This window comes from Monodelphis domestica, chromosome 3 (assembly GCF_027887165.1).
Source record: "Monodelphis domestica isolate mMonDom1 chromosome 3, mMonDom1.pri, whole genome shotgun sequence".
Classification (NCBI taxonomy): Eukaryota; Metazoa; Chordata; class Mammalia; order Didelphimorphia; family Didelphidae; genus Monodelphis; species Monodelphis domestica.
In genome coordinates, this window is record NC_077229.1 from 39903666 (window position 1) to 39975754 (window position 72089).

General features: G+C 40.3%; 1 protein-coding gene and 1 pseudogene across 1 annotated transcript; both read right to left on the minus strand.

The window, feature by feature from the left end:
- Positions 1–2411: 2411 nt before the first annotated feature.
- LOC100028197 (suppressor of cytokine signaling 5-like) lies at positions 2412–33547 on the minus strand (annotated as a pseudogene).
- A 19760-nt stretch (positions 33548–53307) lies between these two features.
- Positions 53308–54275, minus strand: LOC100028213 (mas-related G-protein coupled receptor member X4-like). Its single transcript, XM_007490048.1, has 3 exons — positions 53993–54275; positions 53848–53941; positions 53308–53722 (listed from the first exon to the last, which is right to left on the minus strand). Exons 1-3 carry the CDS (start codon positions 54273–54275, stop codon positions 53308–53310), a joined length of 792 nt encoding a protein of 263 aa, XP_007490110.1.
- Positions 54276–72089: the final 17814 nt, after the last annotated feature.

Here is a 72089-nt window from a genome sequence, read left to right on the forward strand (position 1 = left end):
ACAATTTCCATTTAACGTATAAAATTCTTTTAACACATAAAACCATTGAGAGCCACTACAAAACAACATAACCAGAACATCAGTTTGCTACAAGCATATAAAAACATACATTGATTTATTGGAGTCTTAAGTTACCCCTTTATAATACAATCTTACTTGCATATAGTCCTTCCAATTATTATTATGGACTTACAAAAGAGGTTTTATTTATTTTACAGGTACATCACGAGCTCAAGAAAATGGACCTAACAGTTAGGTGATAGAATTATGCTATAACAAATTAATTGCACATAATGCTTTTAAAGTAGGTTTGGATGAAGTTCTCAAACACTTTGGCATATATTACTTAGGGACCAACATTAGATGCAGGAGATATTACAAAAGTCCCTTCATTCCCCATTTTGCTTTAAAATGGACAAGTCTTTGGTAAAAGTTCTACATTTGGAGCATTTTGTATCAATTAAAATGGTCCCCAAACCAATAAACAATGTTGCTTTATTATCACTTGTTCATAACAAAACCTCAGTTTACCAATGCTTCTGAAGCAGTGTGGAAATATTGATAATCACTTTCCAAAGAAAGATAGAACATTAATGGTTTCAGCCTTTTACCTGTAATCAGCAGAGGAATTAATAGTAGTTTATTAGCCAAAATTTTCTGTTAATCCTTTATCTTGCAAAAACTCAACTGCATAGTCTCTACTTTGCAGTAACAACAGACATCATTCAATGAAATCATGATTGGTTGAAAAAGATGGGTGACGTTAAAGTCAGAGTTACTTTCCTCTGATAAGCCAAACAGTATTTCTGTATTAGCTATACTAGTTACCGGGGAAATCTTATTAAAAACCCCAAACAATTCAATTTACTACAAGATAAATTTTTGCAAATGTATAAAACAGCAGATATACAAGGAGAACAACATCAAACATACTTTATTAGCACAGAAAAGGAGCCATAACAAGGCACAGCAAGCAGAAACCTACATCAACAATAAAAGGGTTAGTGTTGCATACAAATATAACTTGTCTTGTATTTGTAGCCTTAGCGATTGCCAGATACATAAATGTTATGTAAAATAACATTTTGTATCAGCAGGCAAAGAAACTAGGGAGCACTCACCATTGGTACAGAGTACATCAACAAAGACACAAGCGTGGAGAGTCAACTATCTCAGTGCAAAATGTCTAGGACAGACCTGTTCATTCAGTCCAATACTAAGAAATGAACACTAGAACTCGAAATTACTTCCCAAATAGCTCACTCAAGTAGTATCGCATACTATTCTAAGTGACAAAAAGGTGCTAATTAATGTAGTTCTTTACAGATATGATGGTTCTACAGTACCTTTTACATCTGTAATTTAGCTTTCAGGTTTCCACTAAAAATTAACTAGATTGGAACACTCTAAATTATAACCAATGACTCATATTTTACATCAAGAGATAAATACTGCCATTCCAAACCATTAAATGCAGCCCAACTTTCAACCACTGTAGTTATCAACTAACATGTCTGGGCTGCTTCCATACACTTTGATTCTCATTTTTCCAAATTTAGAAACTGATTTTGGGCATGAGAAGTGATCCAGTTTTTGTGCATCAAAGTTTAGATTGCACGTCAGCATTTAAAAATGCACATGCCACACTAAGTGGTCAGCAGCTATTCCAAATGCCTGTTCAAGGTAAAGCACTCATCAAAACTGTTCTCTCTCATACTTATGGTCTTCAAATAAAATTCCACTAATGATTATACATGAATCTAAAGTTTTAAGAACTATTCTTTAGAAAAAGTGGGCTTGGGATTCTTTGTGAAGGAGAAAGAGAGATTACAAACGATAGCAACACTGAAAAGTGGACTGCACAGTGCCGTTGTGGCCAGAATTTGTCATTTCTAAAGGCAGCAGGCAAGGTAAGCCTCTGACTTCTTGGACTTCAGAACCTTGATTTAAGGGAACTACAAACATTCCCACTTTTGTAAGATTATAGAAAAAATTCTTAGAAAAAATACTCATTTCAAATATTAGTCACACTGTTGAAATGCTCACCCAATAGTAACCATTTGTTCTTCAGTAGGAAATAGAATATCATAGCAAATGCCCCCAAATTGCTTCATCCCATTACTACAACTATTAAAAACCAAACATTTAGAAAAATCAGCAAATGTGTTTTGTGTATGGGTTGGCCCTATTGAACATGTGCAGCTTTGTCCTCTACTAATTATTTCAGTAGGCACCACAGTTGTTTGTAGAAGTAACAGCAGAGAGCATCTGACAAGACACTAAAACTAAGATTAAGTACCATATTGCAAAACAATCTAATACTGGTACACGTGCTTGCTATTGGTATACATTTGATGCGCAGAAAAGCAAATCTAATAAAAGCCTAATAAAAGGGGGGCACTGAATGGAGTTTACTTTGCCTTTATTGGTTCTCACTCTAACCAGCGGGGCACCCTCACTTTTTGTTTTGTGATATTCTTTTACAAAGTCTTGTAACATTGGCGGTAAAGGGAGACCATGGATTCCATTATATGTAGTGCACCTACAGATGACTGCCCGGCAGATATACTGAAGACTGAAAGGAAAAGTCCTATTTAGTGACACAGTAAGCAATGGTTCAAAACCCACACAAGAACTCGGATCTTCAGGATGTTCTAGAGGCCCTGTGACAGTGGAGGAGTGAAACACCCAGGGATCAGGGGCATCGAAGCGAAAATTGTGGTTTCACTGCTCGATGCCCGCTTGCAGGGATTGGTTATATGGTGGAAGCTCACAGAGAAGAGGTTGTCCTCTTGTGCAGAGTCCCTGAGCAAGAAAGTGCCTTCAGGCTTCCCTTGGAAAAGGGCCTCTGCTTCATATCAGTCCATCACACCCCAGTAACAGGGATTCCCCATGATCTGGAGCAGATCAGGCACCAGACAGTGAATGTAGTCGATCTGCCTGTGAACTTTCCACGCCCCCTGGCAGTTCGTGTGGGCGTGATCGTGGCTGTCCCCAGAGCCCTAGCACTGCTTCTGCCTCCCCGCCTGCAGACAGAGGGTGGTGGCATCCTCTTCAGAATCGCAGGGGTGGCAGCTCCATCTCCAGTCATGTCAGTCATTGCCGGGGCTAACTTTGGTCCCAGTTTATATAAGGGATTAACCTGTGCAGTGGCCTCAAATGGATGTATTTGTGCATTGGGAGGTGGATCCACACCTTCTTTGATACTCAGAGGCCTTCTCTCCTGAAGCCGATCTTCCTCATCTTCAGTGGACACCAAAGACGGGTCAAAGGTATCAAAGAAGGTTGAATGAGGGCTCACAGGACCAGCGTGCTACTTAGTCAAATGCCATTGCTGCTCTAGATCTGATCCAGCAGGGAAAGGACATTTTTCAAGCATTAGTTCAGAAAGGTGTATTGTTTTTTTCTTATTAGAAAAGAGAGATTTTGCTTGTTTAAAATACGTTCTCCTGGGAAAGCACAACCCGACAGTGTCCTGCAGCCACTGCCTCAAAGAAAGGCTCCCAACAGTCCCACTAGAGACACTCTCCTTGTGGTAGACAGAGCTCAAGTCTTTTACTCTCTCTCTTCTCTGCAGGTGTAAAATTTAAAATTTCTTAGACTTATGAATTTTGGAAATTTCCCCATTGGGAAATTTCATACTGGAAAAAATTTCCTACTGATAGTAAGAACTCTATTGGAATGTGAAACCCCTTAGCATGGGAGGATCCTTCTCCTCCCTACTTAAGACTACTTTAGGACAGAAACCTTTTGCTAAACAATGGAAAGGGTTTTGACCTATGCTTAAGCATAGAACAGGAAGTTCTTTGAGTCATGATTGATTTTAGAATTGATACAATAGAGATACTTGGAATGACAGAACCAGGTCTTGGAAAATACAATCTCCACCCTACATAGAGTAACAGGATTTAGGAAGGGCTGCAGCAAAGATCAAGATTTAATTATTTGAGAATATGACCTTCAACAGACATGTGCAAAGCCACAGACCTCTGGGCAGTCCTGGGTTAAACTAGAGCTACCATTGGCACAGGGGAGACATCGACAGTGATTGGTAGATGTGAGAACTGAAGGGAGGGAACTTGGATGGTTTCCTTAAAGATAGCTGGGTCTGAGGCCAGAGGGAGGAGAGTTTCTGAGGAGGTTTTGCTCTGAGAGGTTTTGCTCTGAAGGAGTCTGGAGGTGGCGGCCCCTGAGACTGTTTCTCCATTTTGGTCACATGAGTGATAGGGACTGATCTCTTTTCTTTGCCTCAGCTATCTAAGGGCTTGGACCTTTGGCCCAGCCTATGGATAGGGGGTATTTAAGTCCTATTCTCTTTTCTCCCATGTTCTCTCTCTCTCTCTCTCTCTCTCTCTCTCTCTCTCTCTCTCTCTCTCTCTCTCTCTCTCATACCTTTCTTCCTCCTGTTTGTAATTAAAAACTCCAAAAGGTTGACTGCTGACTTGAGTTTTCATTTAGGAATTACATAGCTGAATTCCTTGGCGACCTTAAATTAATATATATCAGACTTTTAAAGTGATTTAGATATCACAGCAGGCCACTGCAGATCCTACCAAACTTTTTCTCAGTATACTAAGAACTTTGTGCCTTTGTAGAACAGGAATGTTCCTTCTTCCCCCCTCCCCCCTCTCCCCCTCCCCACGGAGCATGGCAGGTGTAGGAGTTGCTCCGTGCCAGTCTAGTACCTGTGGTGGTGATGCACGAGTCACTTTCCTTCTTGATGCTGATTTCTCAGATCTGAGGCATATCAGTGGCACAGTTTTGTTTTCTTCTTGAAGAATTCTTTGATGGGCTTATTTCAAGTTGTAAAACAATGTTCGCTCGTTCCGGTCAAGATGGCGGCTTAGACAAAGCTAAAGTTCAGATCTCCAGAAACCCTTCCCTACTGATCTCAAACTATATGCTCCTAGGGCACTGAAATTCAAAACGATCAACAGCATAGACCCTGGGAATCCTCCTCCTGCACCTGGACCTGGATCAAAAGGTACAGCCCCCCCCAAAGCCAGAACCCAAAATCACTTGGACCTAAGGGGAAGTCAGAAGAAAGGTCCTAGGACCCATCCCCCCAAACCAGAGCGCCAAGTCCAAGGCAGCAGAGGCAACCTCAAAGCCTCACACCAGCTATTCTGAAGGCCTCTTCCTGAAAACAACCCAACCCAGTCTCGGGGGCCCCCAGATAGCAGGGAAACAGAGAGAGACAGGGGAGATTGTAACCACTTGGCCAGATCCTTCCATCCGAGTCCCAGTGAAAGTCACTGCCCTCGGAGCTCCGGGAAGCCGCGGCCCCTCCCCCATCAGAGAGCAGGGTCGTCTGAAACAACAGTAATCTTCAGGGCCCACAAGACAGCCTCACAGCCGGCTATTCTAAAGGCAACTTCCGGAAAGCAACCTGAGCCAGTGGAGGGGGCATCCAGACAGCAAGGAAACAGAGAGAGATGTGGGAGAGTGTAACCCCCTGTCTGGATCCTTCCATGCCAGTCCCAGTGAAAGTCACTGCCTTAAGGCATACTCAGTTCAACCCAGGGAAAGCTCATAAAAAGGACAATCTGCCCAGGACTAAAACCTCTGAACACCAGACAGAGATAAGAAAAGCTAATCCTCCCCATTCAGAGATGGCAAACTCTACAGAAGCACAAAAGCCCCAAAATACCAAGAAAAATAAGAAGAAAGGGGCGACTTTGGACACATTCTATGGAGCAAAAATATAAAATACAGAGGAGATCGAAGACGAAACACAAGCAAATGCTCTGAAACCTTCCAAAGGAAATGGAAACTCTCCACAAACACATGAAGAATTTGAATCTGAAATGAGCAAAAAGATGGAAGCCTTCCGGGAGGAGAAGTGGGAAATAATGCAAAAGAAATTCATGCATCTACAAAACTGGTGTGACCAAACTGAAAAGGAAAACCAGGCTTTAAAGCAAGAATTAATAAAGAAAAGCCAAAAGACCAAGAAATTAGAAGAGAACATATAATATCTAACTGACAAGGTGACAGATTTGGAAAATAGAGGGAGAAGAGACAATTTAAGAATAATTGGACTTCCAGAAAGGCCAGAAATAAACACCAAACTCGACATCGTAATACAAGATATAATCAAAGAAAATTGCCCAGAGATTCTAGAACAAGGGGGTAATACAGCCACTGACAGAGCTCACAGAACACCCTCTACATTAACCCCCAAAAGACAACTCCGAGGAATGTAATTGCCAAATTCCAAAGCTCTCAAACAAAAGAAAAAAATCACACAAGAAGCCAGAAAAAGACAATTTAGATATAAAGGAATGCCAATCAGGGTCACACAAGACCTTGCAAGTTCTACTCTGAATGATCGCAAGGCATGGAAAATGATCTTCAGAAAGGCAAGAGAGCTGGGTCTTCAACCAAGAATCAGCTACCCAGCAAAACTGACTATATACTTCCAAGGGAAAGTATGGGCATTCAAAAAAATAGAAGATTTCCAACTTTTTGCAAAGAAAAGACCAGAGATCTGTGGAAAGTTTGGTACCAAAAAACAAAGAGAATGGAATACATGAAATAGTAAATATGAAGTAAAGGGGAAAGGAGAAAAATATTATCTTTTTCTTTTACTCAAACTCTCTTCTATAATTACTACATTTATATCAATCTATGTATACTAACATGTGGGGAAAATGTAATGTGTACATAGGGGGTAAAGAAAGACCAATTAGAATAATCTTTCTCACACAAAGATTCACACGGGAAGGGGAGGGGAAGAGGGAAAGAGATGGGGGAGGGGAGGGAACAAAAAGGGAGGGACTAAAAAGGGAAACATCAAGGGATGGGACAAGGAGGAATGCTTCAAAGTAAATCAGTGGACTAAAAGGTAGAGCCAAAGAAGAAAAAGTTAGAATTAGGGAAGGATATCAAAATGCCAGGGAGTCCACAAATGACAATCATAACTTTGAACGTGAATGGGATGAACTCACCCATAAAACGTAGATGAATAGCAGAATGGATTAGAATCCAAAATCCTATTATATGTTGTCTTCAAGAAACACACATGAGGCGGGTTGACACCCACAAGGTCAGAATTAAAGGATGGAGTAAGACCTTCTGGGCCTCATCTGACAGAAAGAAGGCAGGAGTGGTAATCATGATATCTGATAAAGCCAAAGTAAAAATAGACTTGATCAAAAGGGATAGGGAAGGTAATTATATTTTGGTAAAAGGGAATTTAGACAATGAGGAAATATCATTAATCAACATGTATGCACCAAATAATATAGCACCCAAATTTCTAATAAAGAAACTAGGAGAATTGAAGGAAGAAATAGACAGTAAAACCATATTAGTGGGAGACTTAAACCAACCATTATCAAATTTAGATAAATCAAATAAAAAAATAAATAAGAAAGAGGTAAGAGAAGTGAATGAAATCTTAGAAAAATTAGAATTAATAGACATATGGAGAAAAATAAATAGGGACAAAAAGGAATACACCTTCTTCTCAGCACCACATGGCATATTCACAAAAATAGATCATACATTAGGTCACAGAAACATAGCACACAAATGCAGAAAAGCAGAAATAATAAATGCAGCCTTCTCAGATCACAAGGCAATAAAAATAACGATCAGTAATGGTACATGGAAAACCAAATCAAAAACTAATTGGAAATTAAACAATATGATACTCCAAAATTGTTTAGTTAGAGAATAAATCATAGAAACATTTAATAATTTCATCTAGGAAAATGACCATGGTGAGACATCCTTTCAAACCTTTTGGGATACAGCCAAAGCAGTAATCAGAGGTAAATTCATATCCCTGAGTGCATATATTAACAAACTAGGGAGAGCAGAGATCAATCAATTGGAAATGCAAATAAAAAACTCAAAAGCAATCAAATTAAAAACCCCCAGCAGAAAACCAAACTAGAAATTCTAAAAATTAAGGGAGAAATTAATAAAATCGAAAATGAAAGAACTATTGATTTAATAAATAAGACAAGAAGCTGGTACTTTGAAAAAACAAACAAAATAGACAAAGTACTGGTCAATCTAGTTAAAAAAAGGAAGGAAGAAAAGCAAATTAACAGCATCAAAGAAGAAAAGTGGGACAGCACATCCGATGAAGAGGAAATTAAGGCAATCATTAAAAATTACTTTGCCCAATTATATGGCAATAAATACACCAATTTAGGTGATATGGATAAATATATACAAAAATACAAACTGCCTAGACTAACAGAAGAAGAAATAGAATTCTTTAATAATCCCATATCAGAAAATGAAATCCAACAAGCCATCAAAGAACTTCCTAAGAAAAAATCCCCAGGGCCTGATGGATTCACCAGTGAATTCTATCAAACATTCAGAGAACAGTTAATCCCAATACTATACAAACTATTTGACATAATAAGCAAAGAGGGAGTTCTACCAAACTCCTTTTATGACACAAACATGGTACTGATTCCAAAACCAGGCAGGTCAAAAACAGAGGAAGAAAACTATAGGCCAATCTCCCTAATGAATATAGATGCAAAAATCTTCAATAGGATACTAGCAAAAAGACTCCAGCAAGTGATCAGAAGGATCATCCACCATGATCAAGTAGGATTTATACCAGGGATGCAGGGCTGGTTCAATATTAGGAAAACCATCCAAATAATTGACCACATCAACAAGCAAACCAAAAAGAACCACATGATTATCTCAATAGATGCAGAAAAAGCCTTTGATAAAATACAACACCCATTCCTATTAAAAACACTAGAAAGCATAGGAATAGAAGGGTTGTTCCTAAAAATAATACAGTATATATCTAAAACCATCAGCTAATATCATCTTCAATGGGGATAAACTAGAAGCATTCCCAATAAGATTAGAAGTGAAACAAGGATGCCCATTATCGCCTCTATTATTTAACATTGTACTAGAAACACTAGCTGTAGCAATTAGAGAAGAAAAAGAAATTGAAGGTATTAAAATAGGCAATGAGGAGACCAAGCTATCACTCTTTGCAGATGATATGATGGTCTACTTTAAGAATCCTAGAGAATCAACCAAAAATCTAGTTGAAATAATCAACAAATTTAGCAAAGTTGCAGGATACAAAATAAACCCACACAAGTCATCAGCATTTCTATGTATTTCCAACACATCTCAGCAGCTAGAATTAGAAAGAGAAATTCCATTTAAAATCACCCTAGACAAAATAAAATACTTAGAAATCTATCTCCCGAGACAAACACCGGAACTATATGAACACAACTACAAAACACTTTCCACACAACTAAAACTAGACTTGAACAATTGGAAAAACATTAACTGCTCATTAATAGGATGAGCCAATATAATAAAAATGACCATCCTACCCAAACTTATTTATCTATTTAGTGCCATACCCATTGAACTCCCAAAATATTTCTTTACTGACTTAGAAAAAACCATAACAAAATTCATTTGGAACAACAAAAGATCAAGGATATCCAGGGAAATAATGAAAAAAAAACACATATGACGGGGGCCTTGCAGTCCCTGACCTTCAACTATATTACAAAGCAGCAGTCATCAAAACAATTTGGTACTGGCTAAGAAATAGAAAAGAAGATCAGTGCAATAGACTGGGGGAAAGCTACCTCAGCAAGACAGTATACGATAAACCCAAAGATCCCAGCTTTGGGGACAAAAATCCACTATTCAGTAAAAACTGCTGGTAAAATTGGAAGACAGTGTGGGAGAGACTAGGAATAGATCAACACCTCAAACCCTACACCAAGATAAATTCAAAATGGGTGAGTGACTTAAACATAAAGAAGAAAACCATAAGAAAATTGGGTAAACACAGAATAGTATACATGTCAGACCTTTGGGAGGGGAAAGACTTTAAAACCAAGCAAGACATAGAAAGAATCACAAAATGTAAAATAAATAATTTTGACTACATCAAATTAAAAAGCTTTTGCACAAACAAAACCAATGTAACTAAAATCAGAAGGGAAACAACAAACTGGGAAAAAATCTTCATAGAAACCTCTGACAAAGGTTTAATTACTCAAATCTATAAAGAGCTAAATCAACTATACAAAAAATCAAGCCATTCTCCAATTGATAAATGGGCAGGGGACATGAATAGGCAGTTCTCAGATAAAGAAATCAAAACTATTAATAAGCACATGAAAAAGTGCTCTAAATCTCTTATAATCACAGAGATGCAAATCAAAACAACTCTGAGGTATCACCTCACACCAAGCAGATTGGCTAACATGACAGCTATGGAAATTAATGAATGCTGGAGGGGATGTGGCAAAGTAGGGACATTAATTAATTGCTGGTGGAGTTGTGAATTGATCCAACCATTCTGGAGGGCAATTTGGAACTATACCCAAAGGGCGACAAAAGAATGTCTACCCTTTGATCCAGCCATAGCACTGCTGGGTCTGTACCCCAAAGAGATAATGGACAAAAGGACTTGTACAAAAATATTCATAGCTGCCCTCTTTGTGGTGGCCAAAAACTGGAAAACGAGGGGATGCCCATCAATTGGGGAATGGCTGAGCAAATTGTGGTATATGTTGGTGATGGAATACTATTGTGCTAAAATGAATAATCAAGTGGAGGAGTTCCATGGAGACTGGAACAACCTCCAGGAAGTGATGCAGAGCGAGAGGAGTAGAACCAGGAGAACATTGTACACAGAGACTAATACACTGTGGTATAATTGAACGTAATGAACTTCTCCATAAGTGTCGGTGTAATATCCCTGAACAATCTGCAGGGATCTAGGAGAAAAAACATCATTCATAAGCACAGGATAAACTGTGGGAGTAGAAACACTGAGGAAAAGCAACTGCCTGACTACAGCCGTTGAGGGGACATGACAGAGGAGAGACTCTAAATGAACACTCTAATGCAAATATTATCAACATAGCAATGGGTTCAAATCAAGAACACATGCAATGCCCAGTGGATTTACGCGTCGGCTATGGGGGTTGGGGGGGGGGGAAGAAAATGATCTATGTCTTTAATGAATAATGCTTGGAAATGATCAAATAAAATATTAAAAAAAAAAGTTCTCTCTTAAGGGACTACTTGGCTGCTGGGGAGCCAATCCTCTATGCTGATATTCCTTTCCTTGACAGAGTTCACAACTGTATTTTCACTGTTGTTTCCTCCTTCATGGTTAAAAAGATTCTGACACCTGTATCTTCCCCACTTTATCCATTGCTCATATCTAAAACCACTGTCATCTACAGTCATCAAACAGGCTTCATTATGGGAATGTTAGGGGGAGAAGTATGTCTTGAAATTTGCATTAAGGGTTTCTGAACAGTCATACTAAAGTTTTTTTCAGAACCTGAATCAATTCAAGTCACCTGATCCAAATGAACTATACCATCAAGTAAGACTGGCCATTATCAATGATATCTCAAAGACCACAGAAAACAGTGATAGGCCAAAGAACAAATATCTCATCTCCATGCTGTAAAAAATAGACTCAAATACAGGACTACAATCCCCACGAGCCTTTGCTCCACTTCCCCAGAATGCCTTGTAATCTCACCTGGGCTGAGATCGAGAAGGTATTTAAGCTGATTCAAAGGCTTTTGAGGCCTCTCTCGCTCTCTCTTGGCTCTTTTTGGACTTCCGTTTTGGATCAGGCGGTCTCTTGCGTGATGTGAGGTTATTTTGTCTAGGCCTCTGGCCTAGGCACATGTTTCTTACTTGTATATTCTTTAATCTTTAACCTTTAATAAGCCTCTAAAAAAATATAATACTCCTTGCAGAGAGAAACTAATTTCAGATGCCTCAGTCTGCCCCTAAATTTTAATCTTTACAGTTTGGCGACCTAATGGGAAAAAAAAAAACTCAATCTTCTGAATTCTTTTCTGATCTTTAGTTCAACTTTTAATAGCTAGAACCTAGAAAAAAAACTTTTTGAGCCATATCTTTCTGGCGAAGGTTTTCTACCCTCGCAAAGCTGCTACAGGCTCCGGACCTGCTGCCCACCCCACCTGGCTCAGCCCGACGCTTCCTGCCTGCAGCCTGCAGCCCTGATCATCCTCACCTGGTACCTGGTCCTGGACTTGCCCACCCCCGCAGCTGCTCCTGCTCCTGGCCTCTCACGGGTCTGCTGCCTGCCTATTTCTGCGCCCCAGACCCTCGAGCACAACCCCAGTTGGCTCATCACCCAGATCCTTGGAGCAGATCGCTCTGGACTCAATGAGACCAGCTGGTAACAGTATTTGCCACATGGGTGGAGGGGAGAGAAGAGAGGGAAAGGAGACCATTTTCCCTTAGGCTAAGCCTCCACGTGGATGGGGGTATTGGCCACAGGGGTATCAGAGAGGGGAAAGAGAGAAAAGACTAGAGAGAAGAAACAGATCTTTTCAAACAGAAACCCAAAAAGCAATGGGCTGTTTAAAAGGATTTTTGACTCTTCAGGCAATTTCATTGATTTTACCTGCCTGTCTGGGAGCAGACTCAGCCCAAAGATTCAACTTTAACTTTGGGGAGGAAAATGGGTGGCCCAGCAAACTGGAAGCCAGGCCCAGAGACGGGAGGTCTCTAGCTAAAATCTGGCCTCCAATGCTTCCCAGCTATGGGGCCCTGGACGGATCCCTTGAACCCCATAGCCTAGCCTTTACTACTCTACCTTCGGACAATAGACATTTAAATGGATAATTAAAAACAAACAAACAAAAAAAAAAACCCAAGGAACTTTGAAGAGACTAAAGGCTATATTCTAAGGCATTTCAGACTCCAATGGTTTATAAAAAATCTCTGTATTCTATTGCATTGTTTTGTTTAAGATATAACTTTGTGATTTTAAGTTCATATATTACTGGATTGAATATTATTCTGTGAACTGAAGGTTGATTGAATTTATTTTGAATGTACTGAGTTTTAAAATTCTGTTGTTTTTCCCCTATAACTGTGTTGAACAAATATTATTGTGAATAAGCCCATATATGAAAAAACAGCCTTTTTCTATTTTGCCGAGGATAGATGGACTTCAGAACTGGTTATAATTGTATTAACAACCTTTGGAATTTAATGTGCTAAATACCTCAAATGATTTGATTTAAGGGTTTTTTAAATATGATTTTTGGAATTTTTTTAACAATCTGGTTATTTTTGCCTGCCTCTACCACGAGGTAAGGCCCATTAGCTGAAGTGAAATACATTTTATAACCCCCAACCTTCCCGCATTTCTAAATATGTGAATGGAAGTTGGGCAGTTAATCTCAGGGCATTTGTATCCCTATAAGCCTCCAAGAAAAAGGAGCACCCCTTTATTTATACTCTTCAGCTCACTATTTTACTTCTACCAGAATGATATATAGATTTCTTGATTATGTTCTTAACCCAAGATGAGTTTTTCTTTGTTTTAAAAAATATGTTTAAATACCAAGTTTGAAGGATTGCTATGTTTGTAAAAATTGTGACAAATGTCCATCAATTCATAGGCTTTAAAAATGTCATACAGCAACTTACGTGAAATATGAAAGTGTGTTTGTTTGCTATTGTAATTAATTGGGCTATTGAGAATATTGGGGATTTTGATATCTACATATTTGTACTACTGTATTTTTAAAGATGAAAAAATTGTTAACCTTGTTCAATTCATTTGCCTTCTACTCACAGTGATCATGGCCAGATACAAAGAGGAAATGGATCTCATTTTTTTGGTGAGAAAGCCTTGCATTTTATATTTTCTTAACTGACACAGAGTGTCAATGGTTATAAGCTATATTTTTGAATTTTTTAAAGCTCTTTTATTATTATATTTTTCTTGCATGTGCAATATACTTTTTCAGTTTTTTATTATTATTTTTTCTCTCCTTTTTATATTTGAAGCACATGTCACCAGTATTAAGATTTTCTTTAACCTTTTCATTTTTAAGTTTAAGATACATTTGCTAATACATGCCCTAAAAGGCTTGTGACTATAAAAATGATGCCACTGATTATTTAAATAAATTATGGGACTTTGCTTAATGATTCTGTCTGATTCCAGGACAAGAGATACACACAAGAGTCATTTCATAGGGCCAAAGAAAGGCCAATCTAGGATGGATTGATGCACTTCTAGGCCAATACAAAGGTCTTGAACCTAGTGTGAAGACTCGAGGTTACTATGTTTAACATGTGTTAAGACATAGGCTTTCCTTGTATCCACACTCACCCTGAGGACACTCACAGACGAGTATCCCCGAAACCTTGGCTTCTATAATCTGGTCCCTTTCTTTTCTGCCTCTCATAGTGTGGTACCTTTCTGTAGTCCTGGCACTGACTGGGTAAATGCATCATTACTTAGATCATTTTGATTGGGCCCTGATTGAAGGACCTGTTATAGATTTATTTTTCTTCTACTTGGAATTTTTACACATAAGACTTTGATAGTCTATATTTTCATCCAGAAATTTTTCTTTTCTTTTGGATTTTCTGATGTCTTTTTAATATCTCTTGCCAATTGATTCATATACCTCATACCTCAGCCATGCATCCCTAACTGATTCTGAATCTTTCAATCACCCACAACACGGGGGAATGTAAAAAAAATCATTATTTAAATTGCAAGTTTAAATTCCTTTTGAGAAGAATTTTAGGTAAAGAAGATGCTACTTCCCTGAATTCAGAAACTGAACTGTTGGAGAAGCCACCATGAAGAAGCCTCCAGACCACAAGTTGCACAAAATTGACCTTTGAGTGTGGTTGATTGAACATTTATTTGTATGTATACTTTTATGCCAAAGGGGACTGCCCCCTAATGGCTTTTTGTCAATGTGTTCAGCAATTATTGGTTTTATTCTTTTTTCTCTTATCCTCACACTATTGTAATCTTTTAAGTTTATTATGTTTTTATGATCCTTTTGGGGAAAAATTAAATTTTCCAAAAATGATCACACGTGGGTATGTAAAAAATAGACTCGAATACAGGACTACAATCCCCACGAGCCTTTGCTCCACTTCCCCAGAATGCCTTGTAATCTCACCTGGGCAGAGATTGAGAAGGTATTTAAGTTGATTCAAAGGCTTTTGAGCTCTCTCTCGCTCTCTTGGTTCTTTTTGGACTTCCATTTTAGAGCAGGCGGTCTCTTCCATGATGTGAGGTTATTTTGTCTAGGCCTCTGGCCTAGGCACATGTTTCTTACTTGTATATTCTTTAATCTTTAACCTTTAATAAGCCTCTAAAAAAATAATACTCCTTGCAGAGAGAAACTAATTTCAGATGCCTCAGTCTCCCCCTAAATTTTAATCTTTACAATGCAGACCAGATGGGGTGGCATGGGATGGCCTCCTCTAGGGGCACCTGTGCCCCAGCAGGACAGGTCCAAGCAGCACAGCCAGGGTGTGGGCAAGTCCAGCTGACATCCCCATCCTGACTTCAGTGAGCATATGGGGGCCTTCCCACTTCCTCCTGATGGAGCCTGCCCCCCCCCCACTCCACCCAATGCCCTCTTCTTCCTGGGTCACCTCACCCTCTCCTAAGGCTGCTTCACTCACTCCTTAGACATTTTCCCTCCCCCTAGTGGCATGATTTTCATTAAGTCTGGAAATAAAATCATCTTGCATGTAAAAAAATAAAATTGAGAAACATGAAGTAGTAGACAGGGTATAGATTCCAGGATTCCAGGGTGTAGACTTGGAACCAGGAAGACACAGATTGGAATCCTACCATAGGCATTTACTAGCTAGATGACCTTGGACAAATTTTGCCTCACTATCCTCATCTATAAAATGAGAAGGTTGGATTGGATGACATCAAGGTTTCCTTCTAGCCTAAATCTATGATGTCAAGACAGTTAAAATATCCTTCCTATCTTCTCCACAAGTGCCATTGGTTTTCATTTTAATGATTTTCCTGGCTACAAATATTGAGGATAAGGGGTGATTCAGGAAAGACAAAGGTCCAGTATATTCCCAAGAATTACCCTACAGCCTAGTAAAGGGGATAGAGCCCTAGGCTGGGCATAAGAAGACCTAGAAAATAATAAGTAACATGGGACTTGTGGCTTTCTCTCTGAAGAAAGATAGGGTGGGAAAGAGCACTGATTTCAGAGGCCAAGATCTGGGTAACAATAGCTTTGTGGCCTTGGGAAAGTTCCAGAACCTTTCAGTGTTTAAATTTTCTCATCATGAAAATGATTAAGTTAAAAGAGATGACCTCTGTGGTCCCAGAAAGCTCCAGATTAATTACTATCTTTTGTCCATTTATTTAGATGCTAATTGATTGTCACTAAATGAAGCCTAAGTGTCCAGTGAGGACTCCTAAAGGTCTCCCTCCTTAATAATCACTCTAGGTTCAGTCTTGAAGATTCACAATCAATTAACAAGCTTTCATTGAGTGTCTCCTGTATACTAGGAATTATGTAGGCTCTTAGCATAAAAAGACAGAAAAGGAATTACTTCCTGCCTTTGAGAATCTGTTGATTCTCAGTTGACCCAGTTGAAAGACAACTTGTACACATTTGGTAGTGTTTAGTCATCTCAGGCATGGCTAACTCTGTGACCCAGTTTGGGGTTTTCTTGACAAAGATACTGGAGTGGTTTTCCACTTCCTTCTCTAGTTCATTTTACAGAGGAGGAAAATGAGGTCAGTAGGGTTAATTGACTTGCCCAGGATCACACAACTAGGAAGTGTCTGATGCTGGATTTGAACTCAGTAAGATGAGTCTTTCTGACTCCAGATCAGGAGCTCTATCCATTGAGCCACCCATATAAAATATACGCAAAATAAATAGGTCATTTGAGAATGTAGAGAGACATGAATAGCTGATTCAGGAAAGGTCTTATCACTAAAACTTCTCCATAACATATTTTACCCACATTCAGTCTCTCTCTTTGACTCTTCCTATCTCTCTGTGTCACACCATCTCTGTTTCTCCCTTTCTGTGATTTTTTTTCTGTCTCTCTCTGCCTCTTTCTGTCTCACTCTTTCTCTGCCTTTCTCTATGTCACTCTATCTCTTTTTCTATATCTCTACCTCTGTGTATCTCTACCTCTGACTCTCTCTCTCTCTTTCTCTCTCTCTCTCTCTCTCTGTCTCTCTCTCTCTCTCTCTCTCTCTCTCTCTCTCTCTCTCTCTTTCATATTTCATTAGTTCAATTACTAGCAAGCAAAGTATTGAACATAGAACATAGAGTGAATTTGTTACAAAGCAGATGGGGACATTAATTATTCACCAAGCAAGCATGTATGTGTTCCTATAATGTGTAGACACTATGCTAGACAGAGAAATGATATGATCATATTCAAATGTATTTGAACTCATATAAGACCATATTTGTTAAGTGTTTAACACAGCTCACCCTTTCTCCCTCTGTGATCTCATCAATTTGTGAGTTCTTTCCAACAGGGAAGATACCAACTCATCCCGTCCAACACTTGTCCTCATCCTCCCCTGAAGTTCACCAACAAGGAAGGGAGAGAGCTTCCTACATTTCCTTCCAGATAATGAAAGCTGTCATGCCTCACTCTCTTCATGAGACTAGACCATCTCTTCTTATCACAAAATTCCTCCATGACATCTTTTCCTCCTGTTCTTCTCATAGTTCCCCATCGGTGATAGGCTACAGCCTGCTCACATCTGCCCTGCATGCCTCCATTATTTTCACTCGCTTTTAAACCCTCAAAGCCAGTGATGTTCCATGTTCTCTTGCTATAAGGAAGAACCAGAAAAAAGTTTGTATTCAAAAGATAACCCTTTGTTTTCATGGGAAATTTGAGGTCCTTAAGAAGAGCTTTACATTTTGACAAAAGTAATTCAGCTGCTTCCCCTCTTCCTGTTCATCTCAGACTCAAGTGTCTGTACCATCTGTCCTAAATATACATAGTGTTGGACATGTTCTAAAGGATATCGATCCAAAACCATGTTGAAATGGAAGCAACACCTACTTGGTTTTTTTTTTCTTCTGTCATTGGGAATATAAGGTGAAAACCTATTCTCCAAGAAGCTTAAATTCTATTAATATGTGAGTCTCACTTCTTATTCCATAGTGAAGTAATAGAACCATTCTCCACCTACCTTCCCAAAAGGTCGTTCTTCATCCATAAACCAACTCATAGTTCCAATGGGGCAAGTCTCAGTGGAGTGGAATCTCTTTGGTATGCAGAACTAAAAGTGGTAAAAATATTCTTTATTAACTCATTAAGTCTTTCCTAAACAGATGATGCTGATCTGAACCAGTGATTACACAAATGGGTGGAGTTCTGCTTGTGGAAATTCCCTTCCCTGATGAAAATTAGAAACTTGTCTGTCCTTTATAGTCTTAAAGACTTACCAATGCACTGAGAGGTCCAGTCACTCAGCGATGGTCACATAGCTGGTAAATAACAGAAAGTAAATACTTAATGCAACTTTTAACCTTCTTGGCTGGCATAACACACTGTTGATTTCTATTGAGACTGTAGCCCACTAAAACCCTCAGATCTTTTTCAAAGGAATTACTATCTAGCCATATCTCCCTCATCTTGTACTTGTGAAATTGTTTTTTTTTTTAACCCAAGTATAAGGCATGGTGTTTCATGCTGTGAAATTAAAGTAAAAAATGCTTTATTTATAGAATAACAATGAGCTTCTATTAAGGACCTACTATGTCCCAGAAATTGGGCTGGTCATGGGGTGTAAAAGGATAGAGATGAAATAGTCAGAGGTAGCTGTGTGACACAATGCACATAGAGCCAGGGCTTTGCACAGAACATTCTGTTGCAGGATATTCTGTTGTCCCATACAGAGTGAGGGTCAGTTGATTTTTACTACATAACACTGTCAAATGAACTGAGGAAGAAAATGGCAAATTATCTCCAGTATCTTTGCTAAGAAATCCTAAATAGTGTATATTAGTAGTAGTCTCTCGGTAACTGAGGATGATGATTGTCTTTGTGCGTTTTCATCTATGATAGATGAGTGTGCACAAAGACACTTGTGCATGAAGATTTAAGTGGAATAGTCGATGCACAGAGACAGTCCCACTCTCTCGGCATTGGAAGCCTGGGTCCAGTGGCACGAAAAGTCGTTACACCTGGAGACTTCCTCAGCTGCATTGGATGGCCGTGTTGTCTTTTGTGCTCCAACACGCCCTAAGCACTCCACAGTGCCTTGCTGCATCGCCATCTCAGCTGTTGAACCTTCTTATTGGTTTCTTCCATCTGTTCAGCCGAAGCAGTCTTCACATGTTGGGTGAGCAACCCTTAGTTCACCAGGGGTCGACGACCCGATGACTACCCTCACAAGGTTTAGCCAGCCTGTCGAAGCCGAAGCTGTTGCCCCGGGTGTGGCCGCTGCTGCATACTAGTAGCTACTGGGAGCCACAAGTGAGAGCTGGGTGTCAGGTGAGGGTCAGAGGCTGGAGAGCTGCCCTAGAAGGGCATGACAAGCCCTCCATACCAGAGATACTACTCCTCCCTGAGCACCCCATACACCCCCCAAAAATTAATTTTACACTTGCCCAGGGTCACACAGCTGGGATATGTCTGAGGCCAGAATTGAACCTAGGACCTGCCATCTCTGGGCCTGGCTCTCAATCCACTGAGCTACCCAGCTGCCCCCCTAAATATGGTAATAAAGGCACAACTGAACGACAATAGCAATAATATATAAACTCACATATAAATTTAACATGATAGTTCCAGGTCCTTTATTTCCAAATCAAAAAAATTCCAAAGCCTTGTTTTCCACTCTATAAAATAGGTATAATGGGGGGAGCAAGGTGGCCCAGTAAATAGAATGCCAGGCCTGTAAGTAGAAGGAGCTGGGTTTAAATCTGACCTTAATCACATCCTAGCTGTGTGACCCTGAGTAAGTCACTTAACCCTATTTGTTTTAGTTTCCTCATCTGTAAAAGAAAGGTCTGGAGAAAGAAAAGGCAAATGACTCCAGTATCTTTGCCAAGAAAATACCATATAGGGTCATGATGTGAGTGAGATGACTGAACAACCGAAAAGATAATACAGTATGTAGCTCACATGATCACAGATTTAGAACTGGAAAGGGTCTTTTCATTTTCATTTTACAAGTGAGGAAATTGAGGACCAAGAGAGGTATAGACCACAAGAGTAATAAGTGATGGAGGCAGAATTGGAATCCAGATCTTGTGATTCCACCAAGATCAAGGGTCTTTCCATTTTTACCCCACAGCCCCTTCTACTACTTCAGGGTTCTTATAAGTGAAGTCTCTCTCTCTCTCTCTCTCTCTCTCTCTCTCTCTCTCTCTCTCTCTCTCTCTCTCTCTCTCTCTCTCTCTCTCTCTCTCTCTCTCTCTCTTCTCTTTTCCCTTTCTTCTCTATTCCTCTCTTCTTCCTTCCTTTTAAATCCTTAACTTCTTTCTTGATATCAATCAGAGATAGTGCCTTGGAAATTAGGGCTAAATAACTCACCCAGGGTCACATAGCATGTGTCTAAGGCCATATTTAAACCCAGATCTTTCTGACTCCAATGTTGGCATTCTATCCACTGTGCTACCTACCTGCCCACCTTTACAAAAGTCCTTTTCAAGCCTTGATTAACAAACTAATGTCAGGAGCTAGCCAAGTCTTCTCTGTTAGCATGACAGAAGTTGTCTATCCCAGGCCCAAACCAGCAAACCCCTCCAGCTCATATTCTACATATCTGAGACTACAAGAGAAGGCAATTAGACATGATGTGATCAGACACAAATGAAGAGTCCAGGACCAACCTTAGCTCCTCTCTGCAGGCCTGAATGGCCTCCCCTTCCCCTCTCCCCTAAAGAGCTTGCAAATGGATGTTTCCTGCTGGGTTTCCACAGGACTCCCCCCTTTTCCTGTGGACAGCCCAGCACCCCCTCCGAGGGCAGCATCTGCTGTGAAGAGATAGCCAAGGAGCCCATTCCGGGCTGGTATAGATGCAGTTTGGTGTTCTTATTAAGGTATGTTGATTCAGGCTCCTGAAGCCACTATGCCTTTCAGAAGGGTCAGTGCATATTTTTAATTTGGGGAAGGCTAAAAGAGGGAGAAGTGTTGGAATAGGGAGAGATGAGAAGATCAGAAAAAAGAAATCCCCCTTCACATAAAAATACAGGCTCAAACAGTGACCAGAGCACCCTAGGCTGGACGATGAGAGCCGGTTCAGAATTATTGCACCCTGGGACTATATTAAGGAACTGAGATTATGTTGTTATTCACTAGTGAAACATCTGTTGAAAATCAGCAAAAAGCAATCAGATATGACTGCTAAAAGTATGGGGGCGGGGGTTGGAGTGAAAGGAGGAACTGAGTACTTCTTGGGGAATTAAAAAAAAATAAAGCTTTGCTTCTGCTTTCCTGAAGCCCCTGGAAGATCTTTCTGAGTCCCTGGAATTCAATTCCACAGTCCATATGGTTATTAGCTGAAAAACTGTGGTTCATTACTCAGTGTGGTGGCTCAGTTACTGCTCAGCAAAATCAAGCTTGGAGTGGGAGCGAGGCTATTTTGAAATCCATCCCCACAAGTTAGAGAATCTTGGAGTAATAGCACCTTCTATTGTTAATGATGCCTTCTTCTATCTACTCTGGGTGTATCCTGTCTGCACTAAGTTATCCTGTCTTGTCCCTCCTCCCACGGAATGTAAGCTTCTCCAGGGAAGACTTTATTAGCTTTTGTTCTTCCCCATTGTATCCTTTGCTCATAGAGTAATTAATGCCTGGCATACAGAAGGTGGTTTTTGTTTGTTATCATTCAGTCATTTTAAAGTCATGTCTGACCCTTCATGGCCTCATTTGGAATGGTCTTTGCAAAGATACAGAAACAGTTTGTATTTCCTTCTCTAGTTCATTTTACAGACGAAGAAACTGAGACAAACAGGGTTAAGTGACTTGCTCATGTCCACACACAGCAAGTAAACTGTCTGAGTCCAGATTTGAACTCATGAAGTTGAGTCTTCCTGCCTCCAAGCCCAGTGCTCTATCCATTAGGCCACCTAGCTGCTCCAATATTGCTTTACTAGTACTTAGTTAATTGATTGATGGGTTGTAAGAACTGGAAGGGCTCAAGTTTTGGTGGACAGCAGAGTTATCTTGTCCAGCTCCATCATTCTATTAAAGAAGGAAGAAAGTCAAACATATTCAGTACAATAAGTATTTATTATGAGGGACAATAAGGCAAAGAGAATAAAAGGGCTGACCTTGGATCGAGGGACACTTGAATTGAAAGCCTATTTCTGACACCTACTGATGGTGTGAGTGAGTCACTGAACCATTCATTGCTCTGACTGTAAGTTATAGAAGGACTGCTAAGCTGCCTGGGTAGGATGACTTTCCTCCTTGGGAGTCCTTCACACTGATAAAATGATGACTCTAGAGCAAAACAAACTCAAACTGCAGATGCAGGCACAGGAGAGCTGGCAACATGGATAATCCATGAGCCTTGGGAGTGATGTTCAAATCCCAGTTCTGACACTTGTACTCCGTATGGTCTTGGGAATGTCACTTCCACTTTCTGAATATTCACTTGTCCTGCCTGTGAAGTGAGGAGGCTGGACTAAAGGATACCTTAGGTGTTGCCTTTGCTAGAAATCTATAGAGTAAAATCTCATTTATTCTGAATGAAAAGGTGAAGCCCATATGTATACTTGTACAAAAATCCAATTACAGGCTACTAGGAAAGAAATGTGATTTTATTATTCATGAATGGGATAAATAGTTTTTTCTCAGTAAGGTATTATTAGCCCCCTGATTTGGACCCCAATATTCTCAGAGGGTCAAGAACCACAGTTTAAAGTAGAGTTTCAAGACAATAATTCTTCCAGCAGGGAGGAAGAACCTTGAGAAAACCTTATCTATTCCAGAGGCAACCAATTCAGGAAGAGTGACAGAAGGGAACATGAACATTAAAAATCAGGCACTCAGTATTGTAAGCTTCACAAAGGCCACCCGCCCCCTTTATGGGGCTGGACAAGAGAAGGAGAGAATCTTTCATCAGGATTACCATAAATATTCTCCTTTTACATAGGTATCAGCACTTCCCCAGGCATCTTCTGTCTAGAGAAAGGTACTGGGTGAAGGAGAATTTCAATGAGTCTGAATCTGTACTGTATTGAAGCATCTCCTGCAGACTAGGAATGCAAACTTCCCTTCCTACAGAAAGTTTAATAAAGCCCTTCTTATCTTTGGTCTGGACTCCCAAGGTTTCATATTTTTAGTGGAGGGAGTCTCTCTCATTTCACACAGTTGGGGGTTACTTCAGAATCCTGTCACATGTAAGAAACATTCAGATCCCCTCCTGGTGAAACTTAGGATGCAGCTGAGATTTTCAGCAGTGTAGACTGAGCCAGCCAAAAGAGGAGGAGGAAGATTGGGGGGGTTTTCTTGCCAGCTTTCCAAGCAGCCACAGAGACTGAAGTGAAAGACAGTGAAGAATTCAGAAATCTAGATTTGGATCCAAAATGAAAAAAAATTTGTTAAGTAAAAAAGGCTCACAAGAAAAAAGTGGAGTAAGAGATACTGGCTCTGAGATGTTTTTCTGGATATGAGTGTGTATGACACAGTCTCAGGCTGCAGAGTGAGTGGAGGCCCCAGATTATACATTTCTGGGACCCTGAGAGGGACCCGGCCAGAAACTAGGCAAGCAAATGTGATATGTATGAGAGAGATTCGGAAGAACAGACCAGAGCAGGAGGGGATTCCCAAGTCTATTATGTGATATGGAAATCACATTAAAAGACTGATATATATTAATTTAAGGTCGCCAAGGAATTCAGCTATGTAATTCCTAAATGAAAACTCAAGTCAGCAGTCAACCTTTTATGAAGTTTTTTTTAAATTACTAACAGGAGGAAGAAAGGTATTAGAGAGAGAGAGAGAGAGAGAGAGAGAGAGAGAGAGAGAGAGAGAGAGAGAGAGAGAGAGAGAAGGGGAGAGAAGGGAATAGGGCTTAAATACCCACTCTGCTGGGCCAAAGGCCGAAGGCCTTGGATAGCTGAGGCAAAAGAAAAGAGATCAGTCCCTATCACTCACGTGACCAAAATGGAGAAACAGCCTGAGGGCCTCCACTCCAAGCACCAGGCTCCAACAACCACACTCTCCTCCTCACAGGAAGTTCCAACACTCCTGAGCTCTCCTCTACCTCACTTCCTGTGTCTCACCTGTGCCAATGGTGGCTCTAGCTTAACCCAGGACCACCCAGAGGTCTGTCCCCTTTCAACATGTCTGTTGAAGGCCATATTCTCAAATAATTAAATCTTGAGCTTTGCTGCAGCCCTTTCTAAATCCTGTTACCTTGAGTAGGGTGGAGATTGTAGTTTCCAAGACCTGATTCTGTCATTCCAAGTATCTCTATTGTTATTGATCAGGAAATAGCCAAAGCCCATCCTCTAAAGAATGGTTTGAACAGGGTTGAGTAGTTTTGAAGTTCACAGTAGCAATATTTTGATCTAAAAGAAAACTAAAAAGGAGGATCTAAATGCTTTGTACTTCTGTTTGGTTACACACTGAAAGATTGCTAAAGAACTTAATCAAAGTTATTTGGAAGTTGTGGAGTTCAAACTAAAATTCACTAAGAGTAAATTATTATGAAAGAGGTTTGATAAATTCAAAATTTATATTGCAGTAAGCTAGTCACTGGTTAAAGATGAATGGGCCAGGGTTGCTAAGTAATTAAATCTAAGTCAAGGCCAACAGCCTTGGGATAAATTTGCTCAGAAGCTATTAACCCTCCTGGCACCCAGGAAGGAGAAAGCAGTGCTTACAACATTATTCCACACTGATACTTATGAACTGACATAGGGGCTTCAAAGAGTTAACAACTGCTGTGTGATAGAACTTAAAGATGAGTATATTTTAATTGTAGGTTTTAAGGTGCTCAAGCAAGTAAATATTGCCAGCCCTGTCTAACCAAAAAGCTTGTTTGAAGCCGTGGAATCTCACTACAAACATTCCAGGTCCAGAATGATAAAATGAGTTGAGTGATATGTAATTGATAATGTTACCTCATACAAGTTCTGGGGATTGTTAGTTGATATTTTGATTACATTTTGATCTGTATAAGGATATATGTGGAAAACAATAGCCAAAGAATGGGTAGGATGTTAAAAATGGTACATATGTGAAAATGCTTGCTCAAAAATTTATGATTGTTATGAGAGTTGCTGCTAAAATGTGTTTAAGTATTGTTTGGATGTAAACAAAACCTCATTGTAAACCTGACTCAACCATATATTTGGTTACCTCAGTCTACCAATTTGTACTATGAACTGAAATTTATAATGGTTGAGCTCTATGCTAAAGATTGTTTGATGATGCAATCTTTTTAAATCAGAATTCTTTGGGGTTACCGATTAGCAATTGAAGTGATACCAGGGTTGTTTGACTTATGATGGTAAAAGCATGTTAGAGAAAGTGGGGAGGTATGTTGGGTTTGAATTTGGAAGAAAGGGACTTTGATTTAAAGTCCATAAAGCTTTAGTATGTGGGTTTGTAAAGGAAGAATGGATGGTGTGTTCTGCTTTTAAGCAGAGGGTTTTGAAGGAACAGAAAGGGAGAGATGAGGTGAAAGGGAACGGATGAATGTTCTGCTCTCATAATTGGCTCTTTAACTTAGGGATAATATATAAAATAATGTATGTGGGAAAATCACACATGATTCTTTAATTTCTCTGGACAGTTACCCTGAAATGATTCCTGCATGACCTTGTCTTAGTCTTTCAGATGGCCTAGGTCCAGGAGATGATACAGCCCTGATTTATGGGGAACTACTTAATTCAGCACTCATGTGACTACACCTGATGTGTAAATACATGAAAATAATTGAGTGATCAGCCTTGTAGGGATATCGAAGGCTTGTTTGGGGGTATGGAGATTTGTTTCTGGATTGCTGATAAGCAAAATTTCTCTCAGCTGAAATGGGGGAAACTTGTCTTTTAAGGAAAAAGAAGGCTTCTGGGACCCAGTGGCAAGTGCTCTAAGGAAAGAAAATGTCCTAGGATGGCTATAGAAAAGGCAGCCCAAGGCTCACTTTGGACTGAATTTTCCTGACCATCCTCGAGTGAAACAATGATGGCAGTGATAGCCTTGCTTGGTGTGCCTTTTGTGACTTGGAGATATTTTTCCTTTCTGGGCCTTCTTCCTTCGTGACAATTCCCATGATCAGCACTTAATGCAAATTGTGATATTAAAGTTTCCATTTCCTCAAACAACCCTAATAACTGGGAATTCTCAAATTGTTAGGAACATGCTTTGAGAAATAGGTGGAGTTTATTCCTAGATGGCTTGTATTTATAGCCTTAATTTACCACAATTGAAGTTTGGTTCTTGAGCTTGGAAATAAAGCTCACAGCTTTCTTGATTTCCCCAGCCTCTGGGGTAAGGAAATACTTCTGTAAGATATTGTTACTCCAGTGTTTATAGATGTTGTAGTTAATGTGTATTTTGCAACGGGGTATTCTTTAACAGAAATGTCACATACGAACTCTACAAACAACTCAGGAAGGGATCTGTTCCTGTCAGAAGATGATTCTGAAGATGAAGTCTGTTGGTTAAGGTACCCAAATGCAAATGTGTGATGTTCATTGCTATTGTATTAATGTCCTGTTCCTATCTGCTATTTGCCCCAGTACACTTCTATCTTAGGGGCTGACTTCCCCTTGTGACCGGTCTGCCAATCGAAGAAAGCAGTGGCTAGACACCCTTCAGATCTCCAGGCAGGTCTCTACCGACCTGAGTCCCTGGAATTCACTGAGGATGCACCCCTAAAGACACTGTCTGCAACCTTCCCTCCCCTTCTTATTCCCCTCCCTCTCTCCTACACATAGGTAGGGACAGCTCTACACCCATGTTCAGCACTGAAGAAACTACAGAAGAGCTGGACCTTCGCCCTTTTCCCCTTAGATATTTGGAGAAGGGAGGGGATGGGATGGGGGGGGGGGGGGCACTGAACCAGGTGGGACCTGAGATTCTGGCCCTCCAGGAGGCTGTGTGGTTTCCCTATGGATGGCTGGGCTGGCCAGATGGCAGGACTCACTAGAAGCAGTGGGAAGTCAGCTAGCAAAAGGAATACATGACCCACTCTCTTCAATTACTTCACTTTCTCCCCCACCTCTTGGTTTCACCCTCCTTTGTCACAAAGTATCCCTCAACCAGGAAAAACCCTATCCTACCTGCAGGAGCGCACTGGTTGTGCTCCTGCTCTGGGCTACGGCCCTGTGTCTCCCCTAGATCCCTCACTGCCAGCTGCACCCCCGTCACAATATACCCCAAGTGACCGACTATGCTGAGCAGGACCTCCTCTTCCTTAAGGAGGGGGGCCTCTGCACAGCCTTGGGTGAGGAGTGCTGCTTCTATGTTAACCACTCAGGGATTATTAGGGACTCCCTGGGCAAGCTATGAGAGGGTCTAGAAGGCCTGACAGAGAAACTGCCGGCCCCTGGTATGCCCATCTTTTCAATTCTTCCCCCTAGTCACTTCCCTCATAGGACCCCTCATAATCTTAACCCTACTCTTAACATTTGGCCCCTGCATTTTTAAACCGCCTTATTCAGTTCATGAAAGGCTGGCTGGGGGTCATCCAGGTGTTGGCCCTCCGACAACAGTACCGACCCCTAGCAAGCCCAGGCTGAAAGCCACAAGCTGCCTCAGTGGGCAGGTTTTCCCTCTGCCCCCCTGAGAGAAAAAGAAGTCGTAATGAGGGAGGCCAGAGCAGGGAATCGCCTATCCTTGGAAGTTTAAACCGGCTGGATGCCATTCAGGTATTGGCCTTTCGACAACAGTATCAACCCCTAGCCATTATAAAGCCCTGGACTGAGAATTGCAAACGGGCAGGTACCCCCTCTGCCCCCATAAGAGAAAAAGAAGTTGGAAATGAGGGAGATCTAAATTTAAAATTGCCTTGAGAAATTTAGCCAGGAAAAATGCCAAGGCCCCGCTACAGACAGATAAACTTCAAACCTGGCCAAGGCCTCTTTACAGACAGATAAGCTTCGGACCTTGCGCTGGGACCTGCCCAAGGTCCCTGATAAACTTCAGCACCAAGACCCCAGGTGCAAAAAGCAACTTTCCAACAAGGGCATGCAACAGATAATGGAGTGGAAGGAGGAAGGGAGGGGGATTATTCATGCTGAAAAGTATTTAAGACTGAATCCTCAGGAGGGAAATCGGAACTCTGATGGCAGAGGTTCCCACTGATGCATGTATCAGTTCCACAATAAAGGGCCTTTTCCTTGACTGATTGCATTGCCCGCAGTCTTCCTTGGTGGTGGGTGAAATCCCGGACCTTAACACAGGTCTACCCACAAGTGAAGATATGCCCTTGGGGAGACTTACCTGGAGATGGTTTTTGTGTGGATCTCTGGCTGTGAGAACCTCTGAATGGAAATTTAGGGTACAGCAACTGAAATCAAGATCTTAAATAAGTCCTTGTAGTTTGTGGTATGCTAGAACTATCCAATCAGAGCACAGATTTATTAAAAGAAATCTCTTAGCAGAATTATCTCAGCATCTCATGACTCTGCTTACATTCCTCTTCCTCTGATGCCTTGTGATGTACCCAGTTCCATGCCATATGGCCATACTGGCTAACATTTTAAGGTCTCAGACAACATAAAATCCTGACATGGAAGGAAGGCTTGGCTCAGATGAGGGAAGACACTACTAAGTTCATAGATGATGGCAGGTAGCATGATTCTGACATTCCTGAGGCCCCCTTAGTTCCCTAAGCCTCATTCTGGCATACACTCATTCTTTTTTGGTTCCTTCCCCCATCTGATTGCTCTGACCCTTATCCTAGAAGATGTTCCTGGAAAATAGTGAACCCTAATTATCATATCATCCATTTTCACAACATATTGTTGATGTGAATGTCTGTTTGCATGTGTTTATATGTATGTTTGTACACATGGTTCCATGAGAATGTGTATGTGGATCCATCAGTGTCAGGTACGACATATTTCAAGCAAATATGCTCACCTCTCCTAAATGAGGGATAGAGGAATAGATTAATTCAGCTAAAAAGTGTCTGAGGCCAAATTTGAATTCTAGTCTTCTCACTCCAAACCATTGCACTCTACCACCTAGCTGTCTCTAAATCTATTTCTAGTCTTATGGGAAAAAAAATACTCTAAATCACTTGATTAGAGAAATGCAAATTTAAGATACCCTGAAATACCACCTCAAATTGTCTAACACAATAGTAAGGGATAATGACTATTGTTGGAGTAGTTGTGGAAAAACGGGGAAAGTATTGCATTGTTGGATAGAGTTGTGAGGTGATCAACCATTCTGGAGAGCATGCTGGAACTATGCTCAAATTGCTGTATATTTGTGCATTCCCTTTAACTCAGTACTATCCCTACTAGCTCTGTATCCCAAAGAGATGAAGTAGAAAAAAAGAATAAAAAAGGGTCTAGGTGTATGAGAATTTTTACAACAGCTATTTTTGTAGTGTAAAGAATTTGAAATTTTGGAGATGCCCAACAATTGTGGAATGGCTGAACAATTTCAAAGCTTTCTACCTCCAGATAAAGAAGTAATAGAGCGTAAATGCAGATTGAAACATACCATATTTTGCTTGCTTTACTTTTTCACTTTTTATGTTTTCTTTCATAGCATAATGAATATATGTAAGAAGCAAATTTACTTCTTAGTCCATCTCCAATAAAAGCACAAAACTTACAGGGGAAATTTCAGGAAAACCAGGAGTGATTGGAGCAATCACAGAAGATATCATCAGATGCCAATCTATCCCCTCTCCTCCAGCATTTGTTCTTTCCAGTTCAGAGATCGTACAGAGCACTGTCTCATAGGTGTTTGTATTCTGCCCATCACCTAGCAAAGTAGAAACTTTCTATTCTTTTATACCATGAGTAGTAATTTTCCAGACCTCAAATTCAAGAGACTGATACCAAGAAAGAGAAGGTAAAAAGTGTATGCATGGCAATTCATTTCATCTAAATCCCCGAGTTCAGAGACATCTCCAGCATTGCAATGACTCATTATCGCTATTTTACTTTTCTTTCCCAGATACCTTGCGGAATTCTGAAAGTCCTGTGTCCTATGGTTTAGACAAGAAACAAGAAAGTCACCTACAGTTCTCCCAGCATAATTCTGGGAATGAGACTAAACATTGTTCCCCAAATTTAGATTCACCTGGAGAATATAGTAGAGCCTGAGATTCTGTTATTAGGCATACAGAGGAAGAAAGGTCTGCTCCAGTGAACCAAATTAAGGCTTTGCAGATTAAGGATTAACACATGCATATATGAGTGCATTTGTGTACATATATACAGTTTACATACATAAAAATAAGCATATTTGGGAATCACTGATAACACTATTTATTGTATTACATAGATCTATTCATTAGTTAAGCAAGTGAATCATAAACTAATATATGTGTATATATTCACATACAAATATAAAATTCCCAGATATCTCATCCCCAAAGCATTAGTCACAGAATGACTTGGGAATATAACTTTCTCTATGGGGTTCTTACTTGGGCTTCTATTCAAAATATAATCTCACCCAGATACTTCTCATCTCTGGCAATGTGAACAAATAACTTCCTCGGTAAGTCTTTTTCATCTCATCTATCCAATGGGAATTGAGGGAATGAAGAAGCATTTAGGAAATATCCTGATGGCACCCAGGGTTACTTGGCACTAAAAGACCATTAACACAGATATTCATGCCCCACTTCACCTGAGGACCCCATTATAGGTGGTAGAGAAGCAGGGTCTGATAAGGATGTAAATAATGCTGAGTCTTAAGGTTCAAATACTTGTTTCAGGCCTTGGAAAAACCAAAGTTCCTTCATCTTATCTAGATCCCTGAGTCCCATGTCTGGCCTGATAGCCTAGACTTCAGCTCACCCTCCTTCACTCCCTTCCCATCAGGATGAGCATATTCTAAAGCAGCAATGCCCACAAGAGCTTGCTTTACCCATTCACACATCAGTTTTCTGGGTAAGGTAAGGACAAGAACCATCCTTCCTTCTCCTCTGCTCCATGGAAACTTTCATAACCTTTTGAAGAAAGATATTGCGAGTCCTCAGTATGTCCATGACAGATACAAGGAAAAGGATGGAGGTTATTGGCATTGCACAGGCCATGGCAAGCAGATGAATCAATGTCTTTCACACTGGCTTCTTCACCCAAGAACCTCACTAAAGGTTTTTTTTGTTTTGTTTTGTTTTGTTTTGTTTTTTACAGGTGAGAAGGAAGGGAGATTGTTTGACCTTTTAAAAAGTCCTAATGCAATATAAAATTAGACCAGGAAAGTGAGAAGCTTTGGTTCTCCCTTGGGCTAGATTAGACTCATTATCAAGAAGCAATCTTTTACACAGGAGCAATTTCACAACAAAAATATTGTAAAATAGACACTTCTCAGAGATTGATTTATTAGCAGTTGGCATTTGAAGGCAGATTTTATAACTCAAAGTAGAAGTTAACAGCTGATAAGAGGAAGACAGGTCTAATTGAGGTGTACATCATTCTCCACCATTATATACCACTCAGAGTGCAGACCTAATCACAATTAAAATTTCCTGCTTTCTTATTTCAGTGTTTTCATCAGCGATAAATGAGGCTGCTCAGTCATATTTCTTTATCCATTAATTTATCCCATCCCTGTCTTAGTGTTGGCTCTGACCCCTTCTGGGTTAAGAGCATGGACTAATATGATCACAAAGTATAGATTTAAGATTTTCTGGAAGACCTGTTCAAGTCAATGCCTGGAATATGTTATGGAATGTATTTTTTCTGAACAATGATCTATCCAATGCTGGCTCTGGATCCTGCTGCTACTGTAGAGAAGAGGAAGGGAAAAGGAAGGAAATAAACCTTAAATAGTGCCCACTATATGCCAGGCACTGAGCTAAGCACTCTTACAAATTTTATGTCATTTAATTCTAACAACCATCTAGTGGGTCAAAGTCAATTATTATTGCCTCTGACAGATAAACTGAGGCAAACAGATATTAATTGACTTTGCTAGAATCACACAACCCGACTGCCTGAGACTGGTTTTTAACTCAGCTCTTCCTAACTCCAGGCTTAGTGCTCTATTGTGTTACTGGCTGCTTCTGATACCTCATGGCCAAGACTGGGTAGGTATGAGGTCTTTCAAGTTTTCTCTGGCTGCCTTCCATCTCCTATGCTATAACTTTACTCAACAATGGCGCTCCTATAGATTTGTGACACCAGATTCCTGGATCTCCTCCCAGTAAATCCTGGAGCCTCCAACCAGTAGGGGTTCCTGAATGCAGGCAGCATTGGTCCTGGAGTCAGGGAGACCTGAGTTCATATCCAGGTTCAGACACCAGCTTTGAGACCCTGCATGAATGTCTGAACCCTCCGTTTGCCTCAGTTTCCTGAACCATAAAGTGGGGATCATGAGAGTAACCCCCTCCCAGGGGTATGGTGAGGATTCAATGAGATATTTGTGAAGCCCTGAGCAAAATGCCTTAGCAAAGCAAAGTTGGCAGTTAATAAATGCTTGTTCATTACAGTTCAAACCCCAAGAACTGCCATAAGGGATGGGGAGAGATCTTGTCTCCTCTCCTACAAAGGTGAGAGGGGGGCTCGTGCCCTCCGCAGGAGTGGTGGAAGGGCGGGCTTAAGGAAGGGGGTCATTTCATGGGCTCCCTTGTCAGAGCATCTTGTTCTCATCCTCAGGATAATTTATCCACAGTGTTGGGGTGGGAAGTGTCCCTCCCCCCATCCCCTGCCACCTGCTCCTCCCCCAGGGCCCTCTGCAGGACCACCCTGAGCGGCTCCCTCCCTCTTCTCCGCCATTGGCTGCCCAGGAAGAAGTAAATGAAAGGGTTTGCGCTGCTGTTCACACAGGCCAGGAGACTGGAGAGCTCAGAAGGCATGATACAAAAGCCACTAAAAGACCAAACTGCATGAATAATCCCCCAGGGCAGGCCGCAGAGCAGGAACACGAGGACTGTGAGCAGCACCAGGAGGTAGAGCCTGGGTGGGCGCCTGCGCTGGGAGCTGCACTGGACCCTCAGCACCAGGGTCAGGCTGGACACGCCCAGCACACCGGTGAGGAGGAGGAACCAGCTGAACTGGACCAAGTCGAGAACGAAGTAGAGATCGTAGAAGTGGTCCTTGTTAAGGAAATAAAGAGCCACAATTACCCCCCAGAGTAGGCCGTGCAAAGCCCATAGGATGGCGCACACAGCCGCAGACGTGTGCTTGGGCCGGTGACTTCTGTACCAGAGGGGGAAGAGCACACAGAGACAGCACTCGGTGCTGATCGCCGCCAGCAGGCTCAGACCCACACAGTAGGGCAGGCCTAGGAAGCAGAGCTCTAGCAGGCCAAGGATGACAAAGTCAAAATCTCCAACAATTCTCCACGTGCGGAGTCCAAAGTAGCTACCAAGCAAGAGGGCGTCGGCCGCGGCCAGGTTGAGGATGTAGACCGAGAAGGGGCTCCTCCGGGTGCGGAAGCCCAGCAGCCACAGGACGATGCTGTTCCCCACCAGCCCGACCAGGGCAATGACCAGAGAGAGAATTGTTATCCTGTAGTGTGAGACAAAATCTCCAGGTGCCTCAGTTGGAGGATCTAAACTCGAATTTGCACTCGTTTGCACTATGGTGTCAAGAACAGATTCTGGCTGCCCAGCTGTGGGAGACTCAGCCATGGTACGTGGTTCCAGCCTCAGAAAGCTCTGCTCCTCTCAGTCGCCCTGGAGACACCAAGACAGGGAAGTGGGTGAGAGATTGTATCAGAGTTATCAGTTCTAAGATGGAAGGTAGAGTTTTCTATTTTTAAAAAGGAAGGGAGGGAGCAACTGAGTGGCTCAGTGGATGGAGAGCCAGGCCTAGAGATGGGAAGTCCTAGGTTCAACTCTTGGCTCAGATACTTCTTAGCTTGGTGATCCTAGGCAAGTCTCTTAACCCACATTGTCTAGCACTTATCCCTATTCTTCCTTGGAAGCAATACACATTATTGATTCTAAGGCAAAATATAAAGGTAAAAAAAAAACTCCATCTTCTATCTTAGAATTGATACTAACTATTGATTTGAAGGCAGAAGATTAGTCATGAATTGGCAGTTGGTGTACTACCTAGCTGCCCATGGGATTCTTTGCTAGACATGAATAGGAATAGGGTCCCACTGAACTCATTTCCACAAGTGAAATCATATTGTAATGTTACACTTTTCTTTCAATAGTCCAGGGAGTTGGCTCTGGATTGCCCACTGTTCAGCTTAAAAGGGACTGGGAAAATTTTGCCATTTTTCTCTTCCAGGCTTTCATGGGCTCCAAAGGGAAGACTCTCCCATGGAATACCTGATTTTTCTCTCTCCTGCCTCTCTGACCAGACTCTATTTTACTAGAATGAAGCCTGTCTCAGACAGACACTTACAGAAGTAGGACAGAGCAGTCAGAGTGGTCATGAATTCATTGTGCCAGGCTGAGACTTTTTGAACACTGTGAAAGCTTAAACAAGGGATTCCATTCTCTCCTGGACAGAAGCTGAGACTCTTTAACATCTCCTTAAATATTGCTTCAATTACTGAATCTTCTCATTCTTCTGCCTACCTGCTCATTTATCACTGATCGCCAATCTGGAGATCATGTGTGAGAACCAATCACAACCTGGTGCAGAAAAGACCAGAAAATATCCTACCTTATCTCCAACATGCACTAAATAAAGCAGGAGAATTAGCTGAGCCAATCCCTTGGAGGGCACAGGGTATAGGAGCCCAGCTCTTCTCAACTTTGTTCCCAGTTTTTAGACTTCAAAGATGGTTGCACTTCCTGTTATTCTCTTTAGAATGTTGCCTCTTCTCTCATCATTCCTTCACCTGAATTGTTAATGTACAATGTGCTTTTCTTTAAACTCTAAATAAAAATGACAAAATTCCTAGGCAAGAGATTTCCTGGTTACCCTTCATTGAACACTTCCTACCAAGCTGATGTCAATAGATTAATAACGATTTCTTTTGTGGCTGAGATCTAAGGTTTGAAATCGTGTAACAGGGCTGTCAGTCATATGACTCTTCATCTTAAAAAGGAGACTTTAAAATGCTTTGCTAAAATAGAAATGAGCTCTCTGATGCTCATACCCACTACATTCAAGGATTCCAATCTTCACCTATATGTGTTACTGTCTACATTTTCTCCCCTTTGACTTGCTTCTTGTTACTTGCCCTCAACTTCACTGGTCTAACTGGGTGAGCCTCACCCCTCAGTGCATTCAAGATCCGAGGAAAGTGGAGGCAGGCATTTAGAGGATCTTGGCTGGAAAACCTGTGAGGGAGAACATTTCCCAAATGGGGGCTTAAGGCTCTGATGTCCTCCATCTATTCAGAAAGCCCTGAATCATTTGAAGATGTTTCTATGCTCACTAAAGGACTTCCAATGCTCACTCTTGTCAGTTAGACAAATCTCTTTATATTCAAACAACATTTACGAACTCATTCAATTTAGATGTTGCCTCTTCATGTGACCTCTGTTCTTGAATGTGGGTTTTGCAAACCTCATCAGACTGGTGATTTCTGGACTCTACACAGAAGACCAATCAGATCTCCATTTCTCTGTGTTCTTTATTGGTCATCCAGTCAGACAGCCTTTACCACGCAACTGCTATGGCCCAGGCCTGCAGGTGTGCCTATGGCAAATTTTGAATACAATGAAACACACACATACACACACACACACACACACACACACACACACACACAGTGTTCCTGCTCTCATGAGCTCTCAGAATAATATAACATGTAGAATTCAATCATGTATGCATGAATAAAATATAGACAGGACATATTGGGAATAGTCACAGAGGGAAGGGAGGGAGAAGAAGAGGAAGGCAGGAAGATCAAGTGGAACCAAGAAAGGATTCTTGCAGAAAATGGAACTTTAGCTGAGATTTGAGGGAAGAATACATAGAAATGAGATTATGGGAGCATAGAAACAGCCAATTTGGACAACTGAATGGCTAGGTGGTATGTGTTTGGGAGAAGAGTTGAAGATGAGAATATAAGATGAAAGTTCAGCAGATGGTTGGATTTGTGTAGACGTAAGATAATTAGTTCTATTTTAGACATTTTTTTTTACTTATAATATTTTATTTGATCATTTCCAAGCATTATTCATTAAAGACAAAGATCATTTTCTTTTCCTCCCCCCCAACCCACCTAGCCGACGCGTGATTCCACTGGGTATCATATCTGTTCTTGATTCGAACCCATTGCCATGTTGTTAATATTTGCATTAGAATGTTCCTTTAGAGTCTCTCCTCTGTCATGTCCCCTCAACTGGTGTAGTCAGGCAGTTGCTTTTCCTCAGTGTTTCTACTCCCACAGTTTGTCCTCTGCTTATGGATAGTGTTTTTCTCCTAGATCCCAGCAGATTGTTCAGGGACATTACACTGCCACTAATGGAGAAGCCCATTACATTCGATTATACCACAATGTATTAGTCTCTGTGTACAATGTTTTCCTGGTTCTGCTCCTCTCTCTCTGCATCACTTCCTGGAGGTTGTTCCAGTCTCCATGGAATTCCTCCACTTTATTATTCCTTTTAGCACAATAGTATTCCATCACAAACATATACCACTATTTGCTCAGCCATTCCTCAATTGATGGGCATCCACTCATTTTCCAGTTTTTGGCCACCACAAAGAGCGCAGCTATGAATATTCTTGTACACGTCTTTTTCCTTATTATCTCTTTGGGGTACAGACCCAGCAGTGCTATGGCTGGATCAAAGGGTAGACATTCTTTTGTCGCCCTTTGGGCATAGTTCCAAATTGCCCTCCAGAATAGTGGGATCAGTTCACAACTCCACCAGCAATGAATTAGTGTCCCAACTTTGCCACATCCCCTCCAGCATTCATTACTTTCCTTTGCTATCAGGTTAGCCAATCTGCTAGGTGTGAGGTGATACTTCAGAGTTGTTTTGATTTGCATCTCTCTGATTATAAGAGATTTAGAACACTTCTTCATGTGTTTATTAATAGTTTTGATTTCTTTATCTGAGAACTGCCTATCCATTTCCCTTGCCCATTTATCAATTGGAGAATGGCTTGATTTTTTGTGCAACTGATTCTGCTCTTTATTAATTTGAGTAATTAAACCTTTGTCAGAGGCTTCTATGAAGATTTTTTCCCAATTTGTTGTTTCCCTTCTGATTTTAGTTACATTGGTTTTGTTTGTACAAAAGGTTTTTAATTTGATATACTCAAAATTATTTCTTTTACATTTTGTGATTCTTTCTGTTTTGCTTGGTTTTAAAGTTTTTCCCCTCCCAAAGGTCTGACATGTATACTATTTTGTGTTTATCCAATTTACTTATGGTTTCCTTCTTTATGTTTAAGTCACTCACCCATTTTGAATTTATCTTGGTGTAGTGTGTGAGGTGTTGATCTATTCCTAATCTCTCCCACACTGTCTTCCAATTTTCCCAGCAGTTTTTATCGAATAGTGGATTTTTGTCCCAAAAGCTGGGATCTTTGTGTTTATCGTATACTGTCTTGCTGAGGTCGCTTTCCCCCAGTCTATTCCACTGATCTTCCTTTCTGTCTCTTAGCCAGTACCAAATTGTTTTAATGACTTCTGCTTTGTAATATAGTTTAAGGTCAGACTAAAAAAAACAAGGATATTTGGAAACTACTCTTACAGTGGTAGTCTCTCGGTGACCGAGAATGACTATTGTCTTTGTGCAGTTTCATATACGGTATATCCTCATGTGGCTTTGGAGTACAAAGGCTGAGGCACAAAGTTTGTGGCACATGACACATGGAGCGCAAGTTGTTACGGGAGGTGCAGTTGTGGCCTGGTGTCAGCATTCACGCGCAGCAGCAAGACGTTGATGTCGCTCATCTTCAAAGGTGGTGGCGGCATGGATAATGTGGGTTTGCCAGCTGCTTCTGTCAGAGGCAGCGAGTTCTAGTTGCTTTGGTGTAATGCCAGCCCACTTCAAGTTGGACTTTAGCTGATCCTTGAATCTTTTCTTTGGTCGGCCTTGTTTCCTGAGTCCAGCTGACAGTTCACCATAGAATACCTGTCTTGGTATTCGCTATGGGTCCATGCTGATGACATGTCCAGACCACCGTAGCTGGGTTTTGAGGACCACGACTTCGATGCTGGTGGAGTTGGCTCTGTCGAGGACTTCCTGGTTGGTGATTTGGTCCTGCCATCGGATACTCATGATTGACCGGAGGGAGCGTTGGTGGAATTGCTCCAGCTGTTTCATGTGCTTCCGGTACAGTGTCCATGTCTCACAACCGTACAGGAGCGAGCTGAGGACCACTGCGCTGTACACTTTGAGATTCGTCGCAGTGCTTACACCTCTGTGTTGGAGGACTTTGGAGCGCAGCCACCTGAATGCCTGGCTGGCCTTTTGGATCCTGGCATTAGTCTCGTGGTCTAGGGGCCCATCGTTGGCGATGGTGCTGCCCAGGTACTTGAAAGTTTTGACGTTAGAAAGCTGTGTGCCGTCGATTGTAATGCATGGTTGGTTAGTTGTCCTCCCTAGTGCAGGTTGGAACAGCACCTCTGTTTTGCTGAGGCTGATAGTCAGGCCAAACAGTTTTGTTGCGGTAGAGAACCTGTCCACAATGGTTTGAAGATGATTTTCTTGGTGGGCCATGAGAGCACAGTCATCTGCGAAGAGAGCTTCCAGGATGAGTCTCTCTGTTGTCTTTGTTTTTGCAGTCAGGTGGTGAAGGTCGAATAGTGAGCCATTCAGTCAGTATTTGATGTAGATGCCCAGGTCTAGATCCATCACAGCATGTCTTAATACTTGGGTGAAAAATAGGTTGAATAATACCAGAGCAAGGACACAGCCTTGTTTCATGCCATTAGAGATGTTGAAGCGATCGGAAGTCTCTCCACCATATAGGACTTCCCCTGTCATGTCGACATGAAAGATCTGGATGAGTTTTATGAATTTTGCTGGGCAACTGAGCTTGCTGAAGATCACACACAATGTGTCCCTGTTTCCTGTGTCGAATACCTTTGTTAGATCTATGAAGACAATGTAGAGACTCAGGTTCTGCTCAAGGCATTTTTCCTGCATTTGCCTCACCATGAAGACCATGTAGATGGTGCTGCCATCTGGTCAGAAGGCACATTGTGATTCAGGCAGGTTCTGCTCCGAAACAGATGACAGGAGTCTGTTGAATATAACACGGGCGAGGATCCTTCCAGCAGTGGAGAGTAGTGAGATGCCTCTGTAGTTGTCACAGGCTGCTTGTGAGCCTTTGTTCTTGTATAGGGCTACGATGGAGGCATCTCTGTGTTCTGGGGGCATGTCTTCCTCTTCCCATATGCTGGTCAGCACTATGTGGAATGCCTGAAGTGCCTTTCCATTGAAGGCCTTGTACACCTCAGTTGGAATCCCGTCTTTACCTGGTGCCTTGCCTTCAATCATTTGTTGAATGGTTTTTTGGACTTCCTCTATTGAAGGAGGGACGTCAATTTGTTCAATGGAGCGGTTTTGGGAGATCTGGTCAAGGGCGCTTTGATCAACTGAAGAGGGTCGGTTGAGAAGCTGACTGAAGTGTTCTTTCCACCTCTCGCTGATGCCTTTTTTATCTTTTATGAGAGTGTCACCTTCAGAGAATAGCAAGAGAGTGTTGGGGACTTCCGGGTAATCATGGCTGCAATCTAGACGCCACACGCTTCCTCTCCCCGGCACCGAACGAAATAGACTACATCAAAGGAGCATAAAATCACCTTTGCAGGAACAGAAGGACTCCCCAGTACCCCACAGAGGCAAAGGTACGTGGGGCTTGAACATTTCCACACTAAAATAAGAAGGAAAAGCTTGCACAGAAAAGTGAACTGAGCCGCCCTTCCCCCACCCAACCTCCCCCACTAAACCAGAGTGAGCTACCTGAGCGCTCACCGGGACAGCGAGTGAGTGGGGAGCGTCTCTGTCTGGGGGGGGCACTCCAGGGTCCTTGGGATCTGGGGACTGCCAGGAAAAAACGACTCAGGGCGCTTTCACTGGAGAAACCAGGGGAGCTGTACTTGGGGCGGGCTGCGCTGAACACCGCGCACTGATTATCTGGGCGGAGCTGAATACCTGGGCTCGGAGGCTGGGAAGAACTAGTCTAAAGCAACCTAAATTCACAGAAAAACCGCTCATATAACCCAGACCCCAGACCAAAAAGGAAAGGGGAATAAAACCACCAAAGGGATGGCTCACATGGCCCAAAATCAAGCCTCCAGGAAGAAAGGGAAAAAAGTGACTATTGAAAACTTTTATGATGGAAATACCCAAGGAAAAGAGGAGAATGAGGAGGAAATCCAAAAAAATTCAGAACACGCCTCCCAAAATGGAAACTATCAACAAGCTCTGGAAGATCTCAAACTGGAACTTATCCAAAAGATGGAAACCTGGAAAGAAAAATGGGAGAAAGAGATCAGCTGTCTGACAGATAAGAATGCTCAATTGGAAAAAGAACTCGAAGCATCCAATAGAAGGGCAGACAAGGCTGAAAAGCAAAACCAGTCCCTAACGACCAGAATTAAGCACCTTGAAGAAAGTGAGATGATAAAACAGCAAGAATCAATAAAGCAAACCCAAATAATTAATGAATTGGAAGAAAACATAAAATATCTCACTGAGAAGGTCACAGACCTGGAGAACAGAGGAAGACGAGAAAATCTCCGTATTATCGGTCTCCCAGAAAAACCAGAGGTAAACAACAAATTGGATATTATTCTACAGGAGATTATAAAAGAAAATTGCCCCCACGTTCTGGAGCAAGGGGGCAAAATAGAAATAGAAAGGATTCATAGAACACCTTCTATACTAAATCCCCAAAAGACAACCCCCAGGAATGTAATTGCCAAATTCAAGAGCTTCCAAGTAAAGGAGAAAATCCTACAAGAAGCCAAGAAGAAGAGCTTCAGATATAAGGGGACTCCCATAAGGATCACACACGACTTAGCGGCTAACACACTAAGAGACCTCAAAGCATGGAACACGATATTTAGAAAGGCAAGAGAGCTGGGTCTCCAACCAAGAATCAACTACCCAGCAAAACTGACTATATACTTCCAGGGGAAAGTATGGGCATTCAACAAAATAGAAGATTTCCAAGCATTTGCTAAGAAAAGACCAGAGTTCTGTGGAAAGTTCGATATCCAAGCACAGAAAGCAAGAGAAACATGAAAAGGTAAATATGAAAGAAAGGGAAAAGGAGATAAATCTTATCTTTTTCTTTAAGTCAAACTCCCTTCTATAAGGACTACATTTACATCAAATTATATATATTAATATGTGGGAAAAATGTTTTGTGTAACTCTCATAAATTGTATCATCATAAGAGTAGTTAGAAGAAACATGCATAGGGAAAGATTGGGGCATTAAGAAGATTTGGGGAAAGTTGGGGCAAAGAAAGGAAAAGGGAGGGGGGAACCACGATAATACTAAGATTAACTTCAAGAAATAGGGGGGGAATCAATAGAATAATCTTTCCCAAATGAAGATACACATGGGAAGGGGAGGGGAAGAACTCTTATATGAGAAGGAGAGGAAGAAAGCGTGAAGTGGAATTACTTAAACCTTACTCTCAGTGAAATCAAATCTGAGAGGGAAGAACATCTAGATCCAGTGGGATCCTGAATTCTATCTTATCCATTAGGGCAAGAAAGAAAGGAAAATCAAGGAGGGGGAGGGGGGAGGGAGTACAAAAAGGGAGGGAAGGAGAGGGGGGAGGGGAAGGGAGCATAAAAAGGGAGGGGATAGAAAGGGAAGCATCTCAAGGGAGGGGACTAGGGGGACTGACCTAAAGTAAATCACTGGTTCAAAAGGAGAAAGCTAAAGAAGAAAGGTCAGAACTAGGGGAAGATATGAAAATGCCAGCGAATCCACAAATAACAATCATAACTTTGAACGTGAATGGGATGAACTCACCCATAAAACGTAGACAAATAGCAGATTGGATTAGAACCCAAAACCCTACCATATGTTGTCTTCAAGAAACACATATGAGACGGGTTGACACTCACAAGGTTAGAATTAAAGGTTGGAGTAAGACCTTTTGGGCCTCAACTGATAGAAAGAAGGCAGGAGTTGCAATCATGATATCTGACAAAGCCAAAGTACAAACAGACCTGATCAAAAGGGACAGGTAAATATATTCTGCTAAAAGGAAGTATAGACAATGAGGAAATATCACTAATCAACATGTATGCACCAAATGGTATAGCATCCAAATTTTTAATAGAGAAACTAGGAGAATTGAAGGAGGAAATAAACAGTAAAACCATATTAGTGGGAGACTTGAACCAACCACTATCAAATTTAGACAAATCAAACCAAAAAATAAATAAGAAAGAGGTAAAAGAGGTGAATGAAATCTTAGAAAAATTAGAATTAATAGACATATGGAGAAAAATAAATAGGGACAAAAAAGAATACACCTTCTTTTCAGCACCACATGGCACATTCACAAAAATAGATCATACACTAGGTCATAGAAACATGGCACTCAAATGCAGAAAAGCAGAAATATTAACTGCAGCCTTTTCAGATCACAAGGCAATTAAAATATTGATCGGCAAGGGTACATGGAGACCCAAATCAAAAATTAATTGGAAATTAAATAACAGGATACTCCAAAATCGGATAGTTAGAGAAGAAATCATAGAAACAATTAACAATTTCGTTGAAGAAAATGACAACGGCGAAACATCCTTTCAAACCTTATGGGATGCAGCCAAGGCAGTACTTAGAGGAAAATTCATATCCCTGAGTGCATATATTAACAAATTAGGGAGGACAGAGACCAAGGAATTGGAAATGCAAATCAAAAAACTTGAGAATGAACAAATTAAAACCCCCCAGAAGAAAACCATACTAGAGATCCTAAAAATTAAGGGAGAAATTAATAAAATAGAAAGTGACAGAACTATTGAGCTAATAAACAAGACTAGAAGCTGGTACTTTGAAAAAACAGACAAAATAGACAAAGTACTGGTTAATTTAATTAAAAAAAGGAAAGAAGAAAGGCAAATTAATAGCATCAAGGATGAAAAGGGGGATCTCACCTCCAATGAAGAGGAAATTAAGGCAATCATTAAAAACTACTTTGCCCAACTATATGGCAATAAATATACCAACCTAGGTGATATGGATGAATATTTACAAAAATATAAATTGCCTAGACTAACAGAAGAAGAAATAGTTTTCTTAAATAATCCCATATCAGAAAAAGAAATCCAACAGGCCATCACAGAACTTCCTAAGAAAAAATCCCCAGGGCCTGATGGATTCACCAGAGAATTCTATAAAACATTCAGAGAACAGTTAATCCCAATACTATACAAACTATTTGACATAATAAGCAAAGAGGGAGTCCTACCAAACTCCTTTTATGACACAAACATGGTACTTATTCCAAAACCAGGCAGGTCAAAAACAGAGAAAGAAAACTATAGACCAATCTCCCTAATGAATATAGATGCAAAAATCTTAAATAGGATACTAGCAAAAAGACTCCAGCAAGTGATCAGAATGATCATTCACCATGATCAAGTAGGATTTATACCAGGGATGCAGGGCTGGTTCAACATTAGGAAAACCATCCAGATAATTGACCACATCAACAAGCAAACCAGCAAGAACCACATGATTATCTCAATAGACGCAGAAAAAGCATTTGATAAAATACAACACACATTCCTATTAAAAACACTAGAAAGCATAGGAATAGAAGGGTCATTCCTAAAAATAATAAACAGTATATATCTAAAACCATCAGCTAATATCATCTGCAATGGGGATAAACTAGATGCATTCCCAATAAGATCAGGAGTGAAACAAGGATGCCCATTATCACCTCTACTATTTGACATTGTGCTAGAAACACTAGCAGTAGCAATTAGAGAAGAAAAAGAAATTGAAGGCATCAAAATAGGCAAGGAGGAGACCAAATTATCGCTCTTTGCGGATGACATGATGGTCTACTTAAAGAATCCTAGAGACTCAACCAAAAAGATAATTGAAATAATCAACAACTTTAGCAAAGTTGCAGGATACAAAATAAACCCACATAAGTCATCAGCATTTCTATATAATTCCAACACAGCTCAGCAGCAAGAACTAGAAAGAGAAATCCCATTCAAAATTACCCAAGACAAAATAAAATACTTAGGAATCTATCTCCCGAGACAAATACAGGATCTATATGAACACAACTACAAAACACTTTCCACACAACTAAAACTAGACTTGAACAATTGGAAGAACATTAACTGCTCATGGGTAGGACGAGCCAATATAATAAAAATGACCATCCTACCCAAACTCATCTATCTATTTAGTGCCATACCCATGGAACTTCCAAAATTTTTTTTTACTGATTTAGAAAAAAACATAACAAAGTTCATTTGGAAGAACAAAAGATCAAGGATATCCAGGGAATTAATGAAAAAAAATACAAAGGAAGGGGGTCTTGCAGTCCCAGATCTCAGACTATATTACAAAGCAGGGGTCATCAAAACAATTTGGTACTGGCTAAGAGACAGAAAGGAGGATCAGTGGAATAGACTGGGGGCAAGCAACCTCAGCAAGACAGTATATGACAAACCCAAAGATCCCAGCTTTTGGGACAAAAATCCACTATTTCATAAAAACTGCTGGGAAAATTGGAAGACAGTGTGGGAAAGATTAGGCTTAGATCAACACCTCACACCCTACACCAAGATAAATTCAAAATGGATGAATGACTTGAACATAAAGAAGGAAACTATAAGAAAATTAGGCGAACACAGAATAGTATACATGTCAGACCTTTGGGAAGGGAAATACTTCAAAACCAAGCAAGAATTAGAAAGAGTTACAAAATGCAAAATAAATAATCTGGATTACATCAAATTAAAAAGTTTTTGTACAAACAAAACCAATGTAACCAAAATCAGAAGGGTAGCAACAAATTGGGAAACAATCTTCATAAAAACCTCTGACAAAGGTTTAATTACTCAAATTTATAAAGAACTAAATCAATTGTACAAAAAATCAAGCCATTCTCCAATTGACAAATGGGCAAGGGACATGAACAGGCAATTCTCAGCCAAAGAAATCAAAACTATTAATAAGCACATGAAAAAGTGCTCTACATCTCTTATAATCAGAGAGATGCAAATCAAAACAACTCTGAGGTATCATCTCACACCTAGCAGATTGGTTAACATGACAGCTATGCAAAGTAATGAATGCTGGAGGGGATGTGGCAAAGTGGGGACATTAATTCATTGCTGGTGGAGTTGTGAATTGATCCAACCATTCTGGAGGGCAATTTGGAACTATGTCCAAAGGGCGATAAAAGACTGTCTGCCCTTTGATCCAGCCATAGCACTGCTGGGCTTGTACCCCCAAAGAGATAATGGACAAAAAGACTTGTACAAAAATATTCATAGCTGCGCTCTTTGTGGTGGCCAAAAATTGGAAAATGAGGGGATGCCCTTCAATTGGGGAATGGCTGAACAAATTGTGGTATATGTTGGTGATGGAATACTATTGTGCTAAAAGGAATAATAAAGTGGAGGAATTCCATGTGAACTGGAACAACCTCCAGGAAGTGATGCAGAGCGAAAGGAGCAGAACCAGGAAAACATTATACACAGAGACTGATACATTGTGGTACAATTGAAGGTGATGGACTTCTCCATTAGTATCAATGCAATTACCCTGAACAATCTGCAGGGATCTAAAAAAAAATACTACCCACAAGCAGAGGATAAACTGTGGGAGTAAAAACACTGCTGAAAAGCAACTGCTTGACTACAGGGTTGGAGGAGATAAGACTGAGGAGAGACTCTAAATGAACACTATAATGCAAACTCCAACAACAGGGAAATGGGTTCGAGTCAAGAACACATGTGATAACAAGTGGAATCATGCGTCGGCTATGGGAGAGGGAAAGGCGGGGGGAGGGGAAGGGGAGGGGAGGAAAAGAAAACGATCTTTGTTTCCAGTGAATAATGTATGAAAACGACCAAATAAAATATTAAAAAAAAAAGAGAGTGTTGGACTTATAAAAGAGATTATTGAGGGGAGCTAGACTCAATACTTCATGTGGGGAAACTGATCTAGATATGTCACTATTTTCTGTCCTAGAGATATTAAGGGAATCTGAAATTAGATTAAGTTTTATCAAGAGGCTAGAACCTGTGAGTTCTAGGTTCTTGGGATTGTTGGAGAGCACTCCCTCCACTCTTTTTTTAAAATCCTTATCTTCCATTTTAGAATTGATATTTTATATTGGTTCCAAGGCAAAAGAGAAGTAAGGAATAGGCAATGGGTGGGGGTAAGTGACTTGCCCAGGGTCACACAGCTAGGAAATAATTGAGGCCATATTTAAATCCAGGTCCTCCTGTCTCTAGGCTTGGCTCTCAATCTACAGATACACCTTACTGCTCTCACTTCCTCTCATCTTGGTGGAGTTTTCTGTTGATCTAGCTATTCTAGAAAGTAAGGCTACTACTAGGACTATTTCATAAAAAGATCAAAGAAGGAGAGAAATAACTCATATGGACAAAAAATATTGATGGCAGCTTTTCTCATAGAAACAAAGAAGTGGAATCTAAGCCAGTGCACAGTGACTGGAGAATGGCTGAACTAATCATGGCATGAGAATAAAGAAAAAAAATAGTGATATACAAATGAGGAAAGGTATGGTTCCAGTGAAACCTGGGAAGTCATAGATCAACTCGAGTAGGATGAAGTAAGCAGAGCTAAGGAAAAATGATAATAAATCATAAGCATTATAAAAAACTTCAAAGGACTTAAATCCTTATTCTTAAGGACTTAAGAATAACACAGTAATTAAGATTGATTCTACTGGTGTGATGTTATAGCTGACTTCTCACCTGTATACATATTGATGCAGAACTTTTCCCACTTAAAAATACTTATTTATACTGTAAAAAAATTAATTCCCAAGAATCTCAGCACTGGATACTTACTAGGACTATTCCACAAACAGATCAAAGGAGAAGGAAAAGAAACCAGAAGGACAAAAATATTAGCTTCTTCAAAACTCCTAGATATACTAATTGTATTTTAGCTTCCCTCCTCTTTCATGAGAGATTCAGAAATTTCAGTGAGCCATGACACAACATCCCTGGCCTATAGGACAGATTTTCTTAGCCCATCTTCAATAAAAGCACAAAAGTTACAGAGGAAGTTTCAGCAAAACCAGGAGTGATAGCAGCAAACACCAAAGATACCATCAGATGACAATCTCTCCCCTCTTCTCCAGCACTTGTTCATTCCAGCTAAGAGATGGTACAGAGCACTGGCTCATAGGTGCTAATATTCTGCCCATAACCTAGGAAAATAGAAACTTCTCTTCCTTTACACCATGAGTAGTAATTTTCCAAAGCTCAACCTTAAGAGACTGATACCAGGAAAGAGCAGGTAAATAATGTATGCATGGCAGTTCATTCTCTCTAAATTCCCAACTGAGCTCAGAGATATCTTCAGCCTCACAATGGCCCATTACCCTCATTCTACTCGTCTTTCCCAGATTCCTTGGGGACTTCTGAAAGTCATATGGTTTAGACAAGAGACAAGAAAGTCACCTTCAGTCCTCCCAGCATAATTCTGGAAATGAGACCAAACATTCTTCCCCAAATTCAGATTCACCTGGAGAATATAATAGATTCTGAGATAATGTTATTTGGAATAGAGATGAAGAAAGGAGGCCTGCTCCAGTGAACTAAGTTAAGGCTTTGCAGATGAAGGATTATCACATACAGTGTATGAGAGCATTTGTGTACATATATGCCATTTATGTACATAAAGAAATAAGCATATTTGGGAATCACTGACAACACAATTTAATGTATTCATAGATATATGCATTAGTTAAGCAAGTGAATTATAAACCAAAAATGTGTATATATGCACACACAAACATAAAATTCCCAGATATCCCAATCATTAGTCACAGAATAAACTTGGGAAAATAACTTTCTCTATGAGGTAATTGCATAGGCTTCTATTCAGAATATAATCCCATCCAGATACTTCTTATCTCTGGCAATGTGAGCAAATCCCTTACTTGGTAAAAATCTGCTCATCTATCTAATGAGGACTGAGGGGTTAAAGAAGCAATTAGGAAATAGCCTGATGGTACTCAGGGACTAAAAGTCCATTAACACAGATAATCATGCCCCATTTCACCTGAGGACCATTAGAGCTGGTAGAGATACAGGGCCTGATAAAGATGTAAATAATGGTGAGTCTAAAGATTCAACTCCTAGTTTCAGGCCTTGGAAAACCAAGGTTCCTTCATCTTATCTGGGTCCCATGTCTGGCCTAATAGTCCAGACTCTCAGCTAACCCTCCCTCCCTCCCTTCCCATCAGGATTAGAAGACTCTAAAGCAGAAATGCACACAACAGCTTGCTTTACCCATTCATATACACACATTCAATTTTCTGAGTAAGATAAGAAGGGCACGAACCATCCTTTCTTCTCCTCTTCTCCATGGTGACTATCATACCCTTTTCAAGAAAGGCATTCCAAGTCCTCAGGATGTCCATGACTTAAACAAGGGAAAGGATGAAGGTTATTGGCATTGCACATGTCATGGCAAGTTGATGAATCTATGTCAATCACGCTGGCTTCTTCACCCAAGAACATCACTAAAGGTTTTTTGGGGTTTTTTTTTGTTTGTTTGTTTGTTCTTTCCCATGTGAGAAGGAAGGGAGATTGTTTGACCTATTAAGAAGTACTAATGCAATATGAAATGAGACCAGTAAGCTGAGAAACTTCTGTTCCCCATTAGGGAACATTATCAAGAAGCAATCATTACCCAGTAGCAATTTCACAACAAAAATATGTTATAATAGATGCTTCTCAGAGATTGGTTTATCAGTGGTTGACATTTGAAGGCAGATTTTGTAATCCAAAGTAGTAGTTAACAGCTGATCCGAGGAAGACAGGTCTCAATAGGGTGTACCTTATTCTCCACTGTTATATACCCTTTGGAGGGCAGACCTAATCACAATTAAAATTTCCTGCTTTCTTATTTCAGTGTTTTCATCAGCAAACAGGGAGTCTTCACACAGTCATATTTCTTTATCCATTAATTTATCCAGTTCCTGTCTTGGTGTTGGCTGTGACCCCTTCTGGGTTATGAACATGGCCTAATCTGATCACAAAGTGAGTATAGATTTCTGATTTCCTAGAAGGTCTGCTCAAGTTAATCCCTGGAATATCTAATGGCATGTATTGTTTCTGAACAATGATCTATTGAATGCTGGCTCTGGATCCTGCTGTGACTCTAGTGAAGAGGAAGGGAAAAGGAGGGAAATAAACTTAGATAGTGCACACGGTGTGCCAGGTACTAAGCTAAGCACTCTTACAAATTTTATGTCATTTAATTTTAACAACAATCTAGTGGGGCAAATTCTATTATTATTACCTTTTACAGTTAAACTGAGGCAAACAGATGTTAATTGACTTTTGTGACTGTGAAAATGTGGGTTTTCAAGACTGAATTGCCAAAACTGTAAAGATAATTTTAGTGTCTTTATTTTAATAAAAAATAAGTCGTTGCCATGGGGAAAATTCCCAAATATGAAAATACCCAAGTCACCTGGGTTTATGGAGATTTTAATTAATACAAATGAAGGAATTAAGGAAAGAGAGAGAGATAGAGTAAGAAGGAACAGTGCCTAGGCCTGAGATTTAAGAGATATCAGTCAGTCTTTTATCACTTACCACAAGATTTGTCCCAAGCAAAACTCCAGTCCTTCACTGAAATCCTCAACTCCTGAACTGAATTCAGAGACCCACTCTGACTCCTGACCTACAATTCAGTTTCCAAGGCTGAACTCTCCCCAGAGGCCCCAAGCTCCTTCCTTTTAAAAATTTTTTTCTCTTGTTTCACCTCCTCTAAACTTTCATGTCTACCAATCACAGTAGATACTTTTCCTAGGACTGCCCATTCTTAGTTTTCATTACTCTTTAGTTCTAACCTTCTCTGGGTAGATTATATCTTCTGAGTATTTCACACCCCTTTGCTAAGCTTCTCCTTTGTAAGTTGCTTGACCTTTTAGTGATTAATTTGACCTTCATAGGAACTCAGCACCCTTTTGTATTCGATCTAAAAACAGACCTAGCTTAAGGGCTTTTGCCTCACTATAAGTATGGATTGGGGACTTTTTCTCATTGTTCCATCAGGAGTTTACAACTTTATCTTCCCCTAAAGTATGCCTAAGTATGGGTGGAGTAAAGTTAGAAGTCCTCACATTCCTGACCAAGTACCTTCATTGTTTAAAATGGGGAATAACCTTAACCAAATGTTCCAAGGTAGAGTCTGAGAAGTTTTAAGATTCACACTTTGCTAAAGTCATACAACCAGACAGTGTCTGAGACTGGTTTTTATCTCAAGGCTTCCTAACTCCAGGCTTAGTTCTCTCTCTATTGTATTACTAGCTGCTTCTGATAGGTCATGGGCAAGACTGGGTAGGTATCAGGCCTTTCAAGTTTTCTCTGGCTGGCTTCCATCTCATGTGCTATGACTTTACTCCACATACATGCAGACTTCTGGCAATATGCTTGTGTGGTCCTGAATTGGATGGAAGAATTAGAAAATATTATTTTCATCTTGATATTACAATTCCTTGGTTTTAGTTGTTAACATTTAGTACCCTTAACATTTCCTTGGGATGCTTTTGGGAGATCTGTGCTCTTCTAGGACTTTCCTTGTTACAGTCTTATCTGAGATTTAGACTTTCTTTTTTCTTTTTCCATTCTTCCTTCCTTTCTTTCTTTCTTTTTTTCTTTCTTTCTTTCTTCCTTTCTTTCTTTCATTTTTGTCCAAAAGGCAAACATTTAATTTTTCTTCACCCATCATGCTCTATTCCCTTGAAAGGAAGAAGAAATGAAAGATAAGAGGGAAGAAGGGAGGAAAGAAAGAAAGGAAAAGAAAGAAGGAGGGAGTAAAGGAGTAAATTATGGAGGAAAACAGATCCTGTTTGAGTCTTGCTTTTGCATTATTTCTGTTGTAATTCTTGACTTTTTTATATTCCTTATAAATCCATTAGTTTTTATACTTATGTAATATACTTTAGTAGTTTAGTTATAGTCCTGAATAAATGATTTTAGACAGTATCATTATTTTTATCTTGGTAAATCCTTCTTGTCCGAGAAGCTGCTTGAGTCAAGAAGCTCAGAGTTTTTAGAGGTGGGGTGGAACATAAAGCATATTAAGGTTGTACTGGACAAAGGCTCAGAGATGAGAGATGACAAGTTCTGGATGGGGCAGAGCGATTAGGCTACTTAACTGGAACATAATGTTTAGAAGAATAAAAACATTCAGTAAGGTTGGGAAATATAACCTGGATTCTTAATAATTTTAAAAAACAAACACATGAAGAAACACCAGCAAGGAGGCAGAACTGAGATGGTACAGGAAAGGCAAGGACTCACCCAACCTCTATTGAATTTCCCACCAAATGACTTTAAAAGGATATCTTAATTATGATGGAAAGACTCTAAAACTGTGCATACATTTTGGTCCAGCAATACCACTACTAGATCTGAATCCTGAAGAGATAAAAAGGTAAAAAGGACCTACTTCTACAAAAATATTTATTCCAGATCTTATTGTGGTAGTAAAGAATTGGATATTGAGGCGTTTTCTGTCTATTGGAGAATGACTGAATAAGTATATGACTGTGATGGAATACTTTTGTGCTCTAAGAAATGGTGAGCAGGATGATTTCAGAAAAACCTGAGACAGATCTACAGAGACTGATACAAAGTGATGTGAGCAGAACCAAGAGAAAGTTATACACAGCAACCACTATATCGTCTGATGAACAACTGTGATAATTACTGTAATAGCTATTCTTATCAATACAGTGATCCAAGAGAATCCCAAGGACTGATGGAAAAAAACATCAGCCTTCAGAAAAAGATCTGATGGGCTGAATAGCTGGAATTAGTCTTGCCTCCTAACTTTGGGGAAGGGTCTCATATCCAGTAGCTTTCCCTTGTTCAGGGCTTGGTTATATCTATCAGTTATATCTATCAGAGTGTTGATCACATCACCTACTATGGGAGGAGCCAAGAAAACAGAAAATCAATAGTATAGCTTTACAGTGTCATGACTGAGGAAAGTTGGGTTGCAGGGATACTCCATTGCATTCCCTGCCTCAGTGACTCTTGAGGCTAAAAGAAAAAGATGGAGGAAAGCATTCATTGAGCTGGTGGGCGAGGCAAACAAGTCAGAGGTCTACAGATGCCGTCAGTAGGCACTGAGATCCCATGTTGTAAAATACACACTTTTATAGTTTCAAATTTGTTCTTTTTAAAAAATTATTTAATTAATTTAGAATACTTTTCCATGTTGACATGATTCATGTTCTTTCCCTCCCTTCCTCTTGACACTGATGAACAATTCCACTGGATTTTACCTGTAACATTGTGCAAAAACTATTTCCATATTACTAGTATTTGCAATAGACACATGTGTACTAATAGGACAGCTCCAACCCTCATTTCTGAGACATTCTCAATGCCCTCAATATCATTCCGACTTTTCTGGTCTCTGAGAACTTTTCACACCTTCTTGGACTCTGATACCTGCTTCTATGAATCCACTTAACATAAAGAATATTATAATGCACAGTCACACACTTTGGAATAATACAGGCACACACATTATTCTTCATCAGCTCCTAGTCTGTTTCTACACTCTTAATCTCACTGCATGCACAGACTCCTGCCTGGGTCCATGTTCTTTCTCTAATTCACAAGTTGAAGGTATCAAATGAAAGAGATTCTTAAGCTAAGACAAATGAGGGGCTGCTTAATTAGATTCCCTTCATGTAATGCTCATGTCATGCCAGGACATAAGTGATAATGAGAGAAGCTGAGGCTGCCCTGCCTCCATGAGGTGAATATGGGCCTGAAACCCCAGAGAAGACAGTGAGGTCTTTGTCCATGGAGGATTCCAGTGTGAACTGGATTGTACACTCTGGGTGTTCCAGAAGAGATTGTGATTCAGTGCACATGTGTGTGTGTCTTCTCCTACGTATTATCTTGTATGATATGTTCATATGTGTTTTTCTGTGCTGTGCTCATTCATATATGGGTGTTGATAATGTGTGTGTGAGAGGGGTCACCCTTTCCCATGTTTTGGCCTCAATGAGGTTCCCTCAGTCATGTGACACCCCTACAATATCTCCCCCCATATAGGGACGCCATCAGGAACTGAGTCATGAAGAGTGAAAGACTAGAACAGAGGCAGCCAGAGACAAAGAAACTGAGAGATTCGGAGAGAATCTAAGCCCTAGAGAAACAGCCAGAGATCCAGAGAGGATCCTGAGCCCCAACCTTGACCTGGAGAGGCCAGGATCTTGTCTCCTCTCCTACAAAGGCAAAGTCAGCAGGGGTGGAGGAAGGCGGGTCATTTCATGGATTCCCTTGTATGAGTATCTTGTTTTTATCCACACTGTTGGGGTGGGAAGTGTCCCTCCCCTCATACCCTGCCACCTGCTCCTCCCCCAGAGCCCTCTGCAGGACCACGCTGAGCGGCTCCCTCCCTCTTCTCCGCCATTGGTTGCCCAGGAAGAAGTAAATGAAAGGGTTTGCGCTGCTGCTCACACAGGCCAGGAGCCTGAAGAGCCAATAAGGCATTAAAGAGGAGCCGCTAAAAAACCAAACTGAATTAATAACCCCCAAGGGCAGGCCGCAGAGCAGGAACATGAGGACTGTGAGCAGCACCAGGAGGTAGAGCCTGGGTGGGCGCCTGCGCTGGGAGCTGCACTGAACCCTCAGCACAAGCGTCAGGCTGGACACGCAGAGCACAGGGGTGAGAAGAACCATCCTGATGGGACAAAGAACCGAGGGAAGAAATAAAGAGCCCCAAATGCTCCCCAGAACAGGCCCTGCAGAGCCCATAGGATGGCGCACACAGCCGCAGACGTGTGCTTGGGCCATTGACATCTGTACCAGAGGGGGAAGAGCACAGAGAGACAGCGCTCGGTGCTGATCGCTGCCAGCAGGCTCAGACCCACACAGTAGGGCAGGCCTAGGAGGCAGCGCCCTAGCAGCTCCAGCACAGCAGCATCTACGTCTCCAAAAATTTCTCACATACCCAACCCAAAGCAGCTGCCAAGGAAAAGGGTGTCAGAGGTGGCCAGGATGAGGATGTAGGCAGAGAAGGGGCTCCTCTGGGTGCAGAAGCCCAGCAGCCACAGGATGATGCTGTTCCCCACCAGCCCAACCAGGGCAATGACCAGAGTGAGGATCTCCATCCAGTGGAGAAAGACAAATTCTCCAGCTGCCTCAGCCCAAGGATCTAAGCTCCAATTTGTACCCTCCTCCACTCTGGTGTCAAGAACAGATTCCAGCTGCTCAGGTGTGGGGGACTCAGCCATGGTAGGTGGTTCCAGCCTCAGAAAGCTCTGCTCCTCTCAGTCACCCTGGGGACACCAAGACAGGGAAGTGGGTGAGAGACTGTTCCAGAGTTATTGATTCTAAGAGGGAAGGTAGAGTTTTCTATTTTTAACAAGGAAGAGAGCGGGGCAGCTGGGAGGCTCAGTGGATTGAGAGCCAGGCCTAGAGATGGAGGTTCTGGGTTCAAATTTGGTCTCAAACACTTCCTATCTGGGTGACCCTAGGCAAGTCAGTTAACCCCTATTGCCTAGCCCTTCTCCCTATTCTTCCTTGGAACCAAGAGGCAGTATTGATTCTAAGACAAAGGTTGAAGGTTAAAAAAAATTTTTTTCTTTCATAGAATTGATACTAAGATTTGAAGGCAGAAGATCAGTCATGGCTAGGCAGTTGGAGTTAAGTGACTTGCCCAGGGTCACACAGTGAGGAAGTGGCTCAGGCCAGATTTGAATACATTTATTCCTTCCTACTGACTGGGCACTCTGTCCACTGTCCTACCTAGCTGCCCATGGGATTCTTGGTTAGACATGGTTTGGAATAGGGTATCAGTGTACTCATTTCCACATGTGAAATTATATTGTATTGTTCTACTTTTATTTCAGTAGTCCAGGGAGGGTGACTCTGGGATTGTCCACTGTTCAGTTTCAGAGAGATCCTGTGGGAAAATCCTGCCATTTTTTTCTTCCAGGATTCCATGGGTTCTAAGGGAAGACTGTCCCATGGAACACCTGATTTTTCTTTTTCCTGCCTCTTGTACCAGTCTCTGTTTGACTAGACTATATAGGCTGTCTCAGACAGACACTTTCAGAACTGGGACAGAGAGGTAAGAGTGATCAGGAGTTCACTCAAAGCTGAGACTTTCTGAACACTGTTAAGGATTAAGTAAGGGATTTGATTTTCTCCTGGACAGAAGCTGAGGCCCCTTAAAATCTCCTTAAATATTGCTTCATTTTCTGAATCTTCTCATTCTTCTGCCAGGTCAGGAAGCAGAAATAAACATATTTGAATCTGACCTCAGCCAATTCCTAGCTGTGTCACCCTGGACAAGTCACTTAACCCCAACTGCCTACTTGCCTCCTCATTTTTCACTGATTGCCAATCTGGAGGTCATTTCTGAGAACCCAATCAGAACCTGGTGCAGGAAAGAACAGAAAATATCCTGCCTTATCTCTCACATCCACTATATACAACAGGAGAAGGAGCTGAGCCAATCTTTTGGACTGCTCAGGATATAGGAGCCCAACTCTTTTCAACTTTGGTCCCAGTAATTAGATTTCAAAGATGGCTCCAGTTCCTGTTGTTCTCTTTACAATGTTGCCTCTTTTTTCATCATTGATTCACCAGAATTGCTACTGTCCAATGTATCTTTCTTTAAACTCTAAATAAAATGACAAAGTTCCTAAGTAAGAGATGCCTCAGGTGCCCTTCAGTGGACAATTCCTACCAAGCTGATGTCAAAAGATTAATAATAATTTCTTTTATGCCTGAAATCTAAGGTTTGAAATCATGTGACAGGGCTGTCAGTCATATGACTCTTCATCTTAAAAAGGAGCCCTTAAAATGATTTGCTAAAATAGAAATGTGCCCTCTTATGCTCACACCCACACCATTCAAGGACCCCAATCTTCACCTATATGGGTTACTGTCTACGTTTTCTCCCTTTTGATTTGCCTTTTGTTACTTGCCCTCAACTTCACTGGTCTAACTGGGTGAGCCTCACTCCTTAATGCATACAATATCCAAGGGAAGTGGAGGCAGGCATTTAGAGGATCTTGGCTGGAAAACCTGTGAGGGAGAACATTTCCCAATTGAGGGCTTGAATCTCTGATGTCCTCCATCTATTCAGAAAGCCCTGAATCACTTGAAGGCCTTTCTCTGCTCCCCACATGACTTCCAATGCTCACTCTTGTCAGTTAGACAAATCTTTTTATATTCAAACAGAATTTGCAAACTCATTCAGTTTATATTGATATGTAAAGGAGAGCTTGAGATATGTTGCCTATTCATGTGCCTACAATTTCTGAATGTCGGTTTTGCAAACCTCATCAGACTGGTGATTCCTGGGCTCTACAGAGAAGATCAATTAGTTCTCCATTCCTCTGTGTTCCTTATTTGTCAGCTAGTCTGACAGCCTTTACTAAGCAACTGCTATGTCCCAGGTCTACAGTTGTACCTGTGGTAAATTTTGGATACAATGAAACACACACACACACACACACACACACACACACACACACACACACACACACACACAGTGTTCCTGCTCTCATGGAACGCTCAGTATAATATAGCTGGTAGAATTGAATCATGTATGCACAAACAAGATATAGACAGGACATATTGGGAGTAGTCACAGACTGAAGGGAGGAAGCAGAAGGGAAAGGTAGGAAAATAAAAGAGGAACTAAGAAAGGATTCTTGCAGAAAATGGAACTTTAGGTGAGATTTGAGGGAAGAATACATAAAAATGAGATGATGGAGACAAAGAAACAGCAAATTTGGACAACTGGATGACTAGGTGATGTGCGTTTGGGAGAGGAGTGGAAGATGATGCTATAGACAAGATGGAAGTTCAGCATATGGTTGAATTTGTGTAGAGGTAAGAAAATTAGTTCTATTTAGACATTTTAAGACACCGCTGGGATATTCAGTTCACAGGTCTAAAAGCAGTTGATAAAGATGGGATGTACATCAAGTAAGAGGTTAGAGGGTTATGTCTGTGTGTCTGTATGTGTCTTTGTCTGTGTGTCTTTGTGTGTCTCTGGGTGTGTATCTGTGTCTGTAGAGGGGTAAGGATATAGAACTAAAGGAATGGGAAGTGGGAGATTGAGGATGTCCCTTGAATAATGGCAAGGTGATTTGCCATTATCAGAATCAACAGGATAGGATTAGGATATGGAGAAGAAGTATGTTAATCATTGAGAATTGGTTTAGAATGTTGTGAGGTATTTTACAAAAATAGATTTTCCTCTTTCATATGCTTTCCAATCTGGCCCTTATTTTAAATGTCAGCTTTCCCTTTCCCATGGATCCTGAGTCAGAGACATTGCTAAATATCCACTGATAGTTAAACCACAATTTTACTTTAGTAAATTGTAGTCATTCCCCTTGGACTACCATCTGGGGTCAAGAAGATCAAAATGAATCCATCTTATAATTGACAACTTTTTAAATACTGCAGTATAGCACACACTGTATTATTTATATACAAAAGGAATTATATAATTTTAGATATATTTTGTATATATTATATAAAGTAATTATGTAATTACATTTACAAAAGTAATACTTTATAATGACAATATAATTCCTATCTACAATCTTGAAAGATAATACAATTATTATTACAGAAAGAGTCAAAGTGTATTGAGTATCATTCATCTCCTCTGAGATCCATTCCAATTCCTACTCTATGATCTTGAGATGCTAAGCTTCTCATGAGTGATTGATTAATCCTTCCCCCCCCTCATAAAAATAGGGTGACCAAAGATATGCTGGTAGGATATGTAGGATATAAAAGACATTTCATTATTGTGTAAAAATGTTAATTAATTCTTTGCTAACTCTGAGTCTTTTTAATTTTCAAAAGAGGCAGAGTGGTTAGTGTTAAACTGATTCCTAGAATGAGCAAAAGAGACAGAAACTAGATACATATTTTGTCTACACATACTAAAATCTGCCTGGATATCTGTAAAATGACCCCCTTCCATAATTTCAAATTATTCAGCTTTTCATTATGTGCTGAGAGTAATTCTGTTGTTTAAACCCTTACTTTCTGTCTTAGAACCAATACCATGTATTGGTTCCAAGGCAGAAGAGTGGTAAAGGCTAGGTAATGGTAGTTAAGTGATTTGCCCAGGGTCACCCAGCTAGGAAGTGTCTGAGGCCAGATCCCATCTCTGGACCTGGTTCTAAATCCATTGAGCTACCCAGTTGCCTTTGAGAGTAAATCTTTTGCCATCACTCCCTTCAAGATGAATTTGTCTTGTCCTTTGCACTCAAAGAGAAGAAAGAGACAATTGAAAGAGGACACAAAGAAGACAATGGAAAAGGAAATGATGCTGAGATAAGGAAATGAAAAAGGTAAGAGAAGACTTATTCCTCTCTTATCCCCTCAAAATTGTCCCCCTGGGATTCCAACCACTTTCACTCATCACAACCCCCCAAGGTGACAAAGTATCCCTGCTACTCCCTTCTACAACATTTCCTCCAGGACAGAAGGAACAGGTCTATTGTCAAGGGAAGACATGTCCTTGGGAAGTCTTACCTGGAAATAATTTTGTATGGACCTGGGCTGTGAGAACTTCTGAATGGAAATTTAGGCTACAGCAAGTGAAATCAAGATCTTAAATAAGTCCTTGTAGTTTGTGGTATGCTAGAACTGTCCAATCAGAGCACAGAAGTATTAAAAGTATCGTCTTAGGGGAATTATCTCAGCATCTCTCCATGACTCTACTTAAACTCCTCTTCCTCTGATGCCTTGAGATATGCCTACTTCCACTCCATATGGCCACATTGGCTAACATTTTAAGGTCTCAGACAAGATTTTAAATAATTCCAAGTCTATGTAATGAAGAGGATTTCTCCCTGGGCTTTCTGCTTCAGGTGAGATCCTGACATGGAAGGAAGACTTGGATCAGATGAGGGAAGACACTACTAAGTTCACAGATGATGGCAGGTAGTATGAGTCTCACATTTCTGGGGCCCCATTAGTTTCCTAAACCTCATGGTGGTATACACTCATTCTTTTTAGGTCCTTAGTCAATCTGATTGCTCTGATCCTCATCCCAGCAGATGCTCCTAGAAAATAGCGATGCCTAGTTATCATACCATCCTTTTTCATAGTATATTGTTAATGTGGGTGTGTGTTTGCATGTGTTTATTATATGTTTGTACTCATGGGCTCCATGAGAATGTGTATGTGGATCCATCAGTGGCAGGGGTTATATATTTCAAGCAAATGTGCTCACCTCTCCCAAATTAGGGAAGGAGGAATAGATTCAATCAGCTAATAAGTGCCTGAGGCCCAATTTGAATTCTGGTCCTTGCACTCCAAACCATTGCATTCTACCACCTAGCTGTCTCTAAAACAATTTGTAGTCTTATGAAAAAATACTCTAAATCACTTGATAAGAAGAATACAAATTTAAGTAGCCCTGAAATACCACCTCAAACTGACTAACATGACAATAAAGGATAATGACAATGTTTGTGGAAAAATTGGGAAACTACTACATTGTTGCATAGAGTTCTCAAGTGATCCAACAATACCAGAGAGCACTTTGGAACTAAGTTCAAATTGTTGTTTATTTATGCTGTATATATCCTTTGACTCAGTAATATCACTACTAGTTCTATATCCCAAAGACATGAAGAAGAAAAAAGAAAAAAGGGTCTATATGTATAAGAGTAATTACAACAGCTATTTTTGTGGTGGCATTGAATTGGAAATTTTGAGATGCCCATCAATTGTAGAATGGCTGAAAAATTTCAAAGCTTTCCACTCCAGAGACAGAAGTGATGGAGCCTAAATGAAGATTGAAGCAAAATATTATTTGCTTGCTTTATTTTTTTCACTTTTTATATGTTTTCTTTCATAGAATAATGAATATGTGTAATAAGGAAATTTAATTAAGGACTTCCTTATTTATAGTAGCTTGGGAATCCTTTTAGTTAGATATCTTGTAAACATGTGAGTTGTAGTTAAAATATAGTACCAGGCTAGAGTCTGTATATGAAACCAGATTAAGAATGTTAACCCAATACCCAGTGGAATCGCGCATTGGCTAAGGGAAGGGTGGTAGAAGGAGGGGAGGGGGGAGGAAAAGAAAATAATCTATATTTCCAATGAATAATGTATGAAAATGACCAAATAAAATAATGTTTTAAAAAAAGAATATTAACCCAGCAGAATACCGAGTTTTAATTTCAAGTGTTTGTATTGTTATAGTAATGTTAAGTGTGTTATCATATGAATCCTAAGTAAGTTACTATGTTAATCCCATGTGTGTATGAATCCATTTTATGATGCATTTTATATCAAAGCAATTCATGTAATAAGATACAGGGATAAGAAGGTCATCAAGACCAGGAGGTCCAGAAATAGTCTCATAGCCCAGGAGATCTAGAAATGGTCCTAGAGACCATGAGGACTGGATATGTTCTCAGAGACCTCTTGTGTGGGAGGGGGTTAGGAACAGATGGGAAAGTATGAAATTGTGTGTAGTCTGCAATTTAGGATTTTGAATTCAAGTGGGGAATCTGAAGATCTCTGATTTGTTTGCCTTTTCTACCAAATGAAGTCAGATTTTGCTCAGAGACTACTTTGCCCAGTTCTTTTTTTCTTCATATGAAAATATAGTCAATGAGACTGTAAATGTATGAGATGTATTGATTTCTTTGGCTCCTTAGGGAAAAGGGAGTAAAAGAGGAACATAATTTGGAGGCCAAAATAAAAATAAAAAACTAAAATTAAAGATATTTTTAAACATAAGTAGAAAAACAAGATATTAAAAAGCATAGCAAATGTTGAATCTTATATATAAAGTGAATCATTTCAAATTGAGGCTCATAGTTTCATCCACATTCTTGTTCTTGTGATACTTTGCAATTGGAAGGTATTTCTGTTGGTTAAAAGTAATGATAACTACAAAAATAAGATGATCAAAAAAAGTAGAGCATCTTAATCAAGAGCAATTCATAACAGACATACTTTTCCCCTTTAGATCCAATTACTAAAATGTAGGCTGGGGGCATAGTATACAAAAAAATGAAGAAGCTTTCATCAAAATAACTCAAAACATTTCTCTTGCTCTAAAAAAAATGGATACACAAAGAAACAAACCACAAAATGCTAACAAAGCCATGGAGAGATGTTGGCTAAAAGACTTGTCCAAGATGTCAATTCACCACTAATTGAAAGCAGCACCAAAGAGAATAGTTTGCTAATGATTCAGTGACAAGTTGGAAGGAGCTCTCTAAAGCTCTTCTCCAGGGAACATGAATAACTTATGTGTGATAAAATATTTTTGTAAATCATTTGGGAAAAGAACATTGTAGGTTAATAAGATTCTATGATGCCACCAAGCATGGAGGAATCACTGACATATTGGATCACAGAGTCATTACCCCAATCAAATCATTGCACTTACATATTAGGCAAGTTTAAATGAAAATTAATAGGATAAATATAAAATCTTGCATTTGGCCTAAAAATAAGCTCTGTTGAAGGGTATTAGACAAGTTTATATAGAAAACATTTCATCAAAACAATGATGAACATAGATCTGGGGCTTTACTGAACTGAAAGTTCAATACAAGTCAATAATATAAAATGACTCTTTGTTCATTATTCAAAAAGAATTTCAATTGGTGAACCTGTCTGATCCTGTGATTTCTGTGCTGGTCACAGGGATCCTGGAGTTGTTAAACTCATTGCATCAATCCTGGTATTCCAGAGGAGATTATCTCCTCAGCTGTCACCATTCTCTAGGACCAGCAAAAGTCATGAATGTGCAGCCATGAAGCATCCAAAGAGAAGCAGATTTCCCTTTGGCAGTTAGACAACAAACTCTCATTTGAGTTGAAAGAATACCCACTTCCTACTTGTCACCCTTTAGTTTCCTTCAGAAGAATCCTTAACTTAATGCTCTCTTTTTGCTCAGTCCATCCAATGGCTGCCCAGGGACTGAGAAGGGCAAAAGAGGTATTAATACAAAGTGGTCTCATGCTACAATGATGTTACAAGTGGTAGGCAAAGCAGGCTGCTGCCAAGAGGAGAAGAAAAAGTAGAAAATGGGAAGAGCAGTGATAGAGAGCCAGTTGGGAATTTCTGAAATTGTTTCATTGAAACTTTTGATGTAACTTGCCCCTTCCCTCATTATAGATCCCTCAGATCCTTAGATTATGTCATTGTAGTTCAGACCCAGAAATGTCTTTAGTGGGAAAGAGGTCTTTAGTGACCCATGACACCCCCTTCCTACTCAATAGGACAGATTTCCCTAGAGGATCTAGGGAAATCTGAAACCTTAAAGAAAGAAAAGTAGAAACTTAGATTTCAGCAAAACCCATGGTGACATCATCAGTCCCAGAAAATGCCAGCAGGTGACAATCCATCCTATCTCCTACAACACATGTTCATTCCAGCTCAGAGGCAGGAACAGAGCACTTGCTCATCAATGCTTAGCTTCTGATCACAGCTAACAAAGAAGAAATTTTCTATTTGTTATGCCATGAGTGGTAATTTCCCAGACCTCAACTCTGAGATAACTGATGCCAGGAAATAGCCACTAAAACGTGCGTGCATTGAACTTAATTCTCTTGAAACACCTGCTTCAGTTCAGAGACATCAGAGGGGAGCCTCAGTATCACAGTGGTCTATAATCTTCATTCTACTTGCCTTTCCCAGAATCATTGGCTACCTCTGAAAGTGTTCTGCCCTTCCATTGAGACAGGAGACAAGAGAGTTGCCCGTGGGCCCCATTCTCTGTTACCTCAGATTCCTGATCTTCACACAGTATTTCTAGCAATGAAAGTAAACATTTTCAGGCTGTCCTGGACAACACAGTGGGGTCTGAGGCTCTGTTATTCTGAATGCAGATGAAGAAAGAAGACCTGCACTACTCAATCATGCTAACACTTTGCTGAGGAAGGATTAGCATATACATATGATTGGGTACATGTGCATATAGACAGTTTATAGACAAAAAGAAACAAAGATATTTGGGAATCACTGTTAACACTCTAATACACATAAGAGATATAAAATATTTTATAATTTAACTCAACAAATGAATTACAAATAAACTAATATATGTGTTTATATGCACACACAAACACACAATATTTGGAGAAAATTCCCAGCTGTCCCATTCACATGATATTAGTCACAGAATAACTCTGGGAAATTGTCTTCACCTCTTTGGGGTCCTCACATAGGCTTCCATTTAGGGTTTAATCTCATCCATATACTTCTTATCTCTGGCAATATGAGCAAATTACTTCCTTGATAAAAGTCTCCTTATTCTCATCTGTCTAATGGGGACTGAGGGATTGAAGAAGTATTTGTGAAGTACCCAGACTTGCCTGGCACTGAAGATCATTAATACATCCTCCTATTCCCCACTTCACTTGGGAGGACCCTATCATCAGTGTTAGAGATCCACAGTCTGAATCTCCACCACTTGGATAAGAATAAAATGAATGGGGAGAATCCAAAAGTCCACATTCGAATGTCAATTCTTGGAAAGTCAACGTTCCTTCATCTTGTCTAGATGCCCAGGTTCGATGTCTGGCCTGACACCCCAGACATCAGCTCATCTTTCCTTCTCTTCCTTCCCAACATGATCAGTAGATTCTAAAGCACTGATGTCCACCTGAGCTTTCTTTACCCATTCACACTTTAAAGATTTCTGGATAACAGTTCTCCTTCCTTCTCTCCGCCATAGTGACTTCCATACAATTTCAGACATAACACCACATGTCCTAAGTATATAGGGGAAAGGATGAGGGTGATTGACCTTGCACCAGCCATGGCAAGCATATGAATCCTTGTCACTCACACTGGTTCCTTCATCCAAGGATACCATTAAAGGTCTTTTTTCCTTCATGTGCGAAGGGAGGAAGTTTGGCATTTCAAAAGGTGTACTAATGTAATAGAAAATGAGATCAGGAAACTGATAGGCCCTTGTTCCTCCTTAACCCAGAGGGACTCATTCTCAGAAAGCAATCTTTTACCCAGTAATAATGTCACAATAATAAGAGATGTTTCTCACACAGGGTGACATGGAAGGAAGGCTGTGTAAACCTGAGTAGTCACTGGAAGGTAATAAGGGGAAGATAGGTCTCACTGGTGTGTACATGATTCTAAACTATTCAACACATATTAGAGTGCATATCTAATAATATTCCGTACTTCCTGCCTTTTTGGTCTAAATTGTGGCAAGGAAACAGGGAGGCTGGCCCCAGTCTAATTCCTTTATACTTTGGTATGCCCAATCCTAATTTGGGAGTTGGTTCTGTCCTCTTCTGGGTAATGAATATGGCCCAGTTGGATCAAAAGAGAGAATAGATTTTAGGTTGCCTATGAGTTCCTCTCCTGTCAGTGCCTGGAATCTATTATGATATGGCTTGTCTCAAAAGAATGAAGTATGAAAGCACATCTCTGATGTCATTCCAGGCCTTGTGAAAGGTTCTCTCATTTCTGTGGCTGGATCTACCATGGCATGCATTCTCTTCAAACAATGACCTATCAAATCCTGATTCTCCACCTGCTGCTGTTCTGGGGAAAGAAAAGAGAAGAGAATAAATACTTATGTGCTTCTCACTATGTTCCAGGCACTGAGCTAAGTCTTCTACAAATGTTATCTATGTTGATTGGAAGACCAAGAATATCAGATTTTCAAAGGCACTTAACACAATGCCTGGCACACAGCAACCACCACATGAATGTCAGTTAATATTAGCTACTATTAAATATCCTTTCAATAAATGTATAAAGTATATGCTATTATCATCTCCATTTTACAGTTGGGGAAACTGAATATAGTGTTTAAGTAATTTGCCTGACCACCTCACACACACTCACCATTATCCCTCTAGCTCTGGAAAAAGACATCAGGGATGTAAAGAGGAAAAGAAAAAAGAAGGCTTGCTGAGGATCATATTGAAATTTTGTTTGAACATCTGCCTGCATTTTGTCTGCTGTTTGATAATGTTGGTAAATTGGACGTTTCTGCCTCATTTGATCATAACATATTCAAAATTTAGGGAAGGCAATTTATCCCAAAAAGTGTGGTTTTTTTCATGTTTCTGGAGATGAGGTGAAAGCCAGCCAATTAAAGACAAACCTATCATTAGACAAAATCAGAACAAAAGCAGGATCCTAGACTTCCGGTCAAGATGGCAGCTTAGAGAAAGCTAAAGTTCAGATCTCCGGAAAACCCTTCCAGACCGATCTCAAACTATAAACTCCTAAGGCCCCGAAATTCAAAACGATCAACAGCATAGACCCTGGGAATCCTCCTCCTGGACCTGGACCTGGATGAAAAGTTACGGCCCCCCTCAAAAGCCAGAACCCGAGATCACTCGGACCTAAGGGGTAGGAGTGCAGAGTCCAAGGCTCCGTGAAGCCGCAGCCTTGCGGTTGAACAGCAACCTTCAGGGCCTTCTATTGGAGTACCAGTGAAAGTCACTGCCCTTGGAGCTCCGCCCGCAGAGAGCAGGGTCCTCTGAAACAACAGCAACCCTCAGGGCAGGCAAGACAGCCTCATGGGCTGGATCCTGCTATACAAGTCTCAGTGAAAGTCACTGCCCTCGGAGCTCCCGGAAGCCACAGCTCCTTCCTCCACAGAGAGCAGGGTCCTCTGAAACAACAGCAACCCTCAGGGCCGACAAAACAGCCTCAAGGCCAGCTATTCTGAAGGCAACTTCCGGAAAGCAACCCAACCCAGTCCAGTCGAGCGGGCACATTAGCAGCAGGGAAACAGAGAGAACCGGGGGAGAGTGTGGCCCCCTGGTCCGACCCTTCCATTCCAGTTCCAGTGAAAGTCATTGCTCATACTCAATTTAACCCAAGGAAAGCTCATAGAACCGACAATCTGCCCAGGACTAAAGCCTCTGAACACCTGAAAGAGATAAGAAAAGCTAATCCTCCCCATTCAGAGATGGCAAACTCCACAGAAGCACAGAAGCCCCCAAATCCCAAGAAAAATAAGAAGAAAGGGGCGACGTTGGACACATTCTATGGAACCAAAATACAAAATACAGAGGAAATAGAAGACGATGTACAAGAAAATGCTCCAAAACCTTCTAAAGGAAATGGAAACTCTCCACAAACACATGAAGAATTTGAATCAGAAATGACCAAAAAGATGGAAGCCTTCTGGGAGGAAAAGTGGGAAATAATGCAAAAGAAATTCACCCATCTACAAAACTGGTGTGATGAAACTGAAAAGGAAAACCAGGCTTTAAAGGCCAGAATCAGGCAGCTGGAAGACAACGATCGTGTAAAAGAGCAAGAATTAATAAAGCAAAGCCAAAATACCAAGAAATTAGAAGAGAACATAAAATATCTCACCGACAAGGTGACAGATCTGGAAAATAGAGGGAGAAGAGATAATTTAAGAATAATTGGACTCCCAGAAAAGCCAGAAATAAACACCAAACTGGACATGGTGATACAAGATATAATCAAAGAAAATTGCCCAGAGATTCTAGAACAAGGGGACAATACAGCCACTGACAGAGCTCACAGAACACCTTCTACACTAAACCCCCAAAAGACAACTCCCAGGAATATAATTGCCAAATTCCAAAGCTATCAAACAAAAGAAAAAATCCTACAGGAAGCCAGAAAAAGACAATTTAGATATAAAGGAATGCCAATCAGGGTCACACAAGACCTTGCAAGTTCTACTCTGAATGATCGTAAGGCATGGAACATGATCTTCAGAAAGGCAAGAGAGCTGGGTCTTCAACCAAGAATCAGCTATCCAGCAAAACTGACTATATACTTCCAAGGGAAAGTATGGGCATTCAACAAAATAGAAGACTTCCAACTTTTTGCAAAGAAAATACCAGACTCTGTGGAAAGTTTGATACCGAAAATCAAAGAGCAAGGAATAATGAAAAGGTAAATATTAAGGAAAGGGGAAAAATGTTATCTTCTTCTTTTACTCAAACTCTTTTCTATAAGGACTACATTTATATCAATCTATGTATACTAATATGTGGGGGAAATGTAATGTATAAATAGGGGGTAAAGAAAGACCAAATAGAAAAATCTTTCTCACACAAAGATTCACATGGGATGGGGAGGGGAAGAAAACTCCTATAAGAAGGAGAGGAAGAGAGGGGTTTTTTTACTTAAACCTTAATCTCAGGGAAATCAACTCTGAGAGGGGAAAACATCCAGATCCATTGGGATCTTGAATTCTATCTTACCCAACAAGGGTAGGGAGAAGGGAAAACCAGGGGGGAGGGGGAGAGGGAGTACAGAAAGGGAGGGAAAGAGAGGGGGGAGGGGGAGGGAATAAAAACGGAGGGACTAAAAAGGGAAACATCAAGGGAGGGGACAAGGGGGACTGATTCAAAGTAAATCACTGGACTAAAAGGTAGAGCCGAAGAAGAAAAGGTTAGAATTAGGGAAGGATATCAAAATGCCAGGGAGTCCACAAATGACAATCATAACTTTGAACGTGAATGGGATGAACTCACCCATAAAACGTAGACGAATAGCAGAATGGATTAGAATCCAAAACCTTACCATATGTTGTCTTCAAGAAACACACAGGAGGCAGGTTGACACCCAAAAGGTCAGAATTAAAGGATGGAGTAAGACCTTCTGGGCCTCAACTGATGGAAAGAAGGCAGGAGTGGTAATCATGATATCTGATAAAGCCAAAGCAAAAATAGACCTGATCAAAAGGGATAGGGAAGGTAATTATATTTTGTTAAAAGGGACTTTAGACAATGAGGAAATATCATTAATCAACAGGTATGCACCAAATAATATAGCACCCAAATTTCTAATGGAGAAACTACGAGAATTGAAGGAAGAAATAGACAGTAAAACCATATTAGTGGGAGACTTAAACCAACCATTATCAAATTTAGATAAATCAAATCAAAAAATAAATAAGAAAGAGGTAAAAGAAGTGAATGAAATCTTAGAAAAATTAGAATTAATAGACATATGGAGAAAAATAAATAGGGATAAAAAAAATACACCTTCTTCTCAGCACCACATGGCACATTCACAAAAATTGACCATACATTAGGTCACAGAAACATAGCACACAAATGCAGAAAAGAAGAAATAATGAATGCAGCCTTCTCAGATCACAAGGCAATAAAAATAATGATTAGTAATGGTACATGGAAAACCAAATCTAAAACCAATTGGAAATTAAACAATATGATACTCCAAAACCATTTAGTTAAAGAAGAAATCATAGAAACAATTAATAATTTCATCGAGGAAAATGACAATGACGAGACATCCTTTCAAACCTTTTGGGATGCAGCCAAAGCTGTAATCAGAGGTAAATTCATATCCCTGAATGCTTATATTAACAAACAAGGGAGAGCAGAGATCAATCAATTGGAAATGCAAATGAAAAAACTCGAAAGCGATCAAATTAAAACCCCCCAGCAGAAAACCAAACTAGAAATCCTAAACATTAAGGTAGAAATTAATAAAATCGAAAGTGATAGAACTATTGATTTAATAAGACAAGAAGCTGGTACTTTGAAAAAACAAACAAAATAGACAAAGTACTGGTCAATCTAATTAAAAAAAGGAAGGAAGAAAAGCAAATTAACAGCATTAAAGATGAAAAGGGGGACAGCACCTCCAATGAAGAGGAAATTAAAGCAATCATTAGAAATTACTTTCCCCAATTATATGGCAATAAATACACCAATTTAGGAGAAATGGATGAATATATACAAAAATACAAACTGCCTAGACTAACAGAAGAGGAAATAGAATTCTTAAATAATCCCATATCAGAAAATGAAATCCAACAAGCCATCAAAGAACTTCCTAAGAAAAAATCCCCAGCGCATGATGGATTCACCAGTGAATTCTATCAAACATTCAGAGAACAGTTAATCCCAATACTATACAAACTATTTGACATAATAAGAAAAGAGGGAGTTCTACCAAACTCCTTTTATGACACAAACATGGTACTGATTCCAAAGCCAGGCAGGTCAAAAACAGAGAAAGAAAACTATAGACCAATCTCCCTAATGAATATAGATGCAAAAATCTTAAATAGGATACTAGCAAAAAGACTCCAGCAAGTGATCAGAATGATCATTCACCATGATCAAGTAGGATTTATACCAGGGATGCAGGGCTGGTTCAACATTAGGAAAACCATCCAGATAATTGACCACATCAACAAGCAAACCAGCAAGAACCACATGATTATCTCAATAGACGCAGAAAAAGCATTTGATAAAATACAACACACATTCCTATTAAAAACACTAGAAAGCATAGGAATAGAAGGGTCATTCCTAAAAATAATAAACAGTATATATCTAAAACCATCAGCTAATATCATCTGCAATGGGGATAAACTAGATGCATTCCCAATAAGATCAGGAGTGAAACAAGGATGCCCATTATCACCTCTACTATTTGACATTGTACTAGAAACACTAGCAGTAGCAATTAGAGAAGAAAAAGAAATTGAAGGCATCAAAATAGGCAAGGAGGAGACCAAGTTATCACTCCTTGCAGATGACATGATGGTCGACTTAAAGAATCCTAGGGATTCAACCAAAAAGCTAATTGAAATAATCAACAACTTTAGCAAAGTTGCAGGATACAAAATAAACCCACATAAATCATCAGCTTTTCTATATATATCCAACACAGCTCAACAGCAAGAACTAGTCAGAGAAATCCCATTCAAAATCACCTTAGACAAAATAAAATACCTAGGAATCCACCTCCCAAGACAAACACAGGAACTATATGAACACAACTACAAAACACTCTCCACACAACTAAAACTAGTCTTGAACAATTGGAAAAACATTAACTGCTCATGGATAGGACGAGCCAATATAATAAAAATGACCATCCTACCCAAACTTATTTATCTATTTAGTGCCATACCCATTGAACTACCAAAATACTTCTTCACTGACTTAGAAAAAACTATAACAAAGTTCATTTGGAAGAACAAAAGATCAAGAATATCCAGGGAAATAATGATAAAAACCACATATGATGGGGGCCTTGCAGTCCCTGACCTTAAACTATATTACAAAGCAGCAGTCATCAAACAATTTGGTACTGGCTAAGAAACAGAAAGGAAGATCAGTGGAATAGACTGGGGGAAAGCGACCTCAGCAAGACAGTATACGATAAACCCAAAGATCCCAGCTTTGGGGACAAAAATCCACTATTCGATAAAAACTGCTGGGAAAATTGGAAGACAGTGTGGGAGAGACTAGGAATAGATCAACACCTCACACCCTACACCAAGATAAATTCAAAATGGGTGAGTGACTTAAACATAAAGAGGAAACCATAAGTAAATTGGGTAAACACAGAATAGTATACATGTCAGACCTTTGGGAGGGGAAAAACTTTAAAACCAAGCAAGACATAGAAAGAATCACAAAATGTAAAATAAATAATTTTGACTACATCAAACTAAAAAGCTTTTGTACAAACAAAACCAATGTAACTAAAATCAGAAGGGAAACAACAAATTGGGAAAAAATCTTCATAGAAACCTCTGACAAAGGTTTAATTACTCATATTTATAAAGAGCTAAATCAATTGTACAAAAAATCAAGCCATTCTCCAATTGATAAATGGGCAAGGGACATGGATAGGCAGTTCTCAGATAAAAAAATCAAAACTATTAACAAGCACATGAGGAAGTGTTCTAAATCTCTTATAATCAGAGAGATGCAAATCAAAACAACTCTGAGGTATCACCTCACACCAAGCAGATTGGCTAACATAACAGCAAAGGAAAGTAATGAATGCTGGAGGGGATGTGGCAAAGTAGGGACATCAATTCATTGCTGGTGGAGTTGTGAACTGATCCAACCATTCTGGAGGGCAATTTGAAACTATGCCCAAAGGGCGACAAAAGAATATCTACCCTTTGATCCAGCCATAGCACTGCTGGGTCTGTACCCCAAAGAGATAATGGACAAAAAGACTTGTACAAAAATATTCATAGCTGCGCTCTTTGTGGTGGCCAAAAACTGGAAAACAAGGGGATGCCCATCAATTGGGGAATGGCTGAGCAAATTGTGGTATATGTTGGTGATGGAATACTATTGTGCTAAAAGGAATAATAAAGTGGAGGAGTTCCATGGAGACTGGAACAACCTCCAGGAAGTGATGCAGAGCGAGAGGAGCAGAACCAGGAGAACATTGTACACAGAGACTAATACACTGTGGTATTATCGAATGTAATGGACTTCTCCATTAGTGGCGGTGTAATGTCCCTGAACAATCTGCAGGGATCTAGGAGAAAAAAACACTATTCATAAGCAAAGGATAAACTATGGGAGTGGAAACACTGAGGAAAAGTAACTGCCTGAATACAGCAGTTGAGGGGACATGACAGAGGAGAGACTCTAAATGAACACTCTAATGCAAATATTATCAACAAAGCAATGGGTTCAAATCAAGAAAACATCTAATGCCCAGTGGATTTACGCATCGGCTATGGGGGGTGGAGGGGAGGAAAATAAAATGATCTATGTCTTTAATGAATAATGCTTGGAAATGATCAAAAAAATATATTAAAAAAAAAAAGCGGGATCCTAGTTGGCTGCTTTCCAGCCCCGGAGAAATGAGCAGTAACTAATGAACCTGTGAGCAGAGGAGGTGACACAGTGGAACCTGAGTGCTCCTTGGTGTACCTGATAGCATCCAGACTTTCCTGGGACTAAAGGGCATTAATACACACATCCACAACCACACTCAATTGGAAGAAACTATTGTAGATATTAGAGGAGAGGAGCAGGGTCCAACATAGGCAAAATGAGTGGAGAGAAATCAGAGGTACAAGTATCAATCCATGGAAAATCAGCCTACCTCCATATTGTCTAAATCTCTAGTTCCAAATTCCACGCAAACTGTAATGATGTCAAGGAATTGATGCAGAGTGAGAGGAGCAGAACCAGGAGAACAAACATTTTACACAGAGCTGGATACACTGTGGTATAATCGAATGTAATGAACTTCTCTACTAGCAGCAATGCAATGATCCAAGACAATTCTGAGGAACTTATGAGAAAGAAGCTATCCAC

What these genes read in the sequence shown, in the direction of transcription:
- LOC100028213 (XM_007490048.1), bottom strand. Translation starts at nt 54,275, where the DNA reads ATGGCTGAGTCCCCCACACCTGAGCAGCTGGAATCTGTTCTTGACACC. An exon ending in TGGCAGCTGCTTTGGGTTGG is followed by an intron (nt 53,942 to 53,992) that starts GTATGTGAGAAA and finishes TGGAGCTGCTAG; the next exon opens with GGCGCTGCCTCCTAGGCCTG. An exon ending in TCTGTGCTCTTCCCCCTCTG is followed by an intron (nt 53,723 to 53,847) that starts GTACAGATGTCA and finishes TTGTCCCATCAG; the next exon opens with GATGGTTCTTCTCACCCCTG.